The sequence below is a fragment of the Strongylocentrotus purpuratus genome, unplaced genomic scaffold (assembly GCF_000002235.5).
Source record: "Strongylocentrotus purpuratus isolate Spur 01 unplaced genomic scaffold, Spur_5.0 spur5_scaffold_12, whole genome shotgun sequence".
NCBI lineage: Eukaryota > Metazoa > Echinodermata > Echinoidea > Camarodonta > Strongylocentrotidae > Strongylocentrotus > Strongylocentrotus purpuratus.
The window spans coordinates 2,132,597-2,204,685 of record NW_022145597.1 but is presented as its reverse complement, the minus strand read 5'-3'; the positions used below and the strand labels follow the sequence as shown (position 1 = coordinate 2,204,685).

Below are 72,089 nucleotides of genomic sequence, written 5' to 3'. Positions count from 1 at the left end.
TGGTAAATCCCCCGTAAACTTACAAATATTAATACAGTATTTTGCCACTAACAAGAGATATGTATTGAATCTGTCTGATGAAAAAGCCAAAAGGTTTTTCAAAATTGGTGAGGTTAAAATTATAAATATGATTTTTTTATTATGTTTAACAAATATGTCCATATTGGGGTAACCTTCTCACAATCACAAACAAAAATGAGTAATTGATTCCTCCTGGTTATCACAAAATATGCAATTTGGTGAATCTTTTCTTTTAATTTTAAACAGAAAGACATTTAAAGCTATATTATTATAGACAATATAAAATATAAAGAATGCAATCTAGTTTCAATTGTACAAATGAAATTAGCCTTGTGTACCTCTTTCCAAATGATATGATCCGGGACTGTTATTTTACTATTCCAATATTCATATCTCTTTTCAAGTGGATAGGAAACGTTTATTATACTATAATCATGCATGAAAACATTTTTTGCAGCATTTTATTCAGTAACCAAGGAATCATGACTATCTAAAGTTTACCAACATACATTTTCTAACCATTCACTGGGAATATTTCTCATTAAAAATTTGAATTTTCTTCTATCTGTCTGACGAATGCCAAAATCTAATAACAATTATTCAAATAATTTATTACCACGGAAGGAAGGGTTCAACAGATCAGAAATCAAACCAGGTTTCATAATAAAAATGATTTTTGGATTTCGAACGAATTAATCTATTAAACCACAATAATTGACGAGCCCCAATCTCAAAATATTTACAATCTTAAGTTTCTAAAGTTGTATGTTCTCTATAGATATACCAGGTACGTAGAGAATCCACCACTTGAGAGTTACTCAAAGATTGTAAGACTTATTCTTGGGCATATGATTTCCAAAGATTATTGTGATCTCTATGAAATTTTTCCCAAACCTGATAGTTCAATTGTCTTCCAAACAGTATCATAATTTTTATTTAATGAATACTTGACCCATGTCATTTTTTTGAGCAAGAGCAAATGCCCATGGATCAATCATTTTGAGACCACACTGAAGATAATCATTGTACGATATTTTCTTTTAACTTTCTTTACCTTTACTCCAAATACATTATAAAAAAAAACTATTCAACACATTAAATAACTTCTGAGGTATTTTTATACTAAGAAAAGAAAAAAGATAATATTTATGGAAGAACAAGGGACTTAATTACACATACTTTACCAATTAAAGAAAGGTTTCTCATTCGCCAGCAATTTAAAGTCTGCGTCATTCGTTTTTATTTGTCTTTATAATTAAGATCGAATATCAAACCCAAATTCAGTGGGAAATTAACTCCCAAAGATTTTAATTAAGACATGTTCCATGTTATACCCTGGTTTCTCAACAGAAAATCTTGATATCCTCTCTTAGATCCGATCTAAATTGCCTCTGTTTTAGCTAAATTAATCTTACAACCAGAACATCTACCAAATATATTCAAAATTTTAAACATTGTTTTAAAGGAATTTCCAGACTCATCTACAAAGCAGACAGAATCGTCAGCGAATAAAGAAATCTTTACTTCTTGGTTATTGATTTTTATGCCCCTAAGCTGCTCATTTTGTCTAACTGATAAAGCCAAAATCTCAATAACAAACGAAAAAAAGATCTGGAGGAATAGGACAACCTTAAAAAATACCTCTTTGCATAGACATGCGATCAGTTAAAAAACTATTGTTCTTTACATATGTTTTTCGTTCAAAATATAGAGTCTTTATCCATCCAATAAATTTATCACCGATTCATCACCGATGTTTTAATGTCTGGAACAGAAAATTATGATTTTCTTTCTTATGCCTGTTACATGTACTATTTTCTAAGCGCCATGAGCACCGAAAGGTGGACCTGTGCGCTATACAAGTAGTCACTATTATTATTATTAGTAGTAGTATTAACACTATCAAAAGCCTTCTCAGTATCAAGTAATATTGTAGCTCCAGGAACTTCATTAGTTTGAGTGTATTCAATAATATCAAATATTAATCGTATATTATGACTTATATTTCTGCCTTTAAAAAAAAACAGATTGATCTGGGTGAATAAGTGTATGCATAAAGCGTTTTATGCGATTTGCAAAACACTTTGCTAATATTTTATAACACCATTTCTTTGTGATACAGACATTATCCCGTTTTGTAAAGAGAGATTAAAAGAATTTTATCACCATATCACCTATATCAGACCAAAAGGTTATATAGAATTCAGTGGGAAGTCCATCAAATCCGGAAGTTTCGTTCATATTCATGACATCAGATATTTCTCGTTTTGAGAGAGACTTTTCCAGGATGTTTTTTTTTTTATCATCGGTTAATTTCAAAATATCCAAGTCATTAAACAAGTCTTGATTAAAATTTCCATTTGTCATTTACTGACAGCAAGGATTAGAATACAATTTTCTCTAGAATGTGTGTATTTCACCCAATATCTTATCTGGGTCAGAGGTTTAGTTTCCTTCTTCATCTGTTATTCTACTAATTGTCTTCCTTTGCCAGGCTCTATTTTCAAGATTACAAACATATTTTGAACTCTTCTCTCCTTCTTCTAACCACCTTACCTATCATCAAATCTCTAGTTTAAAAGTCATACATTTTATTTTATTGGTCTTCTAGCTCTTCAAGTTTTAATAAAAGAGGTTTATTTTTAGAAACATCACTGCTTAATTGTATTTTTATTTTGTCAATCTCTTTCATGAGTAGATCTTTTTCCTTGGTTCTTTCCCTTTTTTCCTGCATTACTAGATCCAGTTAGAACGCATTTAAGGGCATCCCATTGAATATTAGGGTTACAGTCAGACTCTTTATGAGTTTCTTTGAACTCTATTATTTTTTCCTTAATCAATTTGATAAAGTCTGGATCATGATGTGTAAATAGTGACAATTAAGCTTCCAATAGCTTATCCCTCTTAAAGTAAGATTATCTTTACATTGGACTGATACTACTGAATGATCAGATTGGATACCTGGATAAATTTAAGATTTAACACAATTACTTATAAAGTTACTGGAAACTAAAGTATTATTAAGTCTTGATAAAACTTGAGGATTGTTTTGGTGCCTCGTGTATTGTCTTGATGTTGGGTGAAAATGTCGCCAAACATAAATTAGATTGTATTCTTCAATAATAACTAACAGCAAATTACTAACCCAATATTAGAATGGCGTTGTCTAGTGCCTTGATAATCCAAAGGCCCACTCACTGCACTAAAATCTCCACCAATGATTGAAGTAGAATGATCAAATTTGTCCATTTCAGCAAACATTTCCAATGCAACATCTGGTTCATCATTATTTAGGGCATAAACATGAGCTAGGGTCACCAACATATTATTGATAATAAGATTTAATATTACAAAGCTACCATTTGGATCATAAAATAAAGAGTTTACTTTAACTGAAACAGAGTTTCTTATAAGTATTGCTATACCCCGACTGTTTAAAGAGTAACTTGCAAACCAACATAATTCACCCCATTGTCATTTCCAAAAATTATCATCATTCTTATCAGAGTAGGTTTCCTGTAGAAATATAATGTCGCTTTCAACGTTTCTTAAATAATGGAAGACTTTTCTTCTTTTGACATGATCCTGTAAACCCCTACAATTGAAGGTGCTCACTTTTACTATCATTGTTTTGAAAAGGTATCATTATGAGAGTACCAAACTGCAACACAAGGTTGCTTCGCTTGGCTCGGTTTTCCAGATCATCTAATTTCATTAGAATTTCTTTCTTCTCATTTAACTCCGCTTACTACTTCATTCATCTGGATACAGCAAGCGTCAATATTTTGTTCGTTTTCTTCAGCTTTCAATGAAATTTCTTCGAGTCTATTTATTAACAAAGAATCAATCCGCTCTTCCAGCTTTAATATAAAACTTCTCCAAAAATTAAGCGAACTACACAGTCGGGAGTGAAGCGTCTCCGCCGCCGTATTCAGGGGCCTGCGAATCCGTCGACATATCATCAGTGCTAGCCTTCTTCGCGGGAGGTGATTTCGCCTTTTGTGGGGAGTCTAGCTTTCTTTTGGGTCCCATAATAGTGATTTATTGTTTCTTGCAGTCGCGTACACAGGGTGGGGGGGGGAGGAAGTGGGGGTTAACCCCCGTCCCTTTGGCATTTTTATGTGTGTAACCCCCCCCCCCCCCCCAAAAAAAAAAAAAAAAAAAAAAAAAAAAAAAAAAACCTAAAATCTATTGCTATTGCTATCTAATTGCTATTTATGTTTTATCCTGAATGCATATGGTTCACAATATCATAAATGTTACCAAATCACTCACAGTTTTTAGACCAGGAGTATCATCATGCAGACGTAGATGGCAGTTTTGCGGTTGGAGGTGATTCATTGATTTTGGAAGGTACGGCGTAGAAGCGATACGTTTCCCAATGCAGTTTCCTTCTTCGTCAATGAGCATGTACGCTTCAATAGTTGTGAAATGGTTAATGTAGACTTCAAGGTCATTTTCTCTAACTACGCACCTAGGTGTTCCAGTTGACGACAGTTCTTTCTTTGTGACTGCAAAGGTGCCGCAGAGGTACACGGAGAAAGAGTGAGAGGGATAAGAAAAGATAGACATGAAGAAAAAAAAACATAATCATTAAATCATCATTTACACAAAAATTGTAATAATAATAATAACATAATGGACCATGTTGCAGTAACTCCGCTACGTTCGCAAATGTTTTTACGTATGTAGCACAAGCAATGACAGTATGGTAGCTCTGTCCAACAATAATGTTCTAATTGTGTCCCCACTTTGTTTTTCTCGACTGTATACGCACTGTACGTATCATTAGTGTCTCCATACTGTTTCTTATTGGTTACAAACTTTGTTTTCACTCTCTTCACAATGGTTTATTAATGTCTCCGCAGTGTATTTTCATTGTTTCCAAACTTTGTGTATGCAGAGAGTGTTCCCATTGTTTCTAATCCCCTACCCCCCCCCCCTCTCTCTCTCTCCCTGTTATCCACATTAGTACAGTTTTTCCCTCCCTCTGCTCCATACGTATTTTGTCTTCAAAACATTTACACGATGTGTGTTTATTGTTTCCCCCAATTTAGAGATAAAGGGAAATCCAACCTTGATAGCAAACTTGTCTAGAATAAATCACAACAAACAACAACAGAGAAGCATACTTATTGAAAGTTTTAAAGAAATAGGAGAAATAATTAGAAAGTTACACATTTTTGAAAGTTGCAATTACTAAAGGACTGGTATAGGCTCTTCAAATTGGCTAAATTGATCATGTCTATGTGAGATGTAGTGGCGGAAAACTTTCTCATTTGCTCCCATACACAAAAAGACTAAAATGCAACTTTTCATGAATTTATGACTCGGAATGGTCTTTTCTTTTTAGAGGACCTGTAATAATGTACTCTTCATAATACATTTTGAATAGTGCCCCGAGGGTGAAGGCAATCGGGACAAAAACAGAAATAAGTAATGGTTTTCTACACGAAAAACGGGAGAGTAATCCGTCACTACGTCACAATTCACTGAAAAAATTGCAGATTTGAGATTCGCACAGCTGTAGTGATCTCATATTTCAAACACTCATAACTTTCTTAATATTGGTCCGATCTATTTTAAACTTTCGCCATTCTGTTTATCTGATGTTTCTGCTTTCATTCAAATTAACTTATTAGAAGGGTTGGTGGCTTTTAAGGTATTACACTCACCTTTAGTATCGCCATGAGTACATTTGATGTTGACTTTGGCCTTGGAGGGGTCTGTTAACACTGCACAGTGAGGAATTATCAACTTGATGGGCATCTCAAAAGTGGTCCCTGAAGGTTCACACACTACACCACGAGAGACAATAGCTTCATTTTCGGTGAAAAGGGCACTTGACGGCCGTGGCAGAACCTGAGAAAAAATGGCAAAAAGTTGAGTGCATGAGATTAGGTTTCATTAGTATTTCTTTCCAATCGTACACTCTCTTTAATGCGCTAATCAAAATATGAAGTGTCTAAATCATTAACATAAACAAACAAAAATAGATGATGGGTACTACAGTAACGATAATCGTTGAAGATTATCTGCGCTATCCATAATAATTGTAAGTCTCAGTTCATTGTTTTCTTGCGGCATCGAATATCCGGTTTTAGTTGTGGGTTTACCTGTTTTCTGCAACATGCGAAGGGAGTAAAAGTGAGTGTAGCATGACGAGACTATATTACCGTGTTTACACAGTGACTCGGCTCGAGGGTTGAAGCCGCGAGGCGTGTTCAACCCGGCAACTTTATGTCATGTAAACGGGATCTCAGTGATCCGCGAGTCGTGTCGAACCCGCCTTTTTTAATCCACCAGAATGGCAGGTCTCAACCCGCGAGCCGTGCTCAACCCAGCAGTTTTATGTCATGTAAACGGGATATATGATCCGCGAGTCGTGTCGAACCCAGCTAGCTAGCTAGACCTCATCTGCTCTTGTTGCCCCTGCTTACGATCGGTCTCCAACCAAAAAAGTGATCCAATCTCCGTTAGATTTATTGATATTATTGCATTGAATGGATATAACTTTAATTTTTCATGAATAATAATAATAATAATAATAATTATAATAGCCTAATAGTCTACTCCAAATTTTATTAAACCGAAACGGAAATTCTTTTTGCCCAATTGATCGTGAGCCCGGCAGCCACTGAGCAGCGCCAGATCGACGTTGCTCTATCCCTTATTGTTGAACGCCAAACAGGGTAGCAACAACTCCCATCTGTTAAGGTCTTTTGGTATCATGATTAATATATTTTCACTTCATTGAAATGAAAGATACCATATTAAATGTTTCCTGTAAAAGAAGTAAGTTTGCTTAAAGTACTATAAATATAAGTTGAATTTAGCCAATTTAATTTACACTATTACTAATAGTATACTAATACTAGTATTACTAACAGTATCAACAGTGTTAATGGAACAGTATAGCCTTAGGCCTAGTCTAGATTCATGAGAGTTAACACGTATCTGAGGTGAATTTAATACACTGCTTGTATAGACTATTACCAGTATTGTGACGAATTTATGAAAATTACCTTTCACGTTCTCTCTCTCGTTCATATCTTCAATAATTTATGATTTTTCTGACGATTGAGTATATAAAAATCACTTCCATATCGTTAATAATGTGGATTTGCTCTGAATGAGCGACTAGTTTTACGAGAAGCATATGCTCTTGTTGATAAACATTCTTCATTTACTGTTGATCAATACTTGCATACTTCATGTATAATTGATTAGTTAAAGGATCGGCCGACGTAGCTAATAATATGCAAGTTTATAAAATTGCTCTAGTATTTTAAGCATCGTGATTAGACAATACGCGTCACATGACATGCACAAATTGTTGATGCATGCACGATCCCCCCCCCCCCAAAAAAAAAGCGCAACAAAAGTTATATCGCACGTTACCATGGATATCCAGCGCGTACGTGTAGTACGCACCCTCGAGTGCATTGTAAGCTAAGCGTAGCTAATATTGTACGCTCCACCAGCGCAGCGGTACGCTTAGCTTAGCTATAGCTAGCTAGCTATATAGAGCGGGGTATTATTAGAAAGCAAAATTTTATTTTACATTTGCCTTGGATTTAGGCCTGTTTTGACTTTTGGATTTTATAACGAAGCCAGGAATTTCAGCTGTCTGATGTAGACTCGTTTCTAGACCCCCTATGGAATTTATTTTTTAACCAAGGCAATGAATCTCGTGGACTTTTTGGTAAGCCTGCAAGGTCTTAGTCTAGAACCAACATAACTCTAGATCGAACTCTCGTAGACTCTAACTTAAGATCTAAACTTTTGTTTTTGTGTTGCTATTTTATAAAACAAATAACGCACTTGACCCTGATGTGCGAAACGTAAATGCAATTCCCCGCATTGTGACGTAATTGTGATCCGCGGTCCTTGTTGAACTCGCCTTTTTCAGTGTTTCCGTATAAACGCAATCACAGTTGCCCTCTGCGCAGGGTTCAACCCGGCTCGCGGATTCAACCCTCGAGCCGAGTCACTGTGTAAACACGGTATATGTGTCTTTCTCGTAGCCCTACTACGACTACGGACGACGCGACCCCAGCATTCACGTGCTTACAACATACACGAAACCAAAGCGTGAGGAGAACTTTGGTGTGTTTCGCGAAAGCTAGCGCGTACTGACCCAGTTAATCAAGTTCATTTGTTTACGTGCAGTTGTCCAAAAGACGACGTATGTGGCGTTATCCAGTATTTACCATGCTACACTCCCTTTTATGTATTACTTTTATCATCATTCTTAATTTCGTATTTCTTTTTTTTTTCTTTAAAAAAAAAAATATTTTCTTCTTTTCATTTTTTTTTCTCACTCTCAAAAATCGTCCATCTTTAAAGCTCAAACCAAGAAGTTACTAGCCATGGAGTAATAGCTAGCGAGAGCCGTCTGAGCGAGCTTCGAAGCCGACTCGTAAACTCAGCGGGTGTTCGCAAGATGATTTACGACAGCTGTTTTGGGTTCGCTCTCGATATCGCGCAGTGTGAGCATGCGCAGTTGCTACTTTCGTATTTTGCTTTCTTGGACTAACTATTTTGACAATCGTAACAATAACTGAAAGCACCGATTCCGAGTACGACTTCGATTTAAATGACGAGTTATCTTTGTTATCTGAAATCTGTCAATTGAAACTCTTTCCTGATGATTCGAAAATCGGAATTCATAATGAGTTTGTTGAAGTATTATTACGATTAAGACTAGATCTATTAAAAGGAAGCACACACGTTTGAGTAATGACTTCGTCTTCCGTCCCATACGTTGCATTCCGTGTCGGTTTTGCAATGTTTTGAGGAAATAGCCTTGCGCGATTATGACAGGCTTTTCACATATCTTTTCAATGGTTATCATATCATTAAGTAACATATACATTGCCTGATTAAACAGAATGAAGTGGTTAACAAAAATACAGCCGTTATTATTTCCTTAACACTACCCCCCCCCCCATCAAAATCAACTAGGGTCTAATACTAATATACTAGACCTTACTCTCTATAACCTTGCCCTTGGGTCGTAGCCTAGGACCTCTATGTATAGACGCCTCTGGAGTCTATTAGGAATTAAATATAATCTAAATGAGGAGCAACTCTTTGTTCACAACACAATTAAAAAACATGATGGCTGAAAATGAAGTTCAAACCATCATGAATGATGTAATGCATGTCAGTAAATTTTAATCTAGATTTTGAATTTTGACAATGAACAACGAAATTATTTTCAAAAACTTCTAGTATTATCATTAGCGAGTTTAGCAAAATTAGACTTGATTTATCATTGTCGAGATCCAAGACCAAACAATATAGACCCCCCTATTTATTATAACAAAAATACAGCCATTATTATTTCCTGAACACTACCCCCCCCCCCCCCCCTCCATCAAAATCAACTAGGTCTATAGGGTCTAGACCTTACTCCTTCCTTAGCCTTGCCCTGGAAAAATGACACTCGGACAGTCCTGAAAACAACAAAGTAAACAAACATATGATGACTGTAACGTTTAAGTTACTTCTTTTTTTTTTTTTTTTTTACTTTTGAGTAACTTTTAATCTAGATTTTTAATTAAGACTATGATCAAGGATTATTTTCAAAAACTTCTATTATTATTATATTAGCGAGTTTAGCAAAATTAGACTCGATTTATCATTGTCGAGATCCAAAGTCCAAACACTATAGATTCTAAATATTATAACTAGGCTCTAGACCCTACTAAACTAGTAGACTAGACTAACTTTAAATTTAATTGTTCATAAAAAGATTAACTTTTATTTACATAGACGTTAGACCCTGTAAAATTATGGAGATCGAAATCTAGAGTGATTCGTTAGATTGCACTCAGAAAAAAATAAACAAGCCGAATAGAAAATCAGAATCACTAGGTGCACAGAACACGAATTTAAACGCGTAGGGCTGGCATATCTTTCCCCAGCAGACGACGCAAACCAAGCTGACCAAATGCATAGGCATCTTCACGTGCAAATCTAAACGCATGAGCACCCCTGGGCACTCTTCCGATAGGATGGGTTTCAAAGATAAAAACATGCTCTTTCGAATGAAATACAATCTAAATTCCGCAAATGATCGGAACATATTTATAACGAATTATGAAATTAGTACCAAAATTTAATATTGAGTTATAAAAAGTATCATAACTAGCCCATTTCTGGATAGATTTTGACGAAAAATACATCGTTGGAATCAGAAAAACAATTGGAATTCAATAACAACAACTGCGCATGCTCACGACTAGTAGGTCGGTACTGCGCACGCCCAGTTGCTTTGTTCGTTTGCGAATCTTTACTCCACTCAATGTGAATGGGTTTGGACGGCGGCTAGGAAGCTTGTACATCTTAGCTGTCGCCTTCGGGCAAATTCCGGCGAGCGGCACTCTGATGTCGGTCGTTATCTCGCGCGTTGCGTAATACTTCTGGTCGTAAAATTGCTAGCTGTAACTCCATTTAAACAAGACAATATATCCGAAAACTAAAGGAACAAAAAGCGCAAAAACGGGCTGTGACTGGCTGCCGGAAAGTAAACGTAATGCCAGCCATTTTATGACAAAAATCTCTAGCAATGCTAGCTAGTACGAGGGTGCTCACGAACTCTTTCTGTCATAAACTATTTTTTTTTTTTCCCCAGATCCAAGTGATAAACCGCCTCCATCCTACCCCCAACCCTTCCCCACACCCACACTAGTATCCAGGCTACACCTCACCTTTAGGGTAATTCTAAAATCAACTTGTGGAGCACAGATCAGTATTAAGAGAGAGAGAGAGAGAGAGAGAGAGGGGGAACCACCTCCCATTCATGCCTATACACCGATTCGGTTTGGGGGTTTTATGTACCTGCCCGCCGGTGGCGGCGCTATAACTGGGGGGCTTCTCCGATCCAGCTGACAGTACAGAGAGCTCGAGAGCGGTTACTAGCTAGCGGAGCAGCGACCCTTGGGCGAGGTTCGGTATAGGTATAGCATACCCGTTGCAATGTAAGCTAGCTAGCTGCAGTCAGACGCCCCCCAGTTATGGAGTCACCTTATGAGGGCGCACTTCCACCAGAAGTCGCCCGAATCGGTGTATAGCGCGTCCAGCAAGGCTACGCCATACATTGTATAGCCCAGATAGGAATAAATATATATATATATAGAGAGAGAGAGAGGGGGCAGACGGAGAGAGAGAAAGGGTGGGGAGAATCTTACGAATTACCTTTAGAGTAATCTTACACTCCTTTTGTAGAGCCAAGGGGGGTATGCAGAGTTTGATTCCATAGTGCGGTAGTTGGATGGTGCCTCCTCTTGAAGGGTCAATCGTCTTACTAGCCACGTCTGTTCCTGGGTATTGAAATTCAAAGGGTAACAATCACAATAAAATAATTTGCTCTGTTTGATAGGAATTTCATGTCCGAAAATAAAAATCAAAATATGAGCATCAACTTTCGCTTTTGTAAAGAGATCTTGCAAGTTCATGTAAATACTCTCATGCAATATGCACAAAACGGCTCGCGAAAAGACTAGCGACGCACTCGTACGTGCTCCCCATATAGAATAGGGTATGTATTTCCGACTATGAATATGTACGTCACGCTTTATCTTATGTTCATGTTATTTTTTCTTCTTCATACGTTTGAACAGTTAACCCATAAAATGCCAGTTGAGGTATGTTTAGGATGATTTTATACGGTATAGCTTCACACAAATTATATTGTAGGTGTTTGGTACATTATAACAAAAAATTGTCTGTATTCATATACAATTGTGTTGATAAATTTTATTGTATTTTAAGTGATTTTCTAATAGTTTTTGATGGCCTTTTTGTTAAATACTTTTTTAATGTAATTGTTTATTGAAGATAATTCGAAATTGTAGATTACATTGCAACACATTTGAAAGGAATTGAATTAAAGAAAAATTACTACGTTTAATCTATGTAGGGTCAAGTGTCAAGCATCAAGCGTCAGCCATCTAAAATCTTCAAATTAGTGTACTTCTGTAATAAATAGGATCAATAAAATGAATCCAGCCGAGAAACGGATACGGACTATATCTGAATAATAATAAAAACAATAATAATAATAATAATAATAGCAATAATATTATCATAAAAAAGTAGTTATAATGATAATGATACTAATCAATATATTTGTATAGTACCCTTTCTTAAATACCAATCATTGAATTTTCATTAGCGTTCACTTCGGTCGAAAGTTTTCATTAACACACCTAATGTAATTAAATAGGCCTAGTATAAACAAAATAAATCCCCCAGATTTATTAAAGATATCGGATATTTATAATTAGGGTAGGTGAAGGGAATGGGAGACCGTAGGGAATTGGAGACCACAAAGCTTGAACCCATCACTGTATGTCCGTGTTGGCTCCAATATTTTATTGCGCCATTTGTGGCATTTAACAACATTACTGCATATATCCCATTCATTTCGAAGACTACAATGCGTTCCTTCTCCGAGAAAATTGGCAAAATTGACCAAGGGAAGCAATTTTGATCGTAACATTTTGCTCTGATATAAAGATATTTTTTTTTTTAATTTCACTCAATGTTGTGGTGTATGCAGATATTTAGGGGTGGCTCTTAAAAAGTAGTTTTAAAAGGAAGTTTATAAAGTGTGCCAACCATCACAGAAAACTTATGGCCATTGTATGTTGTGAATGGGTGTTGCAATGCACATTATGAATGGTGTCTGATCAGAAATGTGTGTAGGCAATGGGGGACACCAGGTCCAAGAAGGGGTCGTTTGTTGTGAATGTCGAGTATGCCGAATACAGTCAATGACTCGATGCTGGTTGATTAATAGAAGTTTATTTCTTCCACATTTTACATTAAAAAAACAGCTTAAACTCCTTTTTTTTTTACACAGACGTATACAAGTAGATTTCACACAAGCAAAAAAAAAATTCAAATCAAATATAATGTACGGCAAATAAGTACGAAATTTCGAAATATATAGATAAGACAGGCAAGGTAAAAAAAAGGAGTAAAATGTGAGGAGCATAAATCAAAAGCATAGCTTGTATGTGAATAGGCTCCCGAACTGAGTAACACAATATAGTAGATTAAAACGGAGTAGTATAGTACGAGATTCTAGAGACGTAGAAGGCCGGACGGTGAAGTTGAGAAGAAAAGAAAAATAGAATAAAGAGTAAATAAAATGATACTAACTATAACAATCCCATTTTCACTCAAATTGTATTCAAAATGTCTTGATTTGTAAGTGTCCCTTATTACCTACACATCTAGGTAATGAGGGACCTTTGGTCATGCCGTCGTTAATCATTGTTATCTTATTAGCTCTTATCCTGCTACAGGGCTAATCCCCATTTTGCAAAACCACAAACCCCCCAGTGTCAAATGTTTAATGAGATATTCGGATTAACGCGATAGTACTACTAATAGCGCGTGCAAAAAACTACGCACAGTCCAATGTGCATAAACAATAACTGCTATTACGAATGCGTACAATCATGCAAGGAGCAGAGTAACAGTAGCTTGCTCGCGTGAAGAGAATACAAAACTTTCTGTATGTGTAACATTTTTCATTTTTATGTACATTATGCAAATCTTAGATCATATTACATACTTCCGGCCAGAAAATAGAGAGGCAGAAAGGAGATCAAGCTAGTATTACAGATTTTCAATACAAACAGAATATTTCTTTCAAATCGTGATTGATAATAATGCCTAATTATACACCGCATTTGCATGTTTTCAAAACACTTCACGAGTTTACAATATTTTAAATACATTAATGTGAAATAGGGAAAAATTGTCATCTCATTTTGAAATATCACGTCAATACCTTACATTACTGATAGACTAATATATTTAAATATAAAGACAGAACTAAGAACTAACGCATGCATGATAAAATACGTTTCTATTTCCTACTTTGCATTTAAAGGAGCTACACAAAGAAAAATTCACTACAACTGATAATTAGAACAAATTACATATGGATGGAAAGATTTTCTGTTGAAAAACACAAATATTTTGCTGAGAAATCATATAGATATCATGGAAAGGCGTAAAATGCAATTTTTCAAGACCCTTCTTAGACCCCCGAACGCCCCTGAACGTAAGCCAAACACACAAGCGTAGCGAGCTCTGAATTGTGACGGCACATACTGGGCGAACAGCTCAGTACCGGAGTCGCGCGTGTCTTAGTCTGCAGATAGCCAGCCGTGTCCCGTGTGTGGCGTCACAAATATGGACGCTCTACAAAGGACCGCTGAAGGCAGAAAATCTGGATCTCAAAACTAACATTTTTGAGATTCGATTACTGCGGGCCCCAAACATATTTTGAAGAGGAGAGCTGTTGTATTTGATCAGTGAGGCTTCTCCTTCGCAATGATAAGAGTTTTGTATCAATTCAAAACACTTTGTATTCTTCGTGTGTCTACTTTTTAAAGTGCTTCTCTTCTTTTCAAATTTGGTGTAACTATGAGCCATTTCAATATATTGTTTTCATGGCTTGATTCGTGAGGGTTTGTATCTGGTGCGTCCCTCTAGAAATAACGAAACCAAGAATTAACGATGTTTTATCATAACTTAATCACAACTATAATTAATAAATGACACATATTTGTAAAGCTTAGAGCCTCCTCTTTCATATTTCAAGCATGGGTGATTAATTAAAATCGATTCGAAGAGAGGGAACGAAAAAGTCATTTGGCGGACGGTATCTGAATTTCAAAGAGAAAAATCACATTTCTAGAAAGTTCAGTTTCTGCCCTTTTATATGACACCTCAATCAGAAAACTGAGCAAGGAATAACAAGTTCTGTTTGTTTAAAGTGATGCTTGCATTTCCATAATTTGATTAAACGAATTCGTTTTCACTGGCTGCCTGCCGTAGCAAGAAACGGAATTTAAAAAAGACTTAGCTCCGTTTCGTTGACGATCAAACTTAAGCTACGGTCACAAAGGTTCGTACGAACGATGCTTTCGTACAAATCTCCCTGTTTTTCCTTTGTCTTTCCGAATTTCCATTGCCTGAAATCGTTCGTACGGCGTTCGTAGCAGTTCGTAATGGCATTTGTGACCGAGGCTATAGACGAAAGACTTCATCCATGGCTGATTGAGGGAGGAGTCGACATATTTCTTTGGCTGCTATGAAAAGAATACGCTCAAAAATGGAGAAAAAATCCTTCTTAGTATGGGCATTTCGTGGTAGATTACAGATAATTTGTCTTTTACAGGTTGAAAGTTGAAAGTTGATCTACACTACCTGTTAAAATCCCCAGGTTATAATCGCCACATTAAATGATAAATTTCTTATACAAGGTAACGCAATCAATGAGGTCTACGTAGACTAGCTTTACATAATGACTTTTATGTTGATGGTCTTTTATTTTAAAAATTATTATTATCCATTCCATGAATAATAATACTTACTGCACCCTCTTTTTGAACGACTAACCGACGGTGCATCTGTGAATTTACAAAATAAAAGCATGATAAACCAATAACTGTAATGCTGACTATGGATTACAAAGTATCTTTTTATAAAAGATTTCTCGAAAAAATAATATATATAGAGAGAGAGGGAGAGTAAAAGAGAGAGAGAGAGGGGGAGAACTAAAGTTAGGCATGGAGGTCAAAGACCGCCCCTACCCCAATACAAACGTACGTTCCACATCCCACTCCAAAAATTAAGGACACAGAAATATCAATTTAGCAACACTCTATTGCCCTAGCTTCATTTGATAGAAAGTTTTTGCTTTTTACTTACGCTGAGTAGTAGCACTTTTTTTCAGTTTTGAGGTGATCCCCTTCGATGTAGATGGTCTTGATGCCGTCACTTTTTGTCGTTTTGGAGCTGGACCAGGAATAGGGATGATCTGTCGTTTTGGAGCTGCTGGGTGAGGTTCCTTTTGTGTTAATTTCGGCTTGTTCGCTGTCTTTGGCGCCTTCTTTTGGGGTGCCTTAGTAACATTTTTAGTTTTCGGCATTTCTAATATCATAAAGATATGAAAATATTAACGACCAGTTATTATTTCTTTTACCCTTGTGGTAGGAAATAATACCTTGGGTTTTTGATATTCAAGACCGCACCTACCCCCTTCCATCCCCTCTCCTATCAATTAAAATGTATATTCCTCACCCCATCAAAAATGTAGGGACCCCTGAAATTTACATTAAGTAGCAATATATTGTTACATAGCCCTAGCTTTATTTGATAGAAAGTTAATAAAAGGGTTTTTTAATACTGTTTTAATCAATGAACAATTATTCTGGAATCTTGTGATCAAATCAAGCAACATAAATCGATTTACATTTTCATAATAAACTTTTTATTAACAGCAAATTATACCATTTTTTCTACATAATTTGAATTCAAAAGAAAATGATATATATACGTATTTATATCCCTTCTATGAATATTCATGAGTTTTCTAAATACATGATTAGTCAATTTGTGGTCACGTGATAAAATATACTTTCACTATTTCAAACAAATGTCTGCCAGAGCTCCGGATATTTTCCATTGTATCCTGCATCAAAAATTTGTTGGCTTTTGATTGGTTAAGAGCCCGTCACATGACCAGAACTATTTGAACTATTTTTAGAAAGTACTATATGATAGTAATACTTGGGTTTACTATTTGAGAGGTGAAAAAAAAGTGATTTTTTTTTTTTTTTTTTTTTAATACACCAGTTTACGGTTAGGGGCGCCATTTTAATTGGCGAGTAAACAAAGCCAATGACCTAGAGGTCATGTATTTATGCGTAAACTAAGATTGCGCCCATGCAAATTATGATGCAATCACTGCCTGCGCGCTGCGTTGTGCGCGCACATCATCATTTGCATGGGCGCAATCTTAATTTACGCATAAATACCACTGACCTCTAGGTCATTGGCTTTGTTTACTCGTCAATTAAAATGGCGCCCATGTCTGTTCATCCGCACTGATGTAACAGTAAACTGGTGTATTGATTTTTTTTTAAATCCCAATTTATTGAAGATAAAACATTTTAATTTTTTTAGATAAGAATTTAATTTGTTTTTGTTCTAAATTTTTGTTCTTCCCAAACTGTTTTTTTTTTTTTTTTTTTTTTTTAATAAATTTTTAATGCAGGATATAAAACAAATATACCATGCCTCTATTCGAGGTACTGGTTAAAACTATGAGCCTCAGTGACTCAAAAAGTACTTTTGTAGTCACCTCTTGCGCATAGTTTTAATCAGAACCTCTCAAGGCAGTGTATATCTGTATACTATTTTTTCATGGGCAGAACTGCGCATGCTCTATGAGATTTTCAGGTAGGAGGGACTGCAATCGTACTATCTTTGCCAGTCCCTCCTCAGATAAATAATTTTCACTATTCTTTCTCACAGCTTGGTATATTTGTATAATAAAGCTAAATCCTGATATCGAATGTCCTATGTATATCTACAATTTTTTTGAAATGGCGATAAATCAATTTAAAGTGACTCATCGTGGGAAACTAATCATAGATAAGTGCTCATAGTGCTGAAGATTTGTGCATATATTTTGTAAAATCGGCGCAAAACAAAATTAAATCTCGATTAACACACTTAATGATAAATACTTATCTTAAAACAATCTAAAATTGTCGCTTCTTTTGATAGATAGTTGTTTTCGCTGGTTATTCAAAACTGTGTAAATCAATGAAAATTATTCTGGAATCTCATGATCAAATCAAGCGAAACATATCGATTAATATTTAATACTGTCAAATTATATAGTTCTTCTAGATACATCGCTTCGTTCAGAATTCGTTTTGTTTACATGCACTGTCGCTCATAAAGGTGGAATATTTTAGTTTTACCCCGATTTATGGAATTATTAAAAAAAATATTTAAAAATAATAGATCTAGATCATAGTATACATTCTCAGATTTTATTGAATAATAATTTTCCAATGTGTGTTTTTCCGGACTGGTAAAGCTTTTGTGTATGCTACTATGCTTATTAACTAGGGGACCTACGCCCTCAAGTCATAAATGACAGTAATGAGGATTAATGCCCCACATAAGGGCACTAATATAGCATATTGACACGGTTTTGATCCTGGGGCCTCACAGTTACGAGGCCATTTTTTTTATCACTGAACCATGACAGTACGCAGCGGGGGCTAGGGTAGGGGACAGTTTCCATTAATAAAAAACAACAGAAAATGCAATAAATTTTCAATAATTTATTGCATGTTACCCCGGCCCCCAACATAAAAAAAAATCCTCGGGACGGCCATGCATTATGGATCAAGGCATGGGCACACAGAAGATTTTTTTATGTTGGGACCGGGGTAAAATGCAATAAATTATTGAAAATGTATTGCATTTTCTGTTTTGTTTTTTAATTTATGGAAACTGCCCCCTACCCTAGCCCCCGCTGCGTACAGTCATGGTTCAGTGACAAAGCAATGGCCTCGTAACTGTGAGGCCCCAGGATCAACCGTGTCGATGTGCTATATATTAGTGCCCTTTTGTGGGGCATTAATCCTCATTTCTATCATTTATGACTTAAAGGCATATAGGTCCCCTAGTTGATAAGCATAGTACCATACACATGCTTTAGCAGTCACGCAAAACACACATTGGCAAATTATTATTCAATAAAATCTGAGAATGTATACTATTATCTAGATCTATTTTTTTAAAATTATTGTTAAAATAATTCCATAAATTGGGATAAAAAAAAAATTCCACCTTTATGAGCGACAGTGTATCAGTGCAAGATATTAATTTATCTAACTGAATTACTATATTTAGAACAAATATTTGCCCAATCACCTTCATCGGATTCCTCCACTTCTTCAAGAACTGCATCTAGGGTGAATTGAAACATGAATCTTGATTAGCACTAAATGATAAGTGTTTGGCTTGAAACTTTGTAACTTACTAAAACATGACAATTTGACAATCATAAAGATATGAATATATTCACGACCAGTTATCATTTCATTTAACATTTTGATTTGAAATAATGCCTTGGCTGGTTGAAACTAAAGTTGGAACTGAAAATGTGTCAACAATGAGCATTTAACTCTGATGATATCAAAATAATATTGTTACATAATGTCTATAAATAAGTGCTGTATATTCCTCAGTTTTTTTAAATATTCTTATATGAGGGTGTGTTGTTCTTAATACAACTTTAATTTTCACACATTTATATACCAATATTTACCCCTCCAAAATCCTGAAAAAGGTCGGGCTCACGACTTTTTTCCGATTTTCAATGCGCCGGCCATGCGTCTTCTATGTGTGACCGGGCCATAAAGGACACACATGGGGACACACGGCCTTCGCATTGAAAATTTGAAATTTTGGTCAGTGCGTCATCATTCGTTACTCGTGTGTCGAGCGGGCTGGACCAACGCTATGCATTCGACGTCAGTAGCTGTTTGCGTCGGGATTTTATGAGCATTTGATAAGCATGTAAAAGCCAAAAGGACACCAGATATGCGCGAAGCGCACTAGACCAACGCCAGACATACGCGAAGCACACGATGTGTATTTATTGCGAGTTCGGCGGCCGCTGTCTAGCAAACGCCCAGTGCACACCTAGCGCGTACCTAGCGCGTTTCAAACGCATGTCCAACCTCCAACATGCATCGAATATGAGCGTGCTGATCACGCGTACTGAACGTGTCTTTAGCCAGCCCAACGTTCTTCTTGCGTGTCCCTAGCGTATACCTGACGCAGGCGCGTACGCAGGGGGGGGGGGGGGGAATTTGGGGTTTGAACCATCCCCCTTTAATTTCTGTTATGTGTGTGTTTTTGAGGAACCCCCCCCCCCTTTGTTATTTTGTTTAAAAAAATTTTTTTAAATGGTAATAATAGGTGACCCAAAAAGTTGACCTTACCACCCCCCCCCCCCCCCCCCCCCCCCCCCCCCCCCCCCTCGAACGAAATGAAATATCGTCGACCAATTTGTTTTCAAATTTTGGGACACACAAAAAATAAAAACATGTACTATAGGATTTCCCGGCCAAATTCGCGAGTTTGTCATTCGAATTCATTTGTCTTGCGTTCAAATTCGACGGTTTTAGTGCTGGCGGGTATATCTCGGTTTTATATTCCTTTTTCTATATTTCAAATCTATGAAGTTTTCGTTAGAATCTATGTATGTTTCATTCAAATTAATGAACAAAGTGCTTCTTTCGCCATTTGGTCATTCGATTTAGCGCAACACGATTTTCTGACATCGCGACGGTGTACTTCTAGCATTCTAATTCATTTGTTGCATTCAATTTAGCACTTTGTGCACTTAAATTGATGGTCAATATATATTTCTTGTTTCTTACACATCTTTTATAGCTCTTTTTTTTTCTTTCAAGATTGTTTTTTTCATGTGTATTTCATCATATTTTATTTTATGGCATTTATACACTTAGACTTATTAGATTTGTCTGATATTCATCGGCATTTAAGTTTGATTGTTAAGGGAAAAAAACTATATATACTTGCATCAGCGGACTTGATGGTCTCACTAATTATGTTTATACATTTTCATGACAGGAAGTTGTTTGTCTTGTGTTTCATCATAAATTTATCATAATTTCATTATGGAGGACGTGTACAATATATAGGGGTAGAGACTAGAGTCACACAATTTTTGAGCATGATTCATCATTTTAACCAAGTCTTTAGCCATCGATCTGCTGGCGGGCAAGGCATTGGGGGATGTAGGTCTGCATTCTGCGATACCATCCCATGCATTTCTGCTGTGTGATGGCGTCGACGTTCCTCCTGGCTACACGACAAACGATGTCTACTCGCCACCTCTCCATCGTCAGTCCTGCCTGCTCAGCAGCTTCCCGATCGCCTATCGCCTGCTGTATTTCAGGACGTGCCAAATCCCTCTTAACTCTGGATTTAAATGCAGAGTGTGCGTTCTCGGTGAAGTTGAGGAACGGAGAGTAGGGAGGCAGGAGCCTAACCTGGATGATTGGATCAACGTCATGGGGGAGCTGAGCCCTCACGTGCGGTCTGGCGTTGTCGTATATCATGACGACTGATTCACCTGGAGGAAACATTATTGCACACTGACGTGCAGTTTCGGCGAGGAAGTCCTCAAAGGTGGCTCTAGTGGTTGTCTCGCATGCAATGACGTGGTGCATCAGGCCTACCTCCCCTGAAACCGCAAACGTGACATTACATCTCTTTCCACGTTGTCCATTAACAACTCTTCGAACCGGTTGACCGCGGGGTGCCCTGCCGAAGGATCGACGAGTCCAGATGTTATAGCCGGTTTCGTCAATGAAAACTGTGTGGGCGACCACGCCTTCTGCCAAAAACCACTGAGCGTACTCCACCCGACGATCAAGTGTTGCTTCTGAATTTCTCCCCTCTGGCACATCTTCAGCCAGTTTGAGGGTAATAAACATACCATCTAGAGCTCGTGATATGGTCGAAATGGAAACTGCTGGCTTATGCGGCAATGCCGCTTCCATGTCTCTCTTCATTTGCTCTAACGTGGCCAGAGGGTTGGTGTCAACAATGTTTTGAAGACGAGCTCTCATCTCGTCGTCTATTTTCTGGTTTTTGACACCTCCCCTTGCCATCTTATGTCGCCTGCCGGTCCGTAGATAAGTCGCCACGATAGATCTGGCAGTAGACCGCTTAATGCCCAGTGTATCGGCCAGCACTAGATAGTCAGCTTGGTGACCCTCGAAAGCTTCTATCAGTCGCTCTCGGTCCTCGTCAGATATGCGCTTATATCTTACGTGACCTTCCATGGCGAAGTGAAATGGCGAAGTGACAAGTAAACTATGAAACTCTTTTAGAAAAACAGAGGGGTGTGCTAGCTAGTGTAAGAGACGATGTGAATTACTTTTGTAACATTCCAAATCTGTATTTAAAAGGGGCGATTGAGGGTACCCCCACCTTTCCTGGGTATATAAACATGTCCGTGCAGAAATGCCATATCCCTTGATTTCGCCCCTTCTTTACTTTATGTCTGACTTTACCCATATGCATTGTCCTGAAAATGAATAAATGGAATAACAGAATAGACCCCAATGGTAGGTCATGCTTTTTATTTTATTTTTTAAACTGTAAACGTGTGTTGCATTTCTCCCCCCTAACATTCCTAACTTGAATACAAATATTTCGAATACGAATGACAGGTGTTAATTTGAATGATAAAATTGACGCCTCGACAAGTGACGATTAATTTGAATGCTAGTTGAGCAGTTTCTAAATTGAATGACAGATCTATGAAATCCTTCGACCAAAATCCTAAATTGAATACAAAATCGGGAAAATTGAATGATAATTGGCATGGCAAAGCTGATCTGCGCTAACTTAAATGCAAAGTAAATGAATTCGAATGACAAACTCGCGAATTTGGACGGGAAATCCTATATTTAGTGTCAGATTTCTTTCTTACAATCGTTAAGACACAATTTAAAGCGTTGTTACGAGCTCCTTTCAAACAAAACAATTTATTTTAGTTTGTGAGTTTGGCCATTATATTAGTCTAATGAAAAAAACATTGCTCAAGTTTTGACCATATTATATTTTTATATGGGCCGTAACAACAAATATTCATAATCGTCTCTTCACTGCTGTTACAAAATGTACAATGTTTATCAGCAACTATTTGGAATTTTAGCAATGCATCTTTTCTGTAAATTAATCTGTTTAAAATCTTAAACTGGAACCACCACATATTTATATCAACAGTTGACCGATAGGGAATCAGACAATATGAACACCATGATTTATCTTCTAGATCTATAGCAGAGAACTTTGTTTACATTTAGTGAGGCTGTTACATTCGTTCACATTATGTTTTAAGAATGACTGGTAAATATGAGAAGATCCTCTTTTCATTTTCAATATTAAAAGTTATGCTTCAGGTATAATACATGTAGGTTCAATTAATTTGGGAAAAACGCTCTTTTCTAAACCGGGTGAATAGCATTGCATTACGCATAATATTGAAGGAAATCTATTTGTGTATCAAATTTATGTTGACATTCAAAATACGAGAGAAACGTACCATCCGCTTTCAAAATGTCATTAATAAAGAGTACCCCCTTCATACACCAACAATTAAAATATATTGTATCATTCACTTTAATCCTGGGATTATTCCAAAGTGGCTGACATGCAATATTATCTACATTGATTTTAACCAGATCTGAAAAGACAAAAAGCACCCCTTTTCAAAATAGATTAGGCGTGACAATGGCCAATTGTTTGTAATGTTCGAATCCCATATACAGTGCGTCCCAGCAAAAACGAAACCGAGAATTATCGATGTTTTATCCTAATTTAATAAATGACACATATTTCTAAAGCTTAGAGCCTCCTTTTTCATATTTCACGCATGGGTAATTAATATCGTTTCGAAAAGGGGGAACCAAAATTCATTTGGCGGACGGTATCTCAATTTCAAAAAGAAAATCACATTTCTAGAAAGTTAAGTTTCTGCCTTTTTATATGACACCTCAATCAGGAAAAATGAGCAAGGAATAACACAGTTCTGTTTGTCTAAAGTGATTCTTGCATTTCCATAATTTGATTAAACGAACTCGTTTTCACTGGCTACCTGCCATAGCAACAAACGGAATTGACAAAAGACTTATAGTGACTCGGTAACATTGTTGAAGGTTGATAAAAAAAAATGCTTAATTTTTGTATAAAATGTTACTTACTATATTCCTTCTACAGTCCTCTTACAACACAAGGAAATCTGGTGTGCTGAACATCGGAACCTGGAATGTGAGAACACTGAAGAGAGCAGGGCACTGGGATATACTCCTTGGAGAAGCCCGGAGATTTGATCTGGATATATTTTAGGTCTGTGTGAGACACACCTGACTGGCACAGAGACGCTTATAAACAAAGAGGAGTACTCAATCCTTTTATCAAGCAGGAAAGATAACATAAGTCGGGAGGGAGTCGGCATCATGATTTCCCAGCAAACCCTGCATTGCTTGGTGAGCTACGAAGCAGTCTTACCGAGGATCATTACAGCGAAATTCAACATGAAAGAAGGGATCATGAATATCATCCAGGTTTACGCCCCTACATCTGCACATAGTGAACAAGAAAGTGACCTTTTCTATGATGCACTCCAGTTGCATATCCAGAAGGTACCTAGGAAGGAGAACATAATTGTCATAGGAGACCTTAATGCGAAAGTAGGAACAGACCATGGAGTATGGGCTCCAACTTTGGGCAAGTATGGATTAGGTCAGATCAACAGAAGAGGGGAGAAACTTTTGGAGTTCTGCATGTTTGACGGAATGGCAGTGTGTAACACCTACTTCCAACACAAAGAATGTAGAAGGGCAACTTGGACATCCCCAGGTGGACATTACATAAACCAGATAGACTTCATTATCACCCAATTAAAAAATTTAAAGACGTTCCAGAACTGCAGATCGTGCTGCTCAGCTAACATTGGATTAGACCACAATTTAGTAGTGGCTAATGTGAAGTTCTCACCTACAAAGACCAAGCGAATGAAGAGCCTCCCAAAAAGCTATGATGTGGGCAGATTCAATGACTCTAACATTGTAGAAGCATTCAAAGCCAGGATTGGAGGTGCCTTTGAACCACTACTTCAGCTCCCGGACACAGATGTGGATGAGCTGTGGAAGAAATTCAGAGATACAACCAATAATATCTCAGAGGAAATTGTATGCTTCAAAAGGTCGAGACAAGTTAAAGGTCTCCCAGAGGAGGTTTGTAAGGCCTGTGAACAAAGGAGGAAAGCCAGAATCCTCATGATGAACAATCCCACAACAAGAAAAATCTACACAAAACTCAATAAAGCGGTCAAGTATGAAGTGAAGCAGTGGAAGAAGAAAATTCTTGACACGGAGGTGGACGAGATGGAATTAGCTCACGCAAAGAACAACAGCCACGATCTTTTCAAGAAGGTGAAGAAACTATCTGGTGAGAGAGACAAAATGCAACCTGCTGTAAAGAACAAGGAAGGCATCTTAAAAACTGCTCCCGCATATGTGTTGAAATGCTGGAAGTACATTTTAGCGTTCACCTTAACACGCAATTTCCAAGGGACGAAAATGCTCTTCTGACCATACCTGACCCACAACCTACAGATAACCCAAGTGAACCTTTCACAATTGAAGAAGTAGAGAAGGCAATAAAACTATTGAAGAACAACAAGGCCTGCGGGTGGGACAAAATAGCTGCCGAAACTGTAAAGGCTGGTGGATAACCAATAAGACAACTCCTGCTCAAAACAATAAATGCAGCGTGGTCGGAAGGTGAAACCCTGGAAGACTGGAGCAAGGGTCTCATCACTCCAATGTTTAAGAAAGGAGACAAGCTGGATCCATCCAACTACAGAGCTATAACTCTACTCTCCATACCCGGGAAAGTTTTCTGTAGAATGGTCCTCATGAGAATACAAGGAACCATCGAGAATCATCTGACAGAGGAACAATGTGGATTCAGAAGCCGTAGGGGCACCACAGATGCTGTATTTGTCGTCAGACAGATCATCGAAAAGGCCAGAGAAAGAAGGATACCAATCCACCTGAACTTTGTTGACTTTAAAGCAGCATTTGATACCATATGGCGAGAAGCTCTCTGGAAATGTCTGCGTTCCATTGGAGTGGACAAGTCCTTAGTTGACCTCATAGAGAGCATGTACAAACAAACCAAATGCTCAGCTGTGGTGAATGGGAAGATAACTGAATGGTTTGATGTCATAACTGGGGTAAGACAAGGCTGCCTCCTCTCTCCAAGTCTCTTCAACCTATTCCTGTAATATGTGATGAAGGACATCCAACAACTAGAAAGTGGAATACAGATGGGTGACATGCGTATCAACAACATCAGATATGCAGATGACACCACCCTGATGGAAGTCGTATTTGAAAACCTCCAAATTTCAACAAATGAACTGGAGAAGGCTTGTAGAAGATGGGGTATGAAAATCAATGCAACAAATGCAAAGTCATGACAGAGGATCAACAAGATATTTCACTTAACAACACCAGCATTGAAAAAGTGTCATATGAAAGGGAAAAAACTGAACTTTCTAGAAATGTAATTTTCTCTTTGAAACTCAAATACCGTCAAATGACCTTTTGGTTCCCTCTCTTCAAATTGATTTTGATCACTCATGCGTGAAATATGTATCATATGAGTGACATCAAATGAAAGAAGAGGATCTAAGCCTTACAAATATGTGTCATTTATTAATTATAATCGTGATTAAGTTATGATAAAACATCGATAATTCTCGGTTTCGTTTTTCCGAGACGCAATGTATAGCTGTGGATAATACCACGGAGGCTAAAATAAAAGAAACATATGACAAGTAAAGTTTTCGTCTGCCAAGTCATTTATAAACCTTCTGATTCATGATATCTCAAGGAAGTTTTTATATGTATGAAAGTATCTGTCATTTAAACTCTACCATCCTTATACAAATGCCTCACTCGTTTTCTTCTTATGACGTCAGGTTTATAACATCATATACTATTAAACTAGTAAAAACATTACTTTACTTTCCTAGTAATTTGTGAGTTTGATTCTGGGAGTGATAGAAAAAGGAAGTTTAAGTTGGGTATCAATATCGATTTAACAATGGTTACTAGTTCTAAGGAGGTAGATGATCTTTTCAACCACAGGGGTCATTTGACTTGTAATTTTTTGTATTACTATTATGTTCAACCATGTGTAATTAAAAATGAACCGAAAAGTCTATACTGTAGGGTCGGGGCAATTAACTCATAATTTTCCCCTTTCACAACTTAGTATCATATTAAGATGATAAGAAAATCGAGAGTGATTGGTTACCTTTGATCCGAATTCGTTGTTTATTATAATCAACTTGAGCAATGTCTGAAAATTAGCATATTCATAAATCATCTAATTTGCATTTTCGTAACATATCTCTCCCATAAAAGAGAATTTCTATCAGTAATTATAACTTTCTTCTGAACAATAATCGTGAGATCTAAAGGTGATAAAGTAACCACACAAAAAAAGTATTTAAAAGCTAGCATGAAGATCATCTTTCTAATATCGAAGACAGACTGATTAGTCCTTTCATTCCAACATTCAATAGCATAACACAAACTGCAGAAAAAGGAAAACAACTTCGATAGAAAACATTATATGTTCTCTTCCTCAAACCTGTAAGCAAGTACCAGGACATTAATCAGACACAATGCCTGTGTTTTGTAAAGAACCACAAACTGTAGAGATCGGAACACGTCTCTACACATCACACATAATGAATATATGAATATATGAATATATGAGCGTTATAAGGATGCGCGATAAATGAAACACTGAATATTCAGCAAAGGCGCCGATATCCTACATGCGCATTACACGGGCCAGTTTGTATAACAAAGTATTGCATATTCATAAAATGAACGCGTACAACGTAGTCACATGACGCGTTGCTATGACAAAACACATCATTACTATGTCTGAGGGCAGTGTCTCATTAAATATGTCGGTTAACAAAAACATTCTGTTATCAGAGAGACACTGGCGTAAGATGAAGACAGATGTTGACTTTGTCAACGGATCCTGTTACTGTGTTCTCTTATTGCTCTGTAAATTCTACCTTTTGGATATTATATTGGATTACTTTTTACCATGTAAAAGTTCTTTGCACAACTGAAATCCTCCAGAAATATATTGGAATAATGATGTCACCGCTTGGAGTCATATTTTAGGTGACTTTTTAATATTTGAGATTTACTCTCTAAGTGATGTGTTTACTACAGTCCCATGCATTCAAAGTTGTGGTGTATCTTCCCTAAAGTTTGTACACATCTGCACTGTGGCGACGACTCTACTTGCCTACATTGGATTGAATTTTTTTCTATTATACTCCCAGCTTTGGTATGTGTTTATGTAACTTGTGTATTGTCTCTTCAAGAAAGCTATTGCTACTTTCCAAAGTTCCAGCTGGTCTTGTACCATTGACGCCCTTCTTGATCATTCATGTGAGGTCCCTTACCTGATTTCTTCAAATAATGTCAAGCAATGTGGAAGCACCTGTCACCAGAGTTAGATCTACCAAGGAGCGTAGTAACCCTGCTTTAGTGCAGGACATCACCAAAGACATTCTACCGAATGAAGGCTTTATTCAACTGGTTGAGGAATCTATTAAAAAAAGAATGAATGAAATGGAAGAGTCTATTGATAAGCTGAAAGCAGATATCTTTGACTTGCAGACTAGCAACGACAACAAATCCAAGGAAATCACAATTCTCAAAGAGAAAGTCGCCACTCATCAAAATAACTTTGCTAGAATAGACAACAAGGTGAATGCTCAGGAACAATACTCCATACGAAACTGTATTCGGGTATTTGGTTGCGCTGAAAGAAATGGAGAAAACACTGATAAGATCGTAATTGACATAGCGAATAACATTCTACATGTAGACCTTCGATTAGAAGACATCGATATCAGTCATAGAGTAGGGAAAAAGAAGGAGAAAGAAGGCAGACAGATACCACGTGGTAATATAGTAAAGCTTAAAGGATACAAGAAAAGGCAAGAGATCCTTAGGAATGGGCGCAGACTGAAATGTCAAAATAAGTCAATAGTCGAGGACCTCACGTCTAGTAACCAGGAACTACTTAATCATACAAAAGCTTGTCCCACGGTACAAAATGTGTGAAGTTCAGACGGGCGCATCTTTGCCCTGTTTAAAGATAAAGATTTGGGCATTAAAGTCATTCATAACAAAGATCAACTAAAGTGACTTTAATTAGGAAGCGGAGATAAGAAGGATAATAATAATAGGGTTATCTCATTTTTAACTTTTACCTGGATGGATGATACACAGTTATTTGTTTTATCCTCCTAACTGGACTTTGATCAGTGAATATTCTCGGATATTCCTCTTCTTTATTTTATTGCACTGTTTTTAATAATTAAATTGCTTGTATCTTTTTCTTTTTTTTAATAATTTGTTTACAAAGTATGTTGTATTTTTCTTTTTATCTTTGTATGTTTGAACGTATGTCAGAGGAACAGGATCAATTTTATACTGTTAACTGTAACTTTCAGCAGCCAGTATTCATGTATTTACAATTTAATCTTTATATATACCCTGATGCATTGGAAAATATGAATATTATTGAATTTATTTATGAATCCGTTAGCTGATATTGATCCAGATTTAAATTTATATAATTTATTGAATACAAATTCTTGCTCTTACACACCAAATGAGTTTAACATAAAGTTTCATAAACATCGTGGTCTCAGTATATTACATGTCAATGCTCGTAGCCTTCAGAAAAATTTCGAAAGATTTTCTGAATTTATATCATCAATTCAAATTTCATTTTCAATCATTGCAGTGTCTGAAACGTGGATTACTGATGTACCACTTTTACCTTTTAAGCTAGAAGGTTATACATTTTTTAATTCCAACAGACTTGTTGGTCGAAGAGGAGGTGTAGCTTTTTTTGTTGTATCAAATCAGTTAAAATATCGAGTAAGAAATGATCATATTTTTTATAATGAGAATGAGATAAATGATTATGAATATATGCTTATTGATATCATAAATCATTGTCACACCAAAACTACAGTTGGTGTTATATACAGAAAGCCAAGTGGTAATATTAATGATTTCTTGAATTTTTATGATTATATGTTATGTAAGCTCAAATGTAAACATTCGAACTTATACATTACTGGGGATTTTAATATTGATATCCTTAAACATTTAAGTAGTTCTGATGCTGCTAATTTTTTAATTATCAATTCCTCGTATGGCCTCGTACCCCTCATAAAAAATCCTACTCGTATTACTGTAAATACCGCTTCCTTAATTGATAATATATTTACCAATGTTATTAATTCTACAGTTGATAGTGGAAGTTTGTGTGTGGACATTCCAGACCACCTGCCTATTTTCATCTTTCTCAAACTAAATGTAATGTAAATAATGTATCAAATACTCAAAAATTATCTCGCAAAATTACAAATGATGGCATTAATGCATTGATTGCGGAACTGTATGTTACAGATTGGTTCTCAATATATTTTTGCTCTGATGTGAACGAGTCTTATGAATTTTTTTGTATCAAAGTTACTTAATGCATTCGATAAACACTTACCATATATTAAACGTAAAGCAAAGAAACCACTTATCCGTAAACCCTGGATTACGCCAGAAATTTTACGTTGTATTAGAAAGAAAAAAAAAGCTTCAGAAAGTTTTTTTGAATGATTGTTCTTCTTCTCATGCGAATAAATACAAGGCTCATAGGAACAAAGTGAACAAAATTCTACGACATCCTAACAAATTGTATTATTCTAACAAATTGAAGAATACTTGTATGCATAATTATGTTAAGGGCACATGGTCTGTTTTGAATAATTTACTGAGAAAATCAACAAGTTCTCTTCCCAATTATTTTATACATGATGCTAAATGTGTAGATGATCCACAACAAATTGCAAATTAATTTAATAATCATTTCATTAACTCATGTACCGCGGCCAAATCAATTGCTTCATTGCTCAAAGATGATAGTTTTGTATCCTCAGATTTGAAAGATTATTTGAAAAATCCTAGCGCTGTCTCTTTATATCTAACATCTATAAATGAAAGTGAAATGATTGAAAATTGTTTAAAAAAAAAAAACCTGAAAAATACCAACTCATGTGGATTGGATTCTATTAGCTCTGTCATTTTAAAAAGAATTATCAATGCAATTTTCAAACCAGTAACACATATTTGTAATCAATCCTTGGCTACTGGAATTGTTCGAGATAAAATAAAGATCGCTAGAATTGTTCCCTGTTTATAAAAAAAGATGATCGTCATGCTTTTGAAAATTACAGGCCTATTTCAATCTTACCTTCTATGTCTAAAATACTTGAATAATGTATGCACAAACGTCTTTATTCTTATCTGAGTAGCAATAATTATATTATCAACAATCAATATGGATTCCGCTCAAATCATGCAACTTTGCATGCTTTGGTAGATTTACAGGACAAAATAATTACAGCCATACAAAATAATAATTTTGAAATAGGCATATTTATGGATCTTTCCAAAGCTTTCGATATTGTGGATCATGACATACTTTTATATAAGCTTAAATACTATGGTGTTAGGGGTATACCACTTCACTGGTTTCAGAGTTATTTACATAATCGCTATCAATATACTGTATTTAATGAATATTCTTCTGGTCGTTCCCTAGTTAAGAATGGTGTGCCCCAAGGATCTATCCTAGTCCCCTTGCTATTTTTATTATATGTCAATGATATAGTTAAATCCTCTGACAAATTTCAATTTACAATGTATGCAGATGATACAACATTATTCTATACGCAACCCAATGTTTTAGATTTAGAACGCAATGCTAATTTTGATTTGTGTAAAGTTTATAAATGGTTTAAACCTAATGAATTTTAAAGAGTTACAAAAAACGCTTTCAAAAATATTGATTCACGGCTGGTTAGCCACTTGCTTTGTTTTGGTTTTGCTGACCATGGTGACTCAGCAATTAGCTTGTTTACAATTTGGTCAAGTATTTCGCGCCTTCTAGAAAAGGCGTGCTTTTGTGGCGTGTCTCGGAATTCGCGCCCTTTTGCACACGGAACACACGATACGCGAGTGCGGGAGCGTATTCACGTGCAAATTATGTCATTCTCTCGTGGCTTTTTGTAGAGGGAAGACTACTCGTCTTTCTCGATCTTCAGGGCTTCCAATTTGATTGATTTACATATACCTCGGAGATATTCTCATATATTTTATTCTCTCGTGGCTTTTGTAGAGGGTAGCCTTGTTTGGATAATCATGCCGAAAGCTAAGGCTCAGAGTAAGACCGGTCGGCCTAAGAAGAAGACGTGTTTAACTTTGAAGGCGAAGGAGACGGAGCGACGCGAGCGACCCCGTGGACGAAGTCGGCCTACCACTTGTGCTACTACTGCTTGCTTCGCAACCGAAGCGGACCTTCCGGACCACGGCCAAGTCTCCGGTGAGTCGGGAATGATATTGATAGAGATATAGCTACTAGTAGGCCTACTAATACTAGTACTAATAGACCTAGTCCTAATAGTAGTCAGGGGGATTTTACTAGGCCTGGGCCTGGGGCTCCCTGGCCTAGGGTGATGCAAGGCTTAGGGGAGGGAGTGGTGACTGAGGTTGGATCCTCCAGCATGGCTGGCCTCAACAGTAGGCCTGTAGAGATTAGTGACGATGGTCTCGATTTTTTTAGAGCCTCCAATACCTAGATCTAACGGGTTTTAGACTCTGTCTCAGCCTGTGGTGAACGTCTGTGACCCGGGATGAAGGAAAAGATTTGGCAGGGCGATTATATCGACCTCGTTTTGTTGCAGAAGCAGAACAGGGACAGCTTCCTTTCCAGTATTAGGCCTAACGATTATAGCCCTACTACTGGAACCACGTTCCAGTTGTTGCCCGCCACAGGCGGCTTTCAGTTCCAACCTCGGCCTAGGCAGCAGAGGATTACAAGCATCGAGCAGTGGACCTCTGTGTTCCTAGTCTATATGTCTATCTACCTGGAGAGGCATCCAGGACGGGAGGTAGAATTGTTAAAGTACATGGATATGGTGAGGAGGCGGCTCGTAACAATGGCGGATATGGGTGGAGGGACTATGATGTCCAATTTCGTCTCCGGGAGGCACGAAGACCAGGCCGATCATGGGCGAGCATCGACGGGGAGCTTTGGTTGTTGTTAATTGCTGGCGGCGGGCCGAGGAGCTCTTCTTTTCGCCCATTTCAAGGTAGCAATATGCAACGCCCGCAGACGCGGGTCAGAGAAGCTTTCACTCCGAACGAGGCAAGGCGAGGAGAGATGAAGGGTACGTGCTTTGCCTTCAACAGGGGAAACTGCTCCGGGGGGGGGGGGGGGATCTGCATTTTTGCCCACAGGTGTTGTCGTTGTCGGGCATTCGGGCATGGAGTTAAGTCGTGTTCCCAGCAGACCCAAGCCCCCATCGCCAGAACCCCCATTGCCAGAACCCCTATTGCCAGAACCCCTACCAACAGGAATTAGATCCTCGTCTAAGTATGACTTGGCCCCCACTCCAGTCAAATTGGAGGCTATGTTTCCTATGTTGTCCTCATATCCAAATCTTGAACACGCCCGTCGGTTAATTAACGGTTTCCGTTTCAGATATTTTTTTAATTCGGGTTTTCGTTACATTTTACAGGGGATCGGGTTCCACTCCGATCAAGGAATCTCAGGTCTGCTCATGACAATAAATCAGTCTTGTTGAACAAATTGCTAGTTGAAATAGAATTCGGAAGGATTATTGGCCCATTTGCTCCCCCCCCCCAGTGGCGGATCCAGGGGGGGTTGGGGGGTTGCAACCCCCCCCCCCCCCCCTTGGGCGGCCCCAAAACAAAAAAACAAAAAAAAAGGGAAAAAAAAAAAAAAAAAAAAAAAAAAAGAAAGAAAAAAGAACGCACGCTGGAGAGAAACCCTTTCAAGTGCAAATATTGTGAGAAGATATTCAACTCATCTGGTAACTTAACCAAACACATGATAACTCTGGATATAACTATGTATTAAACTGTTACTTGATTTAAAAAGACGTTATCATGCACTGCTTTTTATGGTCTCCATTGTGTTAATAGATGCCAGGAAAACATCACTTACGGGGTTCAAATAAACACCCCCAAAAAAATCGGCTCGCCGCTTCGCGGCTCGTGGACGATGCTCCGCATCGTCATTATTTTGGTCAACCCCCCCCCTTAGCAAAAAGCTAGATCCGCCCCTGCCCCCCCCCCCCCCATTCCTCTATTTCAGGTGTTCGCCCATTGGTCTAGTACCTAAGAGGGCTCCTGGGGAATTTCGGTTGATTCAGCATTTATCGTCTCCAATAGGGGGGGGGGGGGGGGGGTCGGTGAATGAAAACATTCCTCAATCTCAATGTGCAGTCAATTATTCATCTTTCGACGCGGCTGTTGAATTTGGTGACGCGGTTAGGCGTGGGTACTTTGATGGGGAAGGCAGATATCAAGTCCGCCTTTCGTCTGCTGCCGGTTAGGCCGGAAGATTCCGAATTACTAGGGATGTGCGTGGACGGTCAGTACTTTTTTGACCGGTGCATGCCAATGTATTGTGTATTGTGCACGGCGTGTGGCAGAATCCAATACCACATTGCATTATCTCGATGAATTTTTCTTCGCGGGTACCCAGCTTCATGGCCGTGTGCGAACGCTTCGGGGTGCCAATTGCAGAGGAGAAGACGGTGGGCCCAGTCTCGGTCATAACTTATTTAGGGCTCGAGATTGATTCCAAGGCATTTGAGGTGCGAGTCTCGCAAGATAAGCTAGTTATTAAGTTGGTTCATAGGTTGCATGAGGTTTCGAAGTTGAGCAAAATCTCACTAAGGAATTTGCAATTTTGGTGTGCACCTCCATAGGGGTAGCCTCTCTCATTTACGCTCTGTGTTTTTGCTCTAATTTCACTTTAAAGATTGCTTAATTTTGTTATTTGTTGCTGTTAAATGAGTTCTTATAGGTCAAGGATCAGCTTAGTCGACTTACAAGGAGTAATTTAGTTTGAATGTTGATTATCTTATGTTTTCATTTTTGTACTTGGTTTCTGTATTACTTGAACTCTGATGTTCTGCCATTTGCATTCACTTTACTGTACATTTTCTGGCATATCTTGTTGTACACTTCATTGAGTCTGTGATCTTTGTATTCTAGCTGAATGAATTGTTGTGCACACATACTCCTTTTGTGTAATCCTCTTAAGGTATTTTCCTGTTACAATGGAGGGTATTAGACTTTTGAAAGTGCTCTTGTGTGTAACACTTGTTACAGCTGTGTTGAGAACTCACAGTGGTTCTGACCTGTCTTTTGTTGTAAGGAAATGGTGGTTGAATCCACACATTCCTGTTAAAAGCAGTTTGAAGTTCTGTAGTAGACCAATATTGTATTATAATAATACTACAGCAAGTTTCCAATTGAGTACCTTACTTTCTGGCAATATTGAGCCTAACCCAGGCCCACATAACCTCGATGGTCTTAACTTAGATCATGATCATGTTCATACATCTCAATATACTGATTATGCACCGTCAAGTCGTATTTGCTATGATTTAAATGCTCTCTATCAGTTGAACAGACAGCCTTACCAGCTGCTATCTCAGCCTGTGGACCAGGGTTTGTGAGCTGGGTATCGGTAGCCGACGTCAAACTCACCGCGGACATAAGCCCCGTAAGCGTAGGGTCCCAAGGTCACAATACTCTGCACCTATTTCTGTGCCATCCACTGGTCTCCAACTTGGCCTATGGAATGCACGATCCTTGACCAATAAAACACATGCAGTTACTGATTTAGTTGTAGACAATAACCTTGATGTATTAGTCAATACTGAGTCATGGCTATCTGGGGATAATAACAGGGACGGTCACACTTTGGCCGATATGAAGTTATGCTTGCCTAATTATGATTTTACTCACCGACCCCGTAAGTCTTCTAGGGGTGGTGGCATTTTTGTACTTTATAGATCCACAGCTCGTTGTACTGTAAATTCCAATGATGATTTTTCTTCCTTTGAATTACTTGATTTAATAATCAACCTTACCCCATCCTCTGCTGCTAGATTGTACTGTATTTATCGTCCTCCCTCCACAAGTAACACTGTCTCTAACAGCACCTTTCGGGAGGATTTTTTTAACTCTTCTTGAAGGTGCTGCTGTAACCGATCACTTCTCTCTACTCTTAGGTGATTTGAACGTACATGTTGACGATCCCAATGATAATTTTGCAAAATCCTTCATGGGCGGAGTTGATTCTCTTGGGTTTAAGCAGCATGTCCATGAACCTACGCATTGAGCAGGCCATACCCTTGACCTATTATTCACCAGAGATTCAGACGACATCGACCATGTGAAGCTGTTGTCTTCACTCCCTTCCGATCATTGTGCACTAGTTGCTACAGTTAGCCTCACCAGGCCCCAGAACCCGAAGAAGGAAGTGAGCTTCAGAAAATTTCGAAGCATCAATATGGACTCTCTACGCAACGACATTAAACTGATCTTCCATCCACTTTCTGAACCTGTATGTCCCTCTAGATCTGCAGATCAATACAACTCCTTTTGGAGTTCTTTGATTGATAGGCATGCTCCTCTTCAAGTCAAAACCGTCACAATTAGATCTAAAGCGCCTTGGTTTACCGAAGACGTGCGGCAGGCAAAGAGACGAAGGCGCCGGGCGGAACGCTGTATGATCAAGTCAGGGCTTTGTGTTGACAGGGAACTGTATCGTCGAGAATGCGATTCTTACTACGAATGCATCTACAATGCTAGGTCAACGTATCTCAAGAATCTTATTGCAGATGCTGACACCAAACAACTGTTCAGCATTGTAAAGTCACTCTCATCACCAAATCAATCATCAATTATTCCGGATCACTCATCTGACAGTGAACTTGCCAACAGGTTTGCTAGGTTCTTCAGCGAGAAGGTATCCAATTTGGTATCTTCCTTCACTGACTCAGTTCCGGTGCCAGCAGTCACATATTGCGCTCCGTCGTCTGATCATGAACTTTCCCAATTATGTCTTGTATCTGATTCGGAAGTCAGGAAGCTCATCAAATCACTACCATCTAAACACTGTAAATTAGATCCAATTCCCACGTGGCTCTCGAAGGACACCCTTGACGAACTCCTCCCTGTTATCACCAAGATGTTTAATCTCTCCTTGTCTTCTGGTCATGTCCCGGAATCATTTAAAACATCCCTACTCCTTCCTCTTCTCAAGAAGCCGAACCTTGATCCAAATGGACTGAACAACTACAGGCCCATTGCAAATCTACCTTTCCTAGATAAGGTCTTGGAGAGCATTGTGGCTGCTCAGCTGAAGGCCCCCCTCGAGAGATTTGGCATGCTTCCTGTTCATCAATCTGCTTACAGGAACCACCATTCAACAGAAACTGCTACGGTTAAAGTCCTGAACGATCTTCTCCTGGTCATAGACAAGGGTAATGAAGTCGTGCTCATCCTCCTGGATTATACGGCTGCATTTGACACCATCGACCATACCCTGTTACTTCATCGCCTGGAAAATGACTTTTTCATCACCGGAACTGTGCTTGATTGGATACGCTCATACCTCCTCAATCGCAGTCAACGTGTGATCATCAATGACACGCCTTCTGCAACATTTCCACTGATCTGCGGCGTTCCTCAAGGTTCCGTAATCGGCCCACTTCTCTTCGTTCTTTACACCAGCCTACTGTCTAAGGTCATTAACTCTCACCAGGGGATTCAACATGCGATGTACGCTGACGACACTCAGATTATATAACTCTTAAGCCTAACGGGAAGGATGATGCGACTCGGAAACTCAGCAGTTGCCTTGAAGACATTAGGTTCTGGTCTTCTAACAATAGACTTTGCCTTAATGAACGAAAATCTGAAATGATCCACATTACTTCCAAATTCAGAAACACCGATTCCTTCCCCGACTTGGTTACCGGAGATGGCTCACTGAAGGGCAGTGAATACGTTCGAGACCTGGGTGTTTTAATCAACAAAAATCTTACATTTCAACAGCACATTAAAAACGTATGTAAATCGGCATCTTTTGGAATCTTCAAAATTGGGAAAATTAGGAAACTACTTGACCGGCCCACAACTGCAAAATTAACCCATGCATTTGTATCCTCCCACCTTGATTATTGTAATTCAATTTTTTCTGGTCTTTCACAATCGTCCCTACTTCCACTTCAAAGAATTCAGAATACTGCTGCAAGGCTTGTTGCTCTCTCAAGAAAGTTTGAGCACATAACCCCAATATTGCGTTCTCTTCATTGGCTTCCCATACACCATCGTATAACATTTAAAGTTCTTCTTCTTACATACAAAATTCTCCATGGCCAAGCCCCTAAATATCTTTCAGATTTGATTTCCTTACGTTCTTCTAGTTCTTTAAGACCTCTTCGATCATCATCAACCTTGCAGTTAACCCTCAGACCTCGTACCGTTACAAAATATGGCGATCGAGCTTTCTCAGTAAATGCCCCTAACCTTTGGAACAAATTACCAGCGCACTTTCATAATATTCATTCTCTCGACCAATTCAAGTCCTTGCTGAAAACGCACCTTTTTAATTCATAAATAATATTCTGCAGTTGTGATGCACACCGTCTTATTTTTTGTTTGTTCGATCCTATGTTTGATCCTATGTTTGACCTCTCGTATGTATGTTTGATCTCACTCTTATCTTATTTTTTTATTATTGTATATGCATGACTTATTGAATAAAGAACAGATGTATAAGTTGTGTGTTTATTATAAGTTTTGGTAAATAATTGTTAAGTCAGAATATGGTGCGCTTAGAGACACCAGTATTAAGCGCCTTATAAATATTGTTTATTATTATTATTTTTATGCAATATATAATAGGGAGTTTGACCTTCATGTGCAGGGCCATCGCCCCCGGCCGAGCGTTTATGCGGAGACTGATATATTTAACTCGAGGGGTACAGCGTCCTTTTCACATGATTAGATTAGGAAAGGGGGCTAAGGCAGACTTGGCGGTTTGGCAGGTGTTCTTCACTCATTTCAATGGTAGAGTCATGATAGGCGGTGAGGCATGGCACAATTATAGTTCACAGCTCCAGTTTTTTTACTGATGCGGCGGCCAGCTGTGGGTTTGGAATCTATTTCGGTGGGAGATGGGCCCAATCGAAATGACCTGTACAGTTTAATGCAGCTGGTCGGTCGATTGCTTTTCTCGAGCTGTTCCCTATTGTGGTAAGCCTTCAGTTGTGGGGCGAGTCCTTTCGCAACAGGCGTGTGTTGATTTGGTCTGATAATACGACAGTGGTGTCGGTGATTAATAGTCAGTCTGCGTGCTGTAGTGAGTTAATGAAGTTAGTTCGTGAGTTAGTCGTTATTTGTTTGCTTAGGAACATTGGGTGGTATTCTCGAAAGCGGCCTAAGTTAAACCTGGCCTAACTTAGTCCGTGGTTTAGTTAGGCCAGGCTTAACTTAGGCCGCTGACCTAAGTCATTTTCATTTCTCGAAAGGTGGCCTAACTGATCCATGGTTTAAACCTGGCCTAACTTAGTCCATGGATCATTCACCATGGTTACAGTTTCTGCACATGCTCAGTACCGAAGCTGCGACGTCACAATGCACTAAGACAATGGATGCGCGCAGTGTGGAGAGGATGCATCACCTCGACAACTTGAGCAATATGACGTCACAATGCACTAAGACAATGGGCTAAGACAATGGATGCGCGCTGAGTGTGGAGAGGATGCATCACCTCGACAACTTGAGCAATATGACGTCACAATGCACTAAGACAATGGGCTAAGACAATGGATGCGCGCTGAGTGTGGAGAGGATGCATCACCTCGACAACTTGAGCAATATGACGTCCTGGGACGGCAGAGCGACTTCCAAAGCGGGGGGCAGCACCAACAAAAAGGGCACTTGCTGGAATTGTATCATTGTTAAAAGGGAAATTATCAGAGATGAAAAGGGTCACATATCGCACCTGAAAAGGGGCATTGAACATATTTTAAAAGGGGCACTTATGAGAATGAAAAAGAGGCACTTATAATAAAGGAAATGTGCATTTGTTGAAATAAAAGGGGCACCGATAATTTTGTTAATAGGGGCACCTCTCACATTTAAATAGGGCAATAATCAGAGGTGAAGGGGTACTTCCCGAAAGTGAAAAGGGGCACTTATTGCAAAGGAAAATGAAAACTTGTCAAAGGAAAAGGGGCGCGTGTCAAAATTAAAGGGGCCCTTATCAGAGGTGAAAAGGGGAAGGGGCACTTTTCCTATGGAAAAGGGGCACTTCTTACAAAGTTAAAAGGGAACTTTCCTATATAAAAAGGGGCATTTGAAAAAAGGGGCACTGTCACCCCCCCCCCCCCAACTCTTTCTCCCTATCTCCATCTCTCTCTCTCTCTCTCTCTCACACACACACTATCTCACATCATTGTTTATTTCTCTCACCATTAAATTGTTCTTTCTCATTTGGTTCCCTTTCTCTTTTACTCTATCTCTCTCTCTCTCTCGTTCGCTCTCTGTTCTCCCACTGTTCTATTTCAAGACTTTTTCCATGTATAATTTAATGAACCCAACAATATGCACACTTAAAATCAAAAGATATGAAAGAAATATTGTATATAACATATCAACAATTACGTTCAATTTATTTATTTTTCTTATTACAGAAAATATTGTAATTCATGATGAATACGATTATAAAATTGAAGGTCAAAATCAAATATTAAGCTCCAATAGCCTCATAATCTGCTACTTGAAACTATTAGAATTAAATGTTATGTATTTGTTACATTACCTTCTCCCATTTTTTTAAAACAAATTAAGCATAGTCTACTTTTGAGCCGTGTTTCTTTTGCAGGGAATCTGTTATATCATGACTTGCACTATATTATAAAACACATTATGAAACAAGATTTCTTAAATGAATCAAAATCACAATTTTTCCAGTGAAACAATGAACATCTGATGTACATAAAAATATCCTTATGAGTGATGGTTGCTTTGTGGTTCACACACACAACAAGGACATATCAGGCTTTTTATCAATGGTTGCTTGTTTGTTACCATAGCTTCATGTTATGAGGATTATAATACAAAGGTTTTGATCCCCATGCAGTCACAGTTACAGCAGATGGAGTCTGGTTCATTGAAGAGGCTAAGTAGAACTTCATAGTCCTTGCAAGTATGTCTGTTGAATGAAAAGAGAAAAGAATGAAAGGAAGCACATTGAAACCTATTTCTGTTAAACCTTAAAAAGGTCTTGCATGTACATTGTGGTAAAAGTGGAGTGCATAATCAATTAAATGAAAGTATTGATGGACAAATGTGAATGAACAAATGCCATCCTTGAAGTACCTGGGAATACAAACAACAACTTATTCGTACAGCCTACCTGTCAGAAATTCAGCAGCTCAGTAGTTCTCCTTCCTCTCTCTGAATTTGTCTCAGTTATCAGGGAATTTGCCTTCATTTATTTTACTGAAGAAAAACATCATCCTGAAACAAAAATAAAAAGGTTTAGACCTCATTAAAATATCAAAGATCTACTCCATTGATAATTGTTCTTAGTTATAGTGTCAATCATATTCTAACTTTAAAAAAAAACTTAAGGCGCCTTTCATGTAGGCAGTGACTAGGCACCCCCTCCCCACTCAGTTACTAGTAATCATTGATTTACAGAATGACTACCGGTATCTCTTTTAAAGTCAAGAACAAACATACACATTCTTGCAGTACTATCTCATAAATATGCTTGCACCAAGTTTTACTTGCCATGTCATGGCCTAAGAAATCCCTAAGTAGTTAAAGTCTATAGCCAAGTTAGTCCCTTTCCTAAAATTAAGTCTAGAGGTCTACATCTTACTTAGATAACCAGCTGACAGTTGGCCTAACCTAGATGTAAACGCAGCCTGGAATGGAGATTTTACAAGGCCCTAATCGTAAGAGCCCAACTTTTCCGTTTTAGTTCAATCTAACATTAGACCAATGATTGTCTTTGTGATGTTATCTCCCAAAATAAGCTTCGTGAAAGGGGAAAAGTAAAATGAAAATTTAATGCACTGTACTGTACTGCAGTCTGTAGGTCTCTAAGTCTTATATGGTCCAGAATTGTTAGTGGTAGGTTTGAATTTTCTTCTGACCCAAATTTGAAAGTAGTTAATCAACTGTTGATTATTTGTGTCTTATTTTCAGATAGTTCGCCCAAAAGTCTCGGCCAAGCTGTCACTGTCAGGAGTGACTGGTAGCCATGACAATCGAGCTGAAAATATTAGCTCGTGCCCATGTCAAATGAATAAAAGTTTGAGTGTAGATTGCACCTACATTCATCAGACAAAACAATTTTAAATCACTTCATAATGTACCTGTAGACACATCTGCAGATTCATAAATTCAGCAGATCTTTTTTTTTTTAATTGTATAAACATGATTTAGTTTACACAATTTAGGCGTAATTACAGCTTTACTCACCAGCAGACTTTCCAAGAAAAATGTAGTTTATATTTTTCCTGTTCAGGAAATAACTGGCGTTGGGCCAACTGGCTTGGAGATGCCTACGTGGGTGCAATCAATAGCACCGACCATATTAACGCCAGGGAAATGGCAGTAATTATAACATTCATGTTGGGTCTGCACTCTGCAGGACTGCCTCTCTTGTTGAAGGAATTGTGATGTATTGCTCCCATCTCCTGGCAATGGCTATTGAGATGGACTTCACAAGGCGGGACACCATAGCTTGGGAGAGGCCTTCTTTTTTCATCCCCATGCATCAATTGAAAAGAACCTGAAATAGCAGAAAATCAAGATGAAAAATATGTTGATATTTGATAAGAAATTACAATTTCTCTTTCTCTGTAGTTTACAAACAATTTTTTTCTCTGTAGTTTACAAAATATAAGCCTAAACTACTAGCTACTGTAACATCAGCAACTGTTTGTCAAAAAAGGAAGCTTCTGTCCATTTCCTTTCAATTGGTATTAGACCTGTCTAGACTAGACTCTTATTGATGAAATTTAGATCTAGAATCTAGGTCTAGTGATATATATTTATTTTTTTTAAGTTTTTCTTGGGGGGGGGGTGGTGGGGGGATGGGTGGTTATAAAAATCATCATTATCCTGTAGAAAATTATCGCACCAACAGCCACAACTAGCGCTGCAGCTCAGGCAGAGGTGATACCAGACCGAAATTGTTCTCTCTTTCGTTCGTTAGCCTCTGATTTGGGTAGGGTCGGCTCCTGAAAGAGAGGAGCCGACCCTACCCAAATCAGAGGGTAACGAACAAAAGAGACAGCTAGATCTAGATTTAGGCCTAGTGCTAGTCCACTTTTAGGCAACAGCGTCTCGAAAATCCACTATAAAAGTAGTTTCTACGTCTAGCAATGATAGTTTTAGGGTGGTGTTAAGGTGGTATATGCGTACGAAAGGACAATAGTGCCAAGAAAAAGAATTACCCGGTAAGAAATTGCTCAATCTCAGGAAACGAAAATGTTAACCGACAATTATTTGCACGTATGGGACTGGTCTGCGAACACTGTGAACATTTACCAAGTTTCTTCCAAATTTATTCAGTTAAAAGCATTTTAGATTATCACCACTACAGCAACATGAAAGTAACAAAAATACTTTATTAGCTGGTGTAACTTTCATGAGCACTTATCCCATACAAAAGAGTGTAAATTGTTATCAAATATAGAAATTCAATGCAAAACTTACCGTTCACTCTCCGCGGACAGTCGATTAACTTAAAAAGTGACGTCACGCGAAGTTAGGCCGAACTATGACGTATTTAAACCTGCCCTCTGAGCGGCCTAAAGTTAGGCCGAACTATGACGTATTTAAGCCTGGCTTATCTTTAGGCCACCTTCGAGAATAGCAAAAAAGATAGTCCATGGTTTAAACCAGGTTTAGGCCACTGATTTAACTTAGGCCGCTTTCGCGAATACCACCCATTAGATTTAAGGCTCGTTACGTGCCTGGGGTTGATAATGGAATTGCTGATGCCTTGTCTCGTTTTCAGGAGGACATATTCCACAAGCTGTCACCTCTGGCCGCCGAAAAGGGGGAAGAAATGCCTACCCATCTTAGGAGCAGCTGGACATAGAGCGGTCGGGGCTTTTACTGTATTCACGGGCCAGCAGTACTCATTCCACTTACGCAACAGCGATGAGTGTTTATACCGAATTTTGTTCAGAGTATCAGTATGATAATCGAATGCCGCCGAATGTTGAGCGTATTGCTCAGTTTATATCATATTTGTCTTGGCGCGGATATTCGCTGTCTACAGTTCAGACTTACATTTCGGGGCTATCATTTCATTTGCAGGTGGCGAGTCTAGATGACGTCACAAAGGGTTTCGTTGTTTCATGCCTACTCGAAGGGTGCATAAGGGGGGAACGTGATGAGACGGGATACTAAATGTCCTATTACACTATCTTTGTTGCGTCAGATGTTGAGGGCTTTGAGTAATGTGTGTAAGAGCGACTATGAGGTGCACATGTACTCCGCGGCCTTTCTGATAACATTTTATGGTTTTTTGCGGGTTTTTTGCGTATCAGTCCACGCAAATCTAAAAGTCCCTATTGTCAGGAGAGAAGCCCTTAACCGCAAGGTGGTTTTGCGCCTTCGCTCTTCTAAAACTGATCAGAGCGGGAGGGGTTGCTTGATAAATATTCCTGAGGTTCAGTCAGAATTCTGCCCAGTCAGAGCGGTGGTTGCTTACATGTCATGCCGCCCCTCTGTTGGGGATGCATTCTTTCAGACATTTGGTGCCCTTCCCCTTACTCACTACAAGTTCACTAAAATGATCAAGACGTGCATGAAATTGTGTTCCTTGCACACTGAATGCTTTTCTTCCCATTCGTTTCGTATCGGGGCGGCAACGTTTGCCGCTATGTTGGGTGCACCGACAGGCAAATCCAGTATATGGGGCGTTGGGCTTCTAATGCGTACAGGCGTTACGTCCGCATTGACATGCTCGTGGGTTCTAACCTGATTTAATCAGACTCGGTTGTTTTCATTACCTAATCAAATTCAGTCATTTGTGCCGTCATTACATTGTATCGACTATTAGTAACACTAACAGCAGAGAATTTTTATTTTAGCAATATGTTAATTGAAGCTGCCCCAATTCATTGATTTCAATTGCAATATTCCAGAGCCTTGTACATACATACATACTGATACATACATGCATACATATTGATATTTACATTGTAAAATAAAAAATACAGGCATTTATTCACAGTCGTTTGTGATTATGGTACGGCTGATCACGTTAACCTAAAGGCAGCCTTATCATTTCATAATGAAGTACACGCAGATTCATAATTTTCCTTCGTATGCCTGGTTACTTGTAGCCAGAAGACTGTGCTCGTAAACATCAATATTAGGTGTCTGGCAAATTACACTTCTTTTACACGAATTCCACATAATAATAATAATAATGAGCTTTATTTACCTTTAAGTGATTGTGATTACATGTACTCAGTGCAAGATACTCCCAAAGATACATTATTTTATTTTGCAGACCCTGCCGCATGGATCATTGGTGACTCTATCGTGTACTGGGCAGCCCGGCGGGTACAGCAGGAGGGCAGTGGAGATCTTGGCTGTGGGGCGCCGGTGGCCTGGCATGGCAGAAGGGACCTTGATCTAGGCCAGTCCAAGGAATACTTATCTTCCCTTTTCACCGGTGAGGGGTCAATACAATCCCACATAATTCAGCACGTTGGAACAAACGATCTAGAGTCAGAGAGCAAGAGCGCCTTCTCAAGCGAGCTAAAACGGTTCTTTGAATACGTGAGCGGCCAGGGGTCCATCATCATTTGGTCGGACATTCTACCTCGATTCCGCTATAGGGAGTTTAGCGATGAACAGCAGGGCCTCGTCGACTGCAAGAGGCGATCATTGAATAGGTACGGCAGGTCCCTCGCTAGGAGGTTCAACGGCATCGTTATAGAGCACCCCGAGTTAATCCATACCTCGCAACACCTTTTTTCGTCCCGATGGGATACATCTGTCGGAGGCCGAAACATCCCTTTTTATCCGAGATATGGCTAAGGTGCTTTGGAATACGTTTAAGTAGGGTGCGAACCCAATCCCATGTTGCCCTTCCTATGTACGTCTATTTTATGTTAATGGTGTCTTACCTTCAAATGTTAGATATCGAGGGCTCGTTTGCGTCATAGTTTAATGTATTTCATTGTTTTGGTAACCATGGTTACCATGGTGGATGGTAATTTGGACAAAAGTACCATGGTTGCTATGGTACATTTTTGTAAGGGTATATATATGCAGATCATCATCAGTAATCTCAGTTATGGGGGTTATTGGTGGCGGTCTTAAAGTAAGGTTTATAGCGTTATGGAGTAATGATAGCATAGGGATAAATAAATCTATCGCGTTTCGATAGCGTTATGTAAACATGTTCCAGTTTATTGCGCCTTTGTAGGCGTTTGTTGACTGCGGTACCCGGATATATGGTTTCCGTAGTGTACATATATAGTTTTGTGCTTGGTAATTAGTTGGCTTCAAACATTGGTAAAAAATTTCACCCACAGCTAAATATACAATGAAACCGTGTTCTTTGGTGGCGAGCAGGGGCGGCGATCCCAAGAGGGACGGGGGACACGTCCCCTCCCCCTCATTTGTTTAGGGGGGGGGGGATTGTCCCCCCCCCCTCCCGGAAAATTTGAAAAATTACTTACAAAATTGTATAGCATATACTGAATTATGACTGGAACACACTTTTAGGCTCCGGAGGGCCAAAGAGTACAGCGTTTAGACTAATAAAATTGCAAAAAATGCTCGCTCCCTCGCATAACATCCGTGTAAAAAAAAAAAAATTGCATATCGTCCCCCCCCCCCCCCCCCCGGTCATGAACAGAAATCGAGCAAATTAATTTGCTCGTTGGCGGAATTTATCATTTTGGGCCTTCATCACACTTACATATATTAGCAAGAAATTATATTACAATTCGTAAGACAAGTAATTTCAGGAGCCTCGCTCGATTTAAAATGCGGGGAGGTATACCTGGAGGAGAATATTTTTGTTTACCTGCTGGACTGGCCAGTTTCGCCGTAATACTCGTAAAAAGGCGCTGGTGGTAAAGCCTACTAGAGGCATGCACTACCGCAGTTAATCTTGGTTGCTTTCTAGCCTTTCTAGCCTTTCTAGCTGAACGTTCGTTCATTCGTGTCTCTTTAGATCAAGATTAATGTCAAGTTCCTAAATTAGATTAAAATAAATTAAATTTTTGAATTCCCTCGCCCGTTGGCTGCGACGGCCGTCTCATTTACTAGGGCCAGTTTTGCACGATGTACATACTGTGTATCATCATGCACCTCGCATGTAGGCTGCTAGACTTATATTAGACTTATATATAGCCTGGGCTGGGCGACTCGCTGCTAGCTAGCGCTGGCCATGAATTGGCCGGCAGGGCATTCAGTGACCTGTTTTCATGTCGACTTGGGAGGTAAAAAAAACCCTCATAAAGACCGCGTTTTTCTGTGTTTTATTGGGTTACATCGCTACTATCCCAGTGGTAAGTCCTTAGTCACCATTTTGTATAACCTAGATATAAAATAAGAATATAAAAAAATGTTAAAATAGAGATTATCCACCTCATGTGATTTCGTGGACAATCCCATCCCGGCCCGGCCCATGCAGTGCGGTGCCAGTGCAGTTTGGGCAAGTTGGGTAACAAGAAATAAGAAAATAAGGCAAGTGGGTAATGATCTGGGCCTTGTGCTAACAATAAGTTTAACGCTAGTTGCAAAATGACAATGGACCAGTCTAGATCATTGTGGCATGCACAAATTGTTCAATTTGCTGACCATAAACCAATCAGAATATATGCAATCGAACGCAAAACTTAGTGTGAGTGTTACAGGGCCCAGATATTTTCTTGTTACTCAGTAACGTTGGAGTAGTACATTTAAATGTTGCATTGTGTGTACTTGTATTTGTGGGTTACTGGGGTGGTAGCATAGCTTATGGACTATTGACGTATACACATCAACATTGTATGGCCATAGGCCTACACTTTGATGTTTATTTGTAATGCGTATCGACTTTCAGACTGCAAATTTAACTTTTCAATGGCAGAACTAACCGAGTCAGAATAATAAGTAGGGGAAAACGGCTTGTTTCTTGGTGTAGTTTGTAGATAAAGGATGATTCAATGTTACATTCTTCCTAGTCCTACCTCTAGACTGCACTTCTTTTTTAAATAATGGGGCATTTGCATTAAAAACTGTTTGGCACCTTGGTTATCAGCAAACAACAACTCTGGATTCATGATGCTCTGGAAAGCTCCCAAAGAGCTTTGATTAAAATTTTAAAACTTAAAAAAACTTAAGATCTCTGCATTTACATATTGATAAAACACTTTTTGCGACTCTACAAGAGCTCCCATAAGCAAAATGGTAATGTTTACTTTATTCCTTGCCTTTTGTAGTACACTTCTGTAGGAAATCACCACATAGCTTTTCTTTGTGCATAAAGACCTATAGCTAACCCAGATATATGAATATAGGCATACAAAAAATGTATTAGATTTACTATGCATAGTATGCGGCCAATGCCTGCTCCTGAAAAAAGAATATGATCAAGGGAGTATGTACAGATCCAATTGAAGGGAATATATTTGACTAGGTTAGACATGTATAGTATGAATCATCCAAGTATTGTAAGAGTCTGCCACTTTCACCCCCACCCTGTTTTAAATTGGGTGTTTTTGCTGATGATTCAGGCACAGTTATTTGTTAATATATGCGGTTGACAGAGGCCATAATATACACAGCATTTTAAAGAGATAAATGTGTGTACATGCACATGTAGTTCCATGAATAGGACCCCACATACATATTGCGTACATGTAGCTTGTCAGGTTATTTTCGTTTGTTTCAATATTGTGACAGTAAAGCAATATGCACAAGCGGGTACGTGCATGTGACATGGACATAAAAGCTATGTGTACATTCACTTGTATTCACCTGCCTTCTCAGGCTTCTTAGTAAGATAATGCCTTGTAATGCCCACCCATGGCTCATCAAAAATAGCACTGCAATGGTCTCATTGATATACACCTAGGTCTATTTCTATATATTATATATATTATATATATTGGCAGAATTTTTGTCCAACAGGTGCATAGTGATGATTATGATAATTTTTCAAAAGTATCAAGCTATATTTTGCCTTCTGCTGATTTTTTAATTATTACTTTAACAATTAGTTACAACCAACCTTACTGCAATCTATTAAAATATGAATATAATCTTGCAAAGTCTTAAGGTCTTAATTAGAGAACATAGGAAAACGAGAGATTGCATCACTCAAATATGGACATTGCTTAATAAGGATCCACAGGTAGCCATGAGAAATGTAGAAATAATAACCATCACGGATAATAAGTGTCCTGATTAATTTTGTATTCGTCCACTATAAGTTATCATTTCATGATTCCTGGAATTTTTATTTAAATTAAATGAAAAATATCTTTTATCTTTTGTTTCTTTTATTTGACAGAGCTACTAGCAATGTTATAACCTCCAACACTGTCAGGCACATGAACCAGAGTTCTGAACTTCTGAGTAGACCCAACGAAATGCCGGTTTCCCTTCGAGACAAACATGGGCCAGGTGGTTTTCCTCGCTGTGGTGGATAACGCAACAATGTTAACATTACCTAGTGTCCAGAACTCCAGACGGCCTTTGCTGTCTCCTTACCTGCTCAATCTTGCTGTTATTGAACCTCAAATTTCCAGCCTGTCGTATCACATCAAGTGTGTCAGCATAGTCATGTTTGAGGAATCTTCCTTTGAACAAAAAATGGCATTTCCACTTGCATGTAAGTTCAACTGTGAAGAGAGATGAAGCATATTTATGCTGTTGAATCCGAAATTCTATTTCCTTGTTGCATCGATCATAGAAAAGCAGTGCATATCATCCTCTGGAATGACTAAACAGTGCATCAAACTTGTTCAGAAAAAAGACACGCAAAACTACTTATGGCCTGAGTTACACCAGCGATGTTGAAACCTTTAGGTTATGTCACCCTCAATCCTGAAACAAACAGGCAAGATGGTAGGCCACAAGTTCGAAAGATCATTGCCCAACTCGAAGCTTCTTCAACTTCTTCAAAAGCCCTGGATAAATATCCAGTGGTATCAATATCTTGATACAGACCCTCTCATTGAACTTTCTCAGACTATGTAACATCTTCATACGCAAACTACAAAAAGGTAAACAGTATATGATAGGACCAGGTGGGGTAACCTCCCCCCCCCCCCCCCCCTCTCCTCTCTCTCTCTCCCTCTCTCTACTGTTTCACTCTCCACTTTAATTGCCTTTCTCCCCCCCCCCTCTCATACCTCAACTGATACTTGTTCTATCTGGTTAAGATTTACAACCACATGTTTTTATCTCTTTGAATTGGTTCTTCAATCTAGACTTGTGAATTACTTGTACGGTCAGAAAAGGTATTGTTAAACTGTATACTCTCTCCATTCAATCTATCTCTCTCTCTCTCTCTCTCCTTCTCTCTATTTCTTCAGATCTCTGTTCTCATTTTAACCTTTGATAAAATGAATATCTGTAATTAAGCCTTATTAATGGTTTTTGACAGATTAAGCCATTTCCCCATGTAATTGCTATTTCTAATTAAATTGTGTGTTATTGTTCTTTCCATCTATCTCTCATTGGTCTTTCACCCTTGGTATCTCCATCTCTCTCCACCCCATCCCTGTCTCTCACACACATACATCCTCTTGTCATTATTGTATCCTCTTTCTGTTTCATCTGTTTTATTTCAATTAAATAAAAACTTGGTTCAAAGGCCTTACATTGTTTGATAACGAAAATTAAACCATATTTAATGGGCATTATGTTGATGATAGTTTGTATTTATGCTTATCATTTTTACCAGTTTTCTTGTGCAGCAAGCATTGTAGTTTGGTTATTCGCACCGTCTTCTATAGAACGTGTAAAACTATTGTTCATATTCAATTGTACTTGTAATGATTTTTATTCTTGTTTACATACTGTAGATGCACAGTCAAACAAGCCCATAGTGCATTACAGTGGCAAATTAATTTATGCCACCATGTAACTCTATGCATGAATTAACAGCTGTGGACTTCCAAATTATGATCTTATCTCATGATTTGATTTTCAAGAAAATTGATCAGTTGTGCCATTATATTGGTCCAGTCATTGAAAGGACACTTGTGTCTCATCTCCTTCTGCTTCTTGCTTTTTTCTTCAAGATTTTTTCCCCATTTGATGGGAGGAGAACACAGACCTCCTCCATGAAGAAAGTGCATGCCATTTAAATTGTGCAATTGATATAGAAAAATATAATTATATTCAGGTTGTGCAATGACGTACATGTTATGTTGCTCCTTGTCTTGGACTTGTAAAAGTGGATTTGGATGTAGGGCTAAACAATATTTTTAATTTTCGGCTTTTTCATCTGGTAACTGATGAATTTGGGGAGATCGCTTAGGTGTGTATCTGTCAAGAACCTTATTTTCTTTCTTAATATTTCATAATGTATATTGCATGATGTAATAACTTTGTTATTAACCTGATGTTAATTTTGATGTATTGACTATTTTGTAATACACTGTACATCGATTTGGGGGATAACGGACTTTACCTTTTATGTTTTAAAGTAGTGGTGTTTGCATGTTATAACCCTCTGATTTCATCGAATTTCATTGAAAGAGAGGTATCCTTGAAGCAGTTTATAAGTTACAGCTGCTTCATAATACTTGCTGCATAATGTAATAATCCATTAGTTTATGCATCATTGAATCACCCAAGATTTCAATATGGTGGAGGGATGAAAAGTCTCTTGTAGTTTTTTTTTTTACATTAAGTAGCATTTTTAAAACTGAGTACTGATAAGATAGCTCCTAATGGTTGGCTATAGTTTGCACAGTAAAAGTGGTGTCTGCATTTAGGTGCTGTGTTTTGATATAATTTGAGTTTGCGCCGGAGAAGTAAATAATGTAAAAAGCTATAATAAAGTTGTTTTAAAGAAGCAATTTCTTCTATATTTTAATTAATATACTCATACTACAGGTAGTCCTATCCCCCAGCTTTCTCAGTGACCAGGGTAATGTATGTAAACCACTTAGAGACATCAGAAATGTTAAGTATTCAATTGAAGTCTACCCTGATGTTAAGTTTGTTTCTATAATAGAGGTAGAAAAATGAGAGGATCAGGTCAGTGAAATTCTGATTTAAAAATAAGAAAGTTTATGAATTTTGGAAATTGTCATCAAACGCATAGTGGCATCTCTGTGACATTTCTTGTGAGCTCTCCTACCCTTCGCTCTGTACATAACATGTCATAAATTTTAATTTTCTTCATTATTGATGATGGAATAGACTTGTCCATACAGGGGTTGAATATAGAAACAGATTCGCAATAATGTAGTGGTTTAGTGGTGGTTATTTTACCTGACTGCTAAGAAAGCATAGATGCTTGTTAGTAAGTAACCAGAGGACCGACATTTTAAATCCTCTCCGAAGGACCTGGTAATGAGAATTAATGCATTACCCAAGGACACTAACGCATCGACTTGGTTTCGAACCAAGGTTGCCGGATCACGAGACCACTGCTATTCCAACTGAGCTATCGCGCCCTTGGGTGCATGAAAAACTTCTTTAGAGAAAATAGACATGTCTTGATTTTTTTTTGTAGTACATAACAAATGGGAGGAGAGACGATTCGCCAAAGAATTGCCAATTTTTGTTTGATTGATTACTTTCTTTTATTTTAAATCAGGACCTGATCCTCTCATTTTTCTGCTTCTATTAAAACCCAATTAATATCAGTCAGGGTGGATTTCTCCTGTAAGTGCTATATAAAACCAGAATATTATTATCATCATCTGTTGTTTTGTTTTTGTTTTTGCTCAAAGTTATAAATGCACTGTTATTGTTTTAGTTTCCAAAGATGCCAGATATAATAATTGTTCAAATTCAGAATATACCTTTTTAATAAAACTTTTTAATCAATGCAATTATTTTTTGAAAACTCTGTGAGATATACTGTATTGATTTTATGCGAAAGACGTCATGTTCTAAGTGTTATTGTTCCCGGCTGTGTGACAGAGAGTGTAGAGTGAATGGTCCTGGTGAAATTTGAAATGTTGCTGGTATTTGGACGAAGTGGTGGAGAGTCTAAGAGAGCAGAATGTCTGCTCAGAGCCAGAGAAGGTGTGAAACTCAAATCAGTTGATTCAGTGTTAATGTCCTTTTGGCTCTGAACAGACAATGTAAATTACAGAAACACATTTAATGTTTTACAACAGTTCCGTTAAAAACTATTCACGACAAGTTATAAAGCTCAGGCCTCTATTCCGAACAAAAGTTTTGTGATTGGTTTGGTCAATTCCTAGTAACCCTCTCCCCTCCATTGCATCAAATACACTGCCAAGTTAAAATACTAAATAGCAAATTTGTTTTGCCTTTGCATTATGACCCATTTCTATCTATACTTTTTGTAATCTTCCCTCGTTTTATATATCCCTAAGCAATTTGTAGGAAATTTGTGTATAAACTCATAACTTTCATTTGGTATTTCTGTCTCGTATTAAAAAAGGTTACAAAACACATTATCCAGAGACCATGGTCGAAAGAATATACTTATCGGAAATTATTGTTAAAGGTATAGACCGGTAGTGGTAAAATTGCGATTCAAGGGTTTTGGGTGCAAACTATCCATTCAAATATTGTTTAAATATTTCCTTCAGGTTTAGATGGCAAAACTTAAACCTAAATTCGCAAAAAACAGAAATGTATGCCAAAATATTCAGTGATGGAGTGCATATCTATATCATTCGCGATATCTATCCAGGCCGGATCGATATGATAATTTACCAAATATATCAATTAGTAGGCGGGAAAATTTGTATCATCACGTATTAGTCAAAACATATTCTTTCACATGATTGGTAATAAAAGCTTCCATTTCATTTTGTGAGGGGGGGGGGCGTTTCCAAAACTGGTCTATACTTAACAAGTGAGCTTGCTCTGTCGAACACCTCATGAATCCACATTTCTAGTTAATGGTGATGGATATTCGAGTGAAGTTACTTTAGCAGTATTAGTATCAAAACATAATCAAAGAAATCCAACACAGCGAAGCTCAGCAAAAGACGATTTTATAAAGAAAGTGTGACCATGAAGTTGAAAGTAGCAACTACCGATCTCATATCAGTAGGGCAAACAGAGAGGGCGCTTTTCAAATTCAATTGGGTTAATTAATTTTTAAAATATGTCATTAATGGTTATATGTTTCAAGATTGATTCTAAAAATACTTCATGATATTAACTATCATTCTTCGAAGCTTGAATCATTAATTCAAAGGGAGGGGAAAAATAGAAATGAACATTTCAAACAAGACGATATTATCTTTTGGAATTGTAACCCTTTGTACGTACTCATTTTTTGAGCTCGGAAGAAACGTAGTCCGCGACACATGTTGTACAAATCGTTTGACTCACGAATGTTGATAACGCCAGGAAGTGTATATTATGCCATTTAGTTTAAAGGTAAAATTCGCATAGCGCTTACATTTGTAAAAGCCTTTCTGCCCCTCTGATTATTATGTAAATCCATATTCCAATTTAACCAAATATTTTGAGAATAAAACCCAAATGCTTATGGTTATTAAGCGTCGTTAATTCGTTTCTTGCATCTCTGGTTTAAGCTAGACATAGAACACTTTGATGAAAATAGTTTTATTTGTGTGTTGAGGATCAAGTATGCCATCTGAAAAGAAGATTAGACACCAGTACAACCACGGTGGGGGGGGGGGGGGGGGAGGCAATAACTAAAGCGTTTAAGCAAATTATTCAAATGGTAGATTCTTCACATTAAAGGTAGTGATAATTATGAATACAACAATGACTTTGTTAAGTAAATGAATGGGAAGGATTCCAATTTCTTTAAGCCAGTTATTAGAACACTTTTTATATATCTCCTCATATTAAATCTTATCTCCATATATTTTATCCTGTTGAGTTATATTTTCTTAATAATTTGCATATACGTATTATATTCTTCAAATATGTATATTAAAATTCTTATTTTGCGCAGTCACTAAATGGCATTCTCTTCTGATTATAAAAATGGGAAGGGTGGAGGGACTATATAGTTCTACGATTCTGAAGGTTCAAACACAGCAGCTAATGTTGTCAAGTGAGTCGACTCGACATTAAAATGGCTCGTACGTGTATGCATTCACTAGCATTTTCTACTTATATTACTATCAATACTTATACTACTACTAATACGACTACAACTACTACTACTGTTGTACTACTACTACTTCTTTGACTATACTACTATACCACTATTACGCTACCACTAATATCGCATTGCTACTACTACTACTACTACTTCTACTACCACTCAGGGGCGGCGAAGCATCTTTCAAAGTGTGGGGGGGGGTTGGTGTACCAATAAAAAGGTTATTTTCTGGAGAAAAAAGGTGCACCTACAAAGGGAAACCTTACAGCGACCTTTGCTTCTAAAAAAATCAGCTGAGATATTTCAATTAACTAACGATGGTCCAATCGAAGTAACGTTGAATGCTTGGAGAAAAAAAAAAATTTGTAACCAACATGAACCTATCAAAACAACTAGGGTTTGCATGACGCGACGATTTTAAGTCTACCTATATTCTGACATTTGTGTGCAGATAATGAACATTTTAACTGTGAACTTACGCTATAAGTTAAAAACTTCAAATTGGTTAATAGTAAAGTGATTTCAATTAAGCCATTGAATCCCAAGTCACTTAGAAGCGCGTCGGTAGCTTGGTCGGCCATGATGTGAAATAAAGCTTTAAGCCAAAGCGCACTTTACTGGCACGTGACACATCACGTCATATGTAAACAACACTGTCTAAAAGCTCTCGTATAGTAAACATAGCAGTCATTAAATTTTTAACAGCGAATGTTTAACAAAATTACTTTCGTTTCGAGCAAAATTGTTTACAATTTGTTCAACTGTTATGTAAGTGAACATCACTTTTTTTAAGCAGCGTTTTTACTATGTAGTAATCAACTACATCAATGGATATGATGAAATTACAGATAAATTGTTACAGGTTTGACATTTTCCCTATGTTTTTCCCTCGTGTGCCGTTATAAGGTCGATGGTTAGGTTAGGGGGGGGGGGGGGGTTGGAGGCAGCCTCAAAGTCTTAGTTCGGAGATCCGTTCTTGCCTCCACTTAAAAACAGTTACAAAGATAGGGTACAACAGGTTGTCATTTCGCAAGTGAATATGTTAAAAGAGTGACCACCTGTCATCTGTACAAGGTAGACAATTTTGAAATAAAAAGACACAGAAATAAAGGGGAGTTCACTGCAACGTAGTTTAGTAAAAATGAGAGTGAGTGTGCGTGTATTTGTGTTTGTGTGTGTGTGCGTGTCTGTGTGTGTGTGTGCGGGGGGTGGTCCGATTTAAGAACATCATTGACCTATAGGTCACAAAGGTTCATAAAATAATTGTCAAAATGGGTCAAAACGATTCAGATTAAAAAGAAAGCAAAAGAAGGAATAAAGGGAATATTACACGAAATCGTAAGCATTCACGCACATAAAAGGTTCCGTGGCATAAAACTTACAATTTGTGGTAAACGTTTCTATCGATATTTAGTACCATCATATGGCAACATTACCCGAGAGTCAATCAAATCAACGATTCTATGGAAGCTACCGTTAATGGCAAAGTTACCGTTAATGGTAAGTGTAATGCAACAAGACCAAGGTACGTACCAGAGAATTTCACACGGAATACTTGTGGTTCGTCGCAATGGGGATAGAATTTGAACATAAAACCGACATGGTCATCGCCGGTCGCTTTCACGAAGAAATTGCGAATGTGTAGATCCAAAAAACGAAGATCATCTACCGATACGGTTTTCATCTGTGAAAAGGAAACACACACAAAAAAAAATAAGGAAACCAAACATATGCAGCAAACACTTTTAAGAATTAACCAAAAAATTATTTGAATAGCCTATTGCATTGCATGTAGAAATGCGTTCGTATTATGTTCGATGTAATTTCCCAAATTAATAGAGTTTATGACATAACGTTACCTTGATTGTATGTAGTAGCGTTGAACCATGTCGCGTTCTCTTCTCAAAGAAATGACCTCCCTCGACCTCGCATCTGATCTTCATTTCGCCTTTACTCCAGTACACGATCATTTTCTGTGTTGGGGCCATCATCCGATAATCAAGCTCCTCCTCCTCCATTTCGATGTCCTAATTATAGGAAGAAATTAACATTAGATAAAAGAGAAATTGGAAGAAAAGAATAAAGCCTTGTAACTGTTTGCATTTCCACCATCAATTACATCAATTTATCCAGAATTTAAAAGAAATAGTCGCTTTATTTTGAAAAATTATACATCTAAATTGTTGATACCCCTTTTAAATTCGATACTTTTGTATTTATCACCAATTTATCACCGATGTTTGAATGTCTGGAACAGAAAATTATGATTAACACTATCAAAAGCCTTCGTATTTAGATCGTAATTCAAGAATGAAAGATGGAATGGTTGAATAAGGGCCTTTAATGAATACGTTTGGATGTAAGACTGTAAGCTTTGATATGTCACAGTCTCAAGAAATATAAATCGGAATAGATACTTTTTTCACATATCAGTTTGAGAAGAAAAAAATCTTGTTAGCGGTATGAATAATTTAGTAGATAAAGATAAAGATCAGTTCGGGCCATGCGATTACATTGTGAAAGAAACGTTGTGGAATCGATCAGAAAAGGTTGATCATCTAGCATATAAGTATTAATGTGTATGGTAAGCTTCTGGAATCATCAAAATGATAATAAATTTGGCCCAGTCTTGGTAAAGTTACAAGCACTGTACACGTAAAGATGTGTATGGGAATACGCACATGTGTGCGCACGTGCGTATTATCTATCACATTTCAATAGAGAAACTAATTTACTAAATATATCAATAAGTAGGCGGCTTCTCGGCAAAATTTGTATAATCACGTATTAGTCAAAACATATTCTTTCACATGATTGGTAATAAGAGCTACCATTTCATTTTTTGAGAAGGGGGCGTTTCCAAAACAGGTCTTTACCTTTAACTATGTACATGTATGTATATATATATATATATATACACACACAAACATATACACATGTGTAACAAGTGATACAAGAGGGAAAGAAAATAACTGCTAAGAAAGCATAAATGCTTGTAAGTAAGCAACCAGACGGCCGACGGCTTAAGGTCTTCTCCGAGGGACCTGGTATTGATGATTAATGTCTTACCAATTGGCACTAGCGCATCGACTTGGTTTCGAACCCGGGTCACCGGATTACGAGACCACTGCTCTACCAACTGAGCTATCACGCCTCCTTGTCATGATGTATAAAGCGCTTAATTTGGAATGCCGTCTTTAAACACTTTACATACAGGGTTAGTTTATTCGAAATACCATGTAACAGAATTGTGTAATATATATTCATGTTTATACATACATATAAAATGCAAATAGATCCATTGCTGTGATATAGATATTGAAAAAAGTGGCATAATTATATTTGCATGTAGGCCAAGGTTTTCGGGGCAGTATTCATTTTCCCTTCACATAATATATAAACAAATATATTTTTGATAATGACGATGATGATGATAATGAAAATAATAATAATGATAATATTAATAATAATACTGATGATAGTTACAATAATAATGAATATAATTACATGTACTATTATATCCTGCATCAAAAATGTATTGGTTTTTACTTGGTTGAGAGCTCTTCGCGTGACCGGAAATACTTCAATTATTTTAAGGTTGCTCTGAAAAAGAACTATTTGGGAGTACTATTTGGGAAGACTATATGGGAGTTGAAAATTCAGCGAGCGTGCGGGATTTCAAATGCCTCCAGCGGCCAAATCCCACGCTGTCACGTCGCTGAGCCTTGCAATATACGTCGTGTTGAAAATTAAGCGAGCGTACGGGATTTTAAATAAATTGTTGATCAAGTAGGATATAAAACAAATATACCCTGCCTTATTTTGGAGTCACCTCTCTTTATCAATATGTGTGTGTTAATTAAACTTTCAATCATATACAAATTATATATTTACAAGTCATTGGTAATAGTTAGACAAACAAACAAAAATCAATATGTAAAAAATAAATACACATATATCCCAAAGCATAACATTAATATAGTAATGATATTAATGATAGTAACTATAATAACAATAATAATAATAATAATAATAATAATAATAACAATAATAATAATGATAATAACAACAATGAAAGGACAAGAAAGTTATACAAAACCATTACAGTAAAGAAAGACCTTGAATTCACCCAACACATTCATCACTGGCGGAAACGAACATGGTCTTAACCCTAAAAAGTTCGGGCTATTTGAGGTCTTAGTACGGCCGGGGGGGGGGGCATTATGGCCCCCATATGGAAACGTTTGCTTGTATTTTTCTCATAAAAGAATTTGACCACAAACTGACTTCCACACGGTGTTGAGTGCTCAGGGGTCACAGGCCACTTGCTTCATCGGGCAGGTAGTTCCATTATATGAATGGGTAAATTAACTATTACAAAATGAGGGGACACATCACATTGTAGAATAGGGACACACATTGTTTTTATTGTGCAGAACATACTCTTTTATTGCATACAACTATAAAACCAAAATGCATTTTGTATTCTAACAATTGGAGTACAAAGAATAATAACAGGTGAATGAAATGCATTAAACATCACAAACACCTGGGGAGGAAGCATTCATAAATTTGAATACATATAGTTGATAAACGACTCCGATGAAACTATAAAACCAAAATGAAATTTGCGTTCTGGCAATTGGAGTATAAAGAATGATAGCAGGTGAATAAACATGCTTCAACAGCAACACAAAAACCTGGGAAGCTAGGAAGCATCCATCAATTGGAATAATTTAATTGATAAACGACTCCGCATGTGAATGTTTGTTGGAGCAGAAAGCAGTGGATTCCTAACAACTCGAACCCATTTAACAGAATGTCGGAACGTAAATTAAATTTGGCGCGTTTGGAAATGCATCTTTCTACCCTGCGACTTTAATGGTACGATCCAGTAAATTAAAACAGTAAAATGGCTCTTATTTTAAAATTACTCATTAAATAAAACCCAAAACTTCAGTTATATCAGAAAAAACTATGTTATATCTTACTAATAATTAAAAAAAGATATATAAACATTGTGAAAGTGTCGCATTTTACGATAAAAGACACCGATTTAGCGAAGATGACCTCATTAGTGCGCGTGCATCAGGGAATTCAAGGTCAAAAGGTCAATTCAGACTCTGATAAATTATTGGTCGAGCCTTTTTGTTTCCTTTATTCCGACATAATTATGCAATCAATGAAAACAAGTTTAATGCCAAAAGAAAGCTAACGATTAGTATTTTCATTAACCGCTTGCCCCAAAGTCGCTTGACCAAAGTGAAACGAGTGAGAGCTTGCGAGAGCGGCCAAAGTGTGATTGAAACTCGCTATTTGTTATTCTTCAACGCAAAAAGAATCGACATTGTGCTGGATAAATGTATTTTTTCCGACGAAAGTACAGAAAATTTGCATATGGTCTTTTTATATTATACTTTATGAAATGTTACCCGAGTGACTTCCGGGCGCCCCAATGCTGGAAAGAAACGCACATTTTAGAAAACTTCACTTTTTCATGGAAAAATGCTTATTTGTTCTATGCACGCAAGTCAAATTGAGCGGATGATACAACGTTTCCATATGTTAAGATCTCGGCCGCGAAGCGGCTGATCGCCGCGAAAATTTGCATGCATGTCAAGTATAGAATAGAATAATATGATAATTTCATTTTTTTGAAAAATTTACTCATTTGCATATTTACGATAATTTATGCAAATAAAGTCATACAAATCACATTTTTACCCATACATCATATATTATTCATATTTAAGCATTCTTTTTCACTACGTATATTCATTAGACCATTCTGAATAATAATACGACAAAAAAATTTGAAAGGGCCAGCTTATTCCTTATGTTATCCCTTGTTTTGATAATTTCTTATTTATTTCATTGTTTTTTTCAACTTATGTATTACATTGTTTTTGTTGTTTTATTTCATTTATTACTACAATTCAACTATTAAGACTCCCAAAACAAGCACCTAAACTTTAAACAGACCCAATAACCCATGTTTTATCTGTTTTTAGGAAAAATGACTTTTCCATATGTTTTGTACACAAATCACGAAAATGAGCGATTTTCGGGCTGACATGCAAAGACAAAAGGTCACGTTACCTATAAACCGTAGGTCCAATTTTCAAAAAAATTATTTTAAAAGTTGCGCAATACTCGAAAGAAAAAAATCAACGAGGTGCGGGGCGCCATCCATATGCGTTCCCGAGCAATCGGAAAAATCGTGGAGGGGGGGGGGGCATAATGCCTCCCCCCCCCCCTCCCCCGGCCTTATTAGGGTTAAGTAGTTTTAATTTTTCAAGATTGTCTGACAACAAAAAAATAGCCAAAACAAAAACATTCTAAACTGCATGGTTGATATTAGTAATGTCACCACACCATCAGTTTTTGTGGAATCAAATCATGCATTGTGTATGCGCCCCTGATGGATACTTTGTATACAATGTACACATAGAAATCATAATGTGAACTACAGTGCATGAAACGGAATGAGGGGTCACAGGAATAACAGTTAAATCAACATGAGTATAAAATCAAATCGCCTTTTCTTAAAATGCGAAACAAGCTTGTAACTTTTTTTTTCACTGAGAAATATTCAATATCTTTGTGTTTCTTTATAAAACTTTAAAAAAGATCAACTCTTGGTAAATCCCCCTTAAACTTACAAATATTAATACAGTATTTTGCCACTAACAAGAGATATGTATTGAATCTGTCTGATGAAGAGCCAAAAGGTTTTTCAATATTGGTGAGGTTAAAATTATGAATATGTTGTTTTTATTATGTTTAACAAATATGTCCATATTGGGGTAACCTTCTCACAATCACAAACAAAAATGAGTAATTGATTCCTCCTGGTTATCACAAAATTTGTAATTTGGTGAATCTTTTCTTTTAATTCTAAACAGAAAAGCATATAAAGCTATATTATTATGGACAATATAAAATATAAAGAATGCAACCTAGTTTCAATTGTACAAGTGAAATTAGCCTTGTGTACCTCTTTCCAAATGATATGATCCTGGACTTTTATTTTACTATTTCAATATTCATATCTGTTGTCAAGTGGATAGGAAACGTTTATTATACTATAATCAAGCCTGAGAACTTTTGTTTGCAGCATTTTATTCACCAAGGAATCATGAATATCCAAATTTTACCAACGTACATTTTCTAACCATTCACTGGGAATATTGCTCATTAAAAAATTGAATTTTCTTCTATCCGTCTGACGAATGCCAAAATCTAATAACAATTCTTCAAATAATTTATAAACTTGGAAGGGACGGTTCAACAGATCAGAAATCAAACCAGGTTTCAAAATAAAAATGATTTTTGGATTTCGAACGAATTAATCTATTAAACCACTTTAATTCACAAGCCTCAATCTCAAAATATTTACAATCATAAGTTTCTAAAGTTGCATGTTCTCTATAGATATACCAGGTACGTAGAGAATCCGCCACTTGAGAGTTACTCAAAGATTGTAAGACTGATTCTGGGGCATATGATTTCCAAAGAATATGGGGATATCTATGAAATTTTCCCAAGCCTGATAGTTCAATTGTCTTCCAAACAGAATCATAATTTGTATTAAATAAATACTTGACCCATGCAATTTTTTGAGCAAGAGCAAATGCCCATAGATCCATCATTTTGAGACCACACTGAAAATAATCATTGCACGATATTTTTCTTTTAACTCTATCTTTACCACCACTCCAAATAACTTTAAAAAACCAAATTATTCTACTCATTAAATAACTTCTGAGGTATTTTTATACTAAGAAAAGAAAAAAGATATAATATTTATGGAAGAACAAGGGACTTAATTACACATATTTTACCAATTAGAGAAAGGTTTCTCCTCCGCCAGCAATTTATAGTCTGTGTTATTCGTTTTAATTTTTCTTTATAATTAAGATCGAATATCAAACCCAAATTCAGTGAGAAATTAACTCCCAAAGATTTTAATTAAGAGATGTTCCATGTTATACTTTGGTTTCTCAACGGAAAATCTTGACATCCTCTCTTAGATCCGATTTGAAATGCCTCTGTTTTAGCAAAATTAATCTTACAACCAGAACATCCACCAAATATATTCAAAATTTTACAAATTGTTTTAAAGGAATCTCCAGACCCATTTACAAAGCAGACAGAATAGTCAGCGAATAAAGAAATCTTTACTTCTTGGTTATTGATGTGTATGCCCCTCGGGTAATAGCACAATTCTAACCTTCCCTTGAGCGTATAAAAACAACTATTTCTCTCAAAGCAGTCATTAATACTATACTAGATCCAGTTAAAACGCATTTAAGGGCATCCCATTGAATATTAGGGTTACAGTCAGACTCTTTATGAGTTTCTTTGAACTCTACTATTTTTCCTTAATCAATTTGATAAAGTCTGGATCATGATGTGTAAATAGTGACAATTAAGCTTCCAATAGCCTTTTCCTCTTAAAAGAAGATTATCTGTAAATTGGACTGATACTACTGAATGATCAGATTAGATAACTGGATACATTAAAGATTTAACACAATTACTCATAAAGTAACTGGAAACTAAAATATAATCAAGTCTTGATACAACTTGAGCATTTTTTGGTACCTCGTGTATTGTCTCGATGTTGGGTGAAAATGTCGCCAAACATGAATTAAATTGTATTTTTCAATAATAACTGAAAGCATATTACTAACCCCAATATTAGAATTGCGTTGTCTAGTGCCTTGATAATCCAAAGGCCCACTCACTGCATCAAAATCTCCACCAATGATAGTAGAAGTAGGTAGAAGTAGTAATTAAGTAAGCAGAATTATAAAGTATGTCAATTTCAGCAAACACTTCCAATGCAAAATATGGGTCATCATTATTTGGGGCATAAATATTAGCTAGGGTCACCAACATATCATCAATTAAAAGATTTAATATCAGAAAGCTACCATTTGGATCATAAAATAAAGAATTTACTTTAACTGAAACAGAGTTTCTGATAAGTATTGCTATACCCCGACTGTTTAAAGAGCAACTTGCAACCAACATAATTCACCCATTGTCATTTCCAAATATTATCATCATTCTTATCAGAGTGGGTTTCCTGTAGAAATATAATGTCGCTTTCAATATTTATTAAATAATGGATGACTTTTCTTCTGTTGACATAATCCTGTAAACCCCTACAATTGAAGGTGCTCACTTTAACTATCATTGTTTTGAAAACGTATCATTATGAGAGTTCCATCCTTTGTAAGTTAAACTTCAAAGCTTCACTAAAAACTCACATCTTCCTTCAGACATTTAAATGCTAATGTTATTGATATACAGATATATGGCGCCATACAAATGCTGTTCATCATTTTCATCATCATCAAGAGTACAGTGCACTGGACATACTTGAATGTATATACATGTAAGCATATAATATTCATATTGATACAGGTTTATATAATGGTTTGGAAAGCAGTAACAACAATAGAAATATAACATATTTTCTTGTCACAAAGATATAAACAAAATAGAATAAAATAAAAAAAAAAAAAATAATGAAAATGAAATATAGCAAAACATTAGAGGCAAAAACCGTTGAGCGCATATGCACAAAAACATCAAGACTTCAAATAAAAAAAACAGTCTTAACATGTGCAAAAATAACAACCAACACATTAGTAGAAAACAAGGAGATATTAGACAGTGCATAGAGGCACGAAATCTTGCTGGTTAGATTTGAAAATTTCATAGAATTGTAACAAACATATATTTGACAATAAAGTTAGTATGAAAAGGAGTATTTTCAATGATTAAAGTTAGCTAATGGCAAGATCATGTTGTCCTTGATTAAGCCAAAATAAGCTTTCCATCCTTGTTCCTGTATGCCAATTTCGCCGGATACAAGAAAAACGGCCTCTTGCCTTCGTCCTTAAGTTACACCAATCTTCTCTTTTCCCATCTGGAGTACACGACGAGAGAAGTCTTTCGAAACAAACACCTTACCATCCCGGAATCTGCCTCATTGCTGCTCCATCTCTCTGGTCTCTAATTACGGTGAGGGTGCGATGACACGGTTTAATGGCACAATCGTTCCGGGGAACACCAACAAAATCACTGAAGAATGCTCTCACTGTTTCATAACAGTTTTTGTTGGGGACTTCAGAGACACCGTGCAACACAAGGTTGCTTCTCCTGGCTCGATTTTCCAGATTATCTAATTTCATTAGAATTTCTTTCTTCTCCTCCTTCAGTTTTTTAACTTCGCTTACTACTTCATTCATCTGGATACAGCAAGCATCAATCTTTTGTTTGTTTTCTTCAGTTTTTAAAGAAATTTCTTCTAGTCTATTTATTAACAAAGAATCAATCCGCTCTTCCAGCTTATAAAACTTCTCAAAAAATTGAGCGAACCACACAGTCGGGAGTGAAGCGTCCCCGCCGCCGTATGCAGCGGCCTGTGAATCCGTCGACATATCATCAGTGCATGCCTACTTCGGGGGAGGTGATTTCGCCTTTTGTGGGGAGTCTAGCTTTCTTTGGGTCCCAAAATAGTGATTTATTTGTTCTTGTATATTATAATGACAATTCTACTCACTGTTGCTACACTTGAACTTCTCTCCAGCAAGATTTGGGTAAAAATACGAAGAGTTTAGTTAGAAATCATGTTTCGTGCACAACAGACAAGGGCATTTGGAGTCACCTCTTGCCCACAGAACCTCTCAAGACAGTGTATATTGGAAAAAATAATACTACTGATAATAGATTATGAGCGAAAAAGGGGAAGACAATAAATAGCAACATGAAGTTGACAAACCAAGATAAAGTTAAACAATATAATCATGATAAAGCAAGCCCTTTCCCTAACTTTAGCAACTTAATTAGATTCATTTTTAAGAACAGCTTTTGCTATTTATGTTTTATCCTGAATGCATATGGTTCACAATATCATAAATGTTACCAAATCACTCACAGTTTCAAGACCAGGAGTATCATCATGCAGACGTAGATGGCAGTATTGCGGTTGGAGGCGACTCATTGATTTTGGAAGGTACGGCGTAGAAGCGACGCGTTTCCCAATGCAGTTTCCTTCGTCATCAATGAGCATGCACACTTCAACAGTTGAGAAATGGTTAATGTAGACTTCAAGGTCATTTTCTCTAACTACGCACCTAGGTGTTCCAGTTGACGACAGTTCTTTCTTTGTGACTGCAAAGGTGCCGCAGAGGTACACGGAGAAAGAGTGAGAGGGATTAGAAAAGATAGACATGAAGAAGAAAAAAAAAACATGATCATTAAATCATCATTTACACAAAAACTGTAATAATAATAATAACATAATGGACCATGTTGCAGTAACTCCGCTACGTTCGCAAATGTTTTTACGTATGTAGCACAAGCAATGACAGTATGGTAGCTCTGTCCAACAGTAATGTTCTAATTGTGTCCCCACTTTGTTTTTCTCGACTGTATACGCACTGTACGTATCATTAGTGTCTCCATACTGTTTCTTATTGGTTACAAACTTTGTTTTCACTCTCTTCACAATGGTTTATTAATGTCTCTGCAGTGTATTTTCATTGTTTCCAAACTTTGTGTATGCAGAGAGTGTTCCCATTGTTTCTAATCCCCTACCCCCCCCCCCCCCCCCCCCCCCCTCTCTCTCTCTCTCCCCACAGTAGTACAGTTTTTCCCTCCCTCTGCTCCATACGTGTATATTGTCTTCACAAATTTCCACACTGTGTTTGCACTTTGTTCACAACCTCTTCACCATGAATCCTTATTGTTTTTACACAATTTTTTTTTCTTCCCCACTTGAGAGTTAAAGGGAAATCCAAACTTGTCTATAATAAAGCAGACAAAAAACACACAAACAAAACAGAGAAGCATACTGATGAAAGCTAGGAGAAAGAATTATAAAGTTACGAAGTTTTGAAAGTTGCAATTACTATAGGGCTGGTATGGGCTCTTCAAATTGGCTGAATTGATCATGTCTATGTGATGTAGTGGCAGACAAATTTCCCATTTGCTCCAATACAAAAAAGGATTAAAATGCAACTTTTCATAAATGTATGACTTGGAATGGTCTTTTCTTTTTAGAGGACCTGTAATAATGTACTCTCCATAATACATCTTTAGTAGTGCCCCGAGGGTAAAGGCAATTGGTACAAAAACAGAAATAAGTGATGGTTTTCTACACGACAAACGGGAGAGTAATCCGTCACTACGTCACAATTCACTGAAAAAAAATTGGAGATTTGAGATTCGCACAGCTGTAGTAATCTCAAACTTCAAACACTCATAACTTTCTTAATATTGATCCGATTTATTTCAAACTTTCGCAATTCTGTTTCTCTGATGTTTCAGCTTTCATTCAAATTAACTTATTAGAAGGGTTGGTGGCCTTTTAGGTATTACACACACCTTTAGTATCGCCATGAGTACATTTGATGTTGACTTTGGCCTTGGAGGGGTCTGTTAACACTGCACAGTGAGGAATTATCAACTTGATGGGCATCTCAAAAGTGGTCCCTGAAGGTTCACACACTACACCACGAGAGACAATAGCTTCATTTTCGGCGAAAAGGGCACTTGACGGCCGTGGCAGAACCTGAGAAAAAATGGCAAAAAATTGAGTGCATGAGATTAGGTATCATTAGTATTTCTATCCAATCGTACACTCTTTTTATTACGCTTATCAAAATATGAAGTGCCTAAGTCAAGTAAAACATAAACAAACAAAAATAGATGATGGGTACTACAGTAGCGATGATCGTTGAAGATTATCTGCGCCACAAACTATCAATAATAATTGCCAGTCCCAGTTCATTGTTTTCTTGCGGCATCGATTATCCGGTTTAAGTTGTGGGTTTACCTGTTTTCTGCAACATGCGAAGGGGGTTAAAGTGAGTGTAGCATGACGAGACTATTACCGTGTTTACACAGTGACTCCGCTCGAGGGTTAAAGCCGCGAGGCGTGTTCAACCCGGCAACTTTATGCCATGTAAACGGGACCTCAGTGATCCGCGAGCCGTGTCGAACTCGCCTTTTTGAATCCAGCAGAATTGCAGGTCTCAACCCGCAAGCCGTGCTCAACCTAGCAATTTTATGTCATGTAAACGTGATATATGATCCGCGAGCCGTGTCGAACATATCCTTTAAACAAGGCCACATGTCTGATAGACACCGAGTGACTAAAATGAGACTAATCCCGAAAACTCAAGTGAATGACAGAGCGAGTAGCGCATCCAAGTAGCCTTTAACATTCCAGGTTGGATTTCTTATGTTAACATTTGTTTCCGACTGGAATTCCATACCGAAATGGTAGCGTCCAATCAGCGAACGTATCCTCGCATGACGTCAGCATATATGATCCATCACACACACACACACACACACACATTAAACTTTACGAACATGGAGCTACTATGAACTAACAATAACGTACGGGCTAAGACCACTGACCTCTACATGGAACGAAAACGAGTTGGACTGGTTCATTTTATATACAGGGAAAGTCCAATTATCTACTAATGTTTATTAGCATAAGTCATCAAATGCTTCCTATTTTATCGTATGTTTGCATGTAAAATAGATTTGAATGTGATATTTCGTATCTATCATGTATATGTTCATCTCATAAGCAAAACTTATTTACGCCTTTTACCTTTGCTTACATGTTTTGATAATGAACGAATCACGATCGAAGCCAACTGGGAGATGGCCGTTCTGATTGGGCAATAAATCCAAAGTAATGAATAATTCATGCGAGCAGTAAAACCTAAATTGCTACCGCCATTCGATCGCGTGTTCATAACGGGTCTCTAGGTCCATCTCAGCCGCTGAATGGATTGGAAAATAGCCAGAGTCATGAGGCCATGTCAAAAGGCTAGGTTCAACCCGGCTCGCGGATTCAACCCTCGAGCCGAGTCACTGTGTAAACACGGTATATGTGTCTTTCCCGTGGCCCTACTACTTTTATTTATTTATTTATTTATTTCTAATCTTTTGACAGGGTAGCCCATTCACCAACAATTATTTTTTTATTTATTGAAATATATTTATTCAGGATAACAAGAATCAGATATACATTGTAGATACAAAATCTGTTTTATATCATTGTCCTGAATCTTCGCCACCCTTTCCCCTCAATCCATGTGTGCTGCAGTTTCTCTCTCCGTTTACAATTCACGACAGGGCATTGATTTATTGCAATTAATGGTTTTCCATAGGGCCCTGAATAAACATGAACATATTTACATCCATATTGCTCCGATTGTCTCATCTTCGCTCGCGTGAACATTGCCAGCACAAACCACTGACCTCTACCTCCTGGACGGATCATCGCCCATTCCCATTCACTATACGTTACGTACTAAAAGGTTGTATTGTCTGACAGTTCATGAATATTCATGTTTTTGCTAAACTCGGCAAAATGTTTGCTTTTACTAAATGGAAAAATGACGGTGGGAGGGGGGGGGGTTGGATGAAGTGGATATAATGAAACAAACAGAAGTGATCCATGATAATTCATGCTTCTTATCCTTCGTGTGCTTGACCTATAATCTTAAAATCGCATGGCAAACTGAGTCCAAAGTTCGACTTGTTTCACATGTGTACTATAGGCAATGATGAGCTTGCAACCTTTACAAATTACGGTGGGTGAACTTTTAAAAGTCAATGGGGCATGAGGGTTCCAATGAAAGAGCTAGTGATAACGTAAGTCGGAGTGGATGTGCTTTTCGTTTAAACACAAAATGAATTTTTAACGATTTTTGTTTGTGTACAAGTCCATAGGCTAACATGTATGGCTGCTGACTCTGACGATAGGGGGCGTTGTGTAATGAGACTTAACGGAGCTATATGGTTTATAACGACTTCGGACGACGCAACATACACGAAACCGATGCGTGAGGAGAACTTCTGTCTGTTTCGCGAATGCGTGCTGACCCAGTTAATCAAGTTCATTCGTTTACGTGCATTTTTCAAAAAGAAGACGTAGGTGGCGTTATCCAGTATTTGCCATTCTTAACTACCATTCTTAACTACCTTTTATGTATTACAATTCTCATCATTCTTAATTTTGTATTACTTTTTTTTTCATTTTGTTAAATACTTTCTTCTTTTCATTTTCATTTTTTCCCACTCTTAAAAATCGTCCAAAAAGACAATATATCCGCAAACTAACGTAAGGAACAAAAAGCGCAAAACGGGCTGTGAATGGCTGCCGGAAAGTAAACGTAATGCCAGCCATTTTATGACAAGAATCTCTAACAATGCTAACTAGTACGAGGGAGCTAACGAACTATTTCTGTCACAAACTATTTATTATTTTTTCCCCCAGATCCAAGTGATAAAACACCTCCATCCTACCCCCAACCCCTCCCCAAACCCACACTAGTATCCAGGCTACACCTCAACTTTACGATAATTTTAAAATCAACTTGTAGAGCACAGATAAGTATTAAGAAAGAGAGAGAGAGGAACCACCTCCCATTCATGCCTTTATCGCGTCCAGCAAGGCTACGCCATACATTTAGGGTAATTCTACAACCCTCTTGTAGAGCCCAGATAGGAATATATATATAGAGAGAGAGGAGCAGACGGAGAGAGAGAGAAAGAGTAGGGAGAATCCTACGAATTACCTTTAGAGTAATCTTACACTCCTTTTGTAGCGCCAAGGCGGGTATGCAGAGTTTGATTCCGTGATGCGGTAGTTGAATAGTGCCCCCTCTTGAAGGGTGAATCGTTTTACTAGCCACGTCTGTTCCTGGGTATTGAAATTCAAAGGGTAACAATGACAGTAAAATATTTTGCTCCGTTTGATAGGATTTTCATGTCCGAAAATCGTAATCAAAATATGAGCATCAACTTTTGCTTCTGTAAAGAGATCTTGCAAGTTCATATATATATATATATATTCTCAATCTCTCATGCAATATGCACAAAACGGCTCGTGAGTAGACTTGCGACGCACTCGTATGTGCTCCCCATATAGAATAGGGCATGCATTTCCCACTATGAATATGTACGTCAGGCTTTATCTTATTTTCGTGTTATTTTTTTTTCTTCATACGTTTGAACAGTTAACCCATAATATGTCACAAATTATATTGTAGGTGTTTGGCACATTATAAACATAATTGTCTGTATTCATAAACAATTGTTTTGATAAATTGATTGTATTTTACGTTATTTCCTAATAGTTTTTGATGGCCTTATTGTTTACTACTTTTTTAATGTAATTGTTTATTGAAGATAATTCGAAATTGTAGATTACATTGCAACACATTTGAAAGGAATTGAATTAAAGACAAATTACTACGTTTAATCTATGTAGGGTCAAGTGTCAAGCATCAAGCGTCAGCCATCTACAATCTTCAAATTATTGCAATTCTGTAATAAATAGGATCAATAAAATGAATCCAGCCAAGAAACGGATACGAACTATATCTGAATAATAATAAAAACAATGATAATAATAGTTATAATACTAATAATATTATCAAAACAAATAATCATAGTAGTTATAATGATAATAATACTAATCAATATATATGTATAGTACCGTTTCTAAAATACCAATCATTAAATTTTCATCAGTGTTTACTTCGGTCGAAAGTTTTCAATAATACACATAATGTAATTAAATAGGCCTAGTATAAAACAAAAGATAAATCCCCCAGATTAATTAAACATATCGGATATTTATAAATAGAATAGGTGTAGGGAATTGGAGACCGTAAGGAATTGGAGACCACAAAGCTTAAACTCATCGCTGTCTGTCCGTGTTGGCTCCATTATCCCGATTGCGCAATTTGTGGCCTTTAACAACACATTCGTCCCTATTTTCACGAAGTGACGGTAGTGAGGAAAATCGTAACGCAAAGTGAATGCAATTTTTTTTTTTTCACTACCGTCACTTCGTGAAAACAGCGAATTCATTTCGAAGACTACAATGCGTTCTTTCTCCGAGAAAATTGGCAAAATTGACCAAGGGAAGCAATTTTGTTCGTAAAATTGTGCTCTGATATAAAAAAAAATATAAAAAAACATTTTCAATGAATGTTGTGGTGTATATGCAGGTATTTAGGAGTGGCTCTTAAAAAGTAGTTTTAAAAGGAAGTTTATGAAGTGTGCGAACCATCACAGAAAACTTATGGTCATTGTGTGTTGTGAATGGGTGTTGCAATGCACATTATGAATGGTGTCTGATCAGAAATGCGTGTATGCAATTGGGGACACCAGGTACAAGAAGGGGGTCGTTTGTTGTGAATGTCGAGTCTGCCGAATACAGTCAATGACCCGATGCTGGTTGATTAATTGAA

The 72,089-nt window shown here is 37.5% G+C and overlaps 2 protein-coding genes and 1 long non-coding RNA gene across 3 annotated transcripts; 1 reads left to right on the top strand and 2 right to left on the bottom strand.

Annotated features, from left to right (window-relative positions):
* Nucleotides 1-20,651: 20,651 nt before the first annotated feature.
* LOC105444432 lies at nucleotides 20,652-21,743 on the bottom strand. The gene has a single exon (XM_011678681.1). The coding sequence runs from the start codon at nucleotides 21,741-21,743 to the stop codon at nucleotides 20,652-20,654; it is 1,092 nt and encodes a 363-aa protein (XP_011676983.1).
* An 18,584-nt stretch (nucleotides 21,744-40,327) lies between these two features.
* LOC105444425 lies at nucleotides 40,328-43,472 on the bottom strand. Its single transcript, XR_004063477.1, has 4 exons — nucleotides 43,224-43,472; nucleotides 41,982-42,294; nucleotides 40,906-41,009; nucleotides 40,328-40,701 (listed from the first exon to the last, which is right to left on the bottom strand). It is a non-coding gene; the product is annotated as an uncharacterized LOC105444425 (long non-coding RNA).
* A 1,515-nt stretch (nucleotides 43,473-44,987) lies between these two features.
* Nucleotides 44,988-52,371, top strand: LOC115922561. The gene is made up of 2 exons (XM_030981587.1): nucleotides 44,988-45,424; nucleotides 49,042-52,371. Exons 1-2 carry the CDS (start codon nucleotides 44,988-44,990, stop codon nucleotides 49,178-49,180), a joined length of 576 nt encoding a protein of 191 aa, XP_030837447.1. The 3' UTR covers nucleotides 49,181-52,371.
* Nucleotides 52,372-72,089: the final 19,718 nt, after the last annotated feature.

Coding starts and splice junctions, on each gene's coding strand:
- LOC105444432 (XM_011678681.1), bottom strand. CDS start 21,743: ATGGAAGGTCACGTAAGATATAAGCGCATATCTGACGAGGACCGAGAG.
- LOC115922561 (XM_030981587.1), top strand. CDS start 44,988: ATGTACTCAGTGCAAGATACTCCCAAAGATACATTATTTTATTTTGCA. Junction 45,425..49,041: donor AAGAGGCGATCATTGAATAG/GTACGGCAGGTC, acceptor TTTATTTGACAG/AGCTACTAGCAATGTTATAA.